The 72,089-nt window shown below is 42.1% G+C and overlaps 1 long non-coding RNA gene across 1 annotated transcript; it reads right to left on the bottom strand.

Moving 5' to 3' along the window:
• Window positions 1–27,532: 27,532 nt before the first annotated feature.
• LOC120406491 lies at window positions 27,533–63,797 on the bottom strand. Its single transcript, XR_005599316.1, has 4 exons — window positions 63,737–63,797; window positions 46,576–46,708; window positions 44,704–44,790; window positions 27,533–28,726 (listed from the first exon to the last, which is right to left on the bottom strand). It is a non-coding gene; the product is annotated as an uncharacterized LOC120406491 (long non-coding RNA).
• Window positions 63,798–72,089: the final 8,292 nt, after the last annotated feature.

Genomic DNA, 72,089 nt, shown 5'->3' with positions numbered 1-72,089 from the left:
CTTGGCACCAATACCTTGGACTCCCTGCCACCCCAGACTTATCTCACAGATTCACTTGGCCCCCATACTCCTATTTAAGCCCTGCTTCTCTCACTAACCCCTACACAGCCCTCTGCCTCCCATTCCATATCCCTCTTCACTCCATATGCCTCTGCTGCCCCAACATGCCTCATCAGCTGCCCAGGACTATGCGCTGAGCAGAGCTGGTACATCAGGGTGGCAGGTTGCCAGCACTAGAGAACAGAAATAGCTAATGAAACTGGACAGTGTCTTGTCATTGTGGAGATCAATTAGGTTATTGTTAATCAGAAGAATAAACTTTTCATGTTGAAGGTTAATTTTTTTGAAAAAGACCAGTGTCTGAGCTCTCATAGGGAGTGTGCACATGTGTGAACTTTGCAGTTTGTAGGGACTATAGTTCATGAACGAGAAGAATTTTACAAAACGATAATCAGAGGAACTTTCCAAAGGGCTTTCTTAGAAATATGCTTCCCCCTTGATCCCAAAAATATTGCTGAAAACCCAGTTGTCCCCAGAAGAGTTGATTAAATTATGCTTGGAATCTAAATTCAGAAGGATTTTAATCCTGCTTTCAGTAAAGGTCTCAGAGCAACCTTAACTATATAGCCTCTTGTGATATCTCTAAAGATAGCAGCCTTATCAACAAAGTATTGGCATGAAGCTGAGCAAAACATCAGCCACACTTCTAATATGTTGATTTCCCTCCCCTCCTCTTTTTTTTTTTTTTTTATGATAGGAAAAATTGATTGGAAATTCTGACATTTTGGCCTGTCTAGTGCTAAACCTGAAAATGCCATACAAGCCAAAGGAAAATACACTAAAGCAGTAATATTTTACCTTAAATACATTCAAATACTATAAACTTATTTGTTGACAACAACCAAGAATTAGAGCTATAACCTGAAGCTGAATAATTTCTCTTGTCTAGTCAGAATAATAGAGGAAATATTTTCACTACTGAGTTCTGAATAAGATTATCAGATTGTCTGCTTGTATCAAGATTATCTGAAGATTTAAAGAAACCCATATGTGATGGTGCAGGACTCACCCCTGTGGCGCCTCCTGCTGGTCGTTCTTAAGGAATTAGAATTTCCAGCCTCTGGAGTGCTCTCTGCAGGCCGGTGTCCCGCTGCCGCTGGCCTCTGTGTCCCTCCCAGGACCCGGTGCCCCTTGTCTTTGGGGTGCTTTCCCCAGCAATACCCCCTCAGTCTCAGAGTCTCCCCACCTAGGGGAACCCCCAACCCTCTATCCCCACCTTGCCTCAGTCGTGGGCTACTGCCAGTCACCATCTAGCCTCCACTCACTGGGGCAGACTGCAGTGTAAAAGCCACTCATCATAGGCAAGGGGGGTTTGGACCTGCTGCCTCTGCCTACCCATGGACAGCCTCCTGCAACCCCAGTACCTAACTGGCCTTCCACTAGGCTGCAGCCTCAGGGGTTTCCAGGCTGGAGCTCCCCAGCTCCCTTGGCCTTCTCCCAGCCCTGCTCCACTCCAGGTACCTTCTCTCAGCTCCCTGCAGCCAGGTCCCTCCCTCTCAAAGCTAGAGAGAGTCTCTCAGCCTTCTGGCCCTCAACCCTCTTATAGGGCCAGCTGTGGCCTGATTAGGGCCTGGCCCCAGCTGTGGCTGCTTCCCCCAATCAGCCTAGCTTTTCCTTCCCTGCCACAGCCCTCTCCTCAGGCTGTTTTAAGCCTCTTAAGGCAGGAGCGGGTGACCACCCCGCTACACCATAGTATAGGGGTATACCAATATTAACACCCTATTAGTATAACTATATCCACATATCAGAGGGGTAGCCGTGTTAGTCTGGATCTGTAAAAGCAGCAAAGAATCCTGTGGCACCTTATAGACTAACAGACGTTTTGGAGCATGAGCTTTTGTGGGTGAATACCCACTTCGTCGGATGTCTTCACCCACGAAAGCTCATGCTCCAAAACGTCTGTTAGTCTATAAGGTGCCACAGGATTCTTTGCTGCTTTTATATATCCACATAGGAGGTTACACCAATTTAACTATTTTTTTCTATTGATTTAGTTAAATTTATGCAAAAACAGAGTATTGACACGCACTTACTGCAGGAGAACGAAGTCAACTCTGTCAGAATTTGAACCAGTAGTTCTCCGGCTCTGCTAAGCTATTGAATGAACTCCTCTGGCTATTTGAAGAATCTCACAAGACTGTTTTGTAGTTTTCTTTTTCTCTTTTAACTAACACTATATGTAGTGGTTGGTGTATGCCAGCCAATGCATCATTTAGATGAAGAGAAATCTCAAAGATAAAAAATCACTGTCATGATGAATGGGTATCTAATTTTGGTACTTTATCTCAGTATAACAGTTTAATGTAAAACTGCTACAACTTTTTTCTCTTGGTGAAGATAACGCTGACTGGAAGAAAAGAAGTTTATTTTATTTTTTAATTGTGATATCAGTATTTAGGCATAATTGAGAAAACATTTTAATAGGTTCAATGTACTGTATTTCTGTGAAAGTTAGAACACTGAGTCACAAGCATCTTAAAGACTTCTTATAGAATTTCTTTTAGAAAACTACTGTAAATATTACCTGCTTGAGATGTTTAAATTTATAATAGCAAGAAAATTGGCGCCTTTTATATTTGGCTGTGATATAATAGATTTTCAAGCAAACTACTGTATCTTTTGTAAAATATTGGTATTTGGGCCAATATCCACAAAATGACTTAGGCATCTCTTTTACACACCTAAGTCCCACTTTACACACCTAGATCCAAAATGTAGGCACTACTGAGATCCCCCAAACCCTTGCTAAATTGCTGCTTAATCCTGGAGGCATTGAAAATCCCTTGGCACCTACATTTCCACCAGTAAAATGACCTAGGTATCTAAGTTTCTGCCTCTGGGCATGCACACTGCTGCCTCAGTTCTGATGGCCAGTGCTTATCTCCCACCTAAGCCCCAGGGAGATCCCCAAACCAGGTGAAGCTAGATATTGGCCTGCCTCTCTCACCCGCAGGACCAAATCTGGTAGGTACGCTCAGAGCACACCTATCTTCATACAGAATGGCTTAGGAGAAGCAGGCTGAGGACTCCCTTCTAACTGTTAGCCAAGTTGTTAGGGTACTCGCTAGGCCAGTGGTTTTCAAACTTTTTTCCTGGCGTCCCAGTTGAAAAAAAATTGTTGATGTCCACAACCCAGTGGAGCTGGGGACGAGGGGTTTGGGGTGTGGGACAGTCTCAGGGCTGGGGCAGAGGGCTGGGGTGCAGGGCTGAGGGCTGGGGGCAGGAATGAGGGGTTCAAGGTGTGGGAGGGGGCTTTGGGCTGGGGAATGGGGTTGGAATGCAGGAGGGGTCAGAGCTCTGGGCTGGGGGTGCAGGCACTGGGGTGGGACCAGAGATGAGGGCTTTGGGGTGCAGGAGGTGGCTCCAGGTTTGGGGGTGGCTCAGGGCTGGGGCAGGGGATTGGGGTATGAGGGCTCTGGGATGGGGATGGGGATGAGGGGTTTGGAGTGCAGGAGGGGGCTCAGGGCTGGGGCAAGGGATTGGGATGCAGGGTTACCTTGGGTGGCTCCCAGACAGCGGCACAGCAGGGGTGCTAAGGCAGGTTTCCTGCCATCCTGGCACCATGGACCACCCTGCGCCCTGGAAGTGGCCAGCAGCAGGTCCGGCTCAATGCAGCTCTCACCCGCAGGTACCGCCCCCCCAGCTTGATTGGCTGGTTCATGGCCAATGGGAGTGCATAGCTGGTGCTCAGGGTGGGGGCAGCATGCAGAGCCCCATGGCCCTCCCGCCTAGAAGCTGGACCTGCTGCTGGCCGCTTCCAGGGCACAGCGCAGTGTCAAAACAGGAAGGGACTAGCCTGCCTTAGCCGGGCAGCACCACTGACAGGACTTTTAATGGCCCGGTCGGCAGTGCTGACCAGAACTGCCATGACCCAGTGCCTTCCATTCCATGACCCAGTACTGGGTCATGACCTGCAGTTTGAAAACCACTGCCCTAAGGTGTAGGAGACCCAGAGTCTGCTGAATGTGGAGAAAGAATTTGAATATGTATCTCCCACAGCTCTCAGGTGAGTGCCCTAACCACTGGATGGCAGTTATTTTGAATAGCCCAATGCATAGTTAATTATTCATACACAGCTTGAACAGGAGAGATTGAGAAAGATCCACATCAGACTATCCCATAGTCCAGTCATTAAGGCACCCATCTCAGAGATGGGAAAGCCAAGTTCAAATCCCTTTTCATAAGGCAGAAGGGGGAATATAACCAAGGTCTGCCACATTCTGAGTGAGTGCTCTACCACTGGGCTAAAGGTTACAAAGACAACTGCCTTTTCCCTGACCTCTCTGTGTGGAATTAAATGTTTGTGCAAGAAAGGGCATAGGCGCCTGACTCTAAGAGAGAGAATATGCTGCTGTGGATCCCAAGTTGAGATAGGTGCCTAATTTCCTGAAAGGAGAGGGGCTTAGGACATACCCTTCTCCTCAGCACTGGCTATTTTAGCTGACTTCCTCCCCACAAAGTGTGTTAGCTTTTGTAGAGCCCATGCTTAGGCACCTATCTTTCCTCATGCATTGTATGGAGAACCCAGGCACCTAGTTCAGGGTTTGTGGATTCCACTAGGTGGCTAGGCACCTAAAAGTTTGATTCTGCAATGTTCATCATTGCAACACCATGGATTTGGACTTTGGTATAGAAGTCGTGCTTTTAACTTCATACTACTAAAGGGCTTTTTAGTTTCATAATGACTGGAGACACTTGTTTGCAGCAACACCTTTTAAGAGCAACCACTGCTTACAAGCAACATTTCCCTGGGAATACTTTCCCTACTGTGAATAGCCAACACTCCCCATAACAGCAACAGCTGTTTGAGAGCAACATAGCAAAAGAACACAGATATGTTGCTACTAGTGAGCATCTATTGTATATGAATTCTTCTTGCATGAACTGGCATATAATTGGGTAAAAATAATGAACCCAAACAGAAATATTGATCAGGACCCATTTACACAGCTATTTGCTTTATTTTGTATTATACTGGCATTATATCTATAGCATCAACTTATTCCTCTTACAACCATTTTTCAGCAAACCATTTAGATCAATGGGAGATCTGTGAAAAGACTGATGGTAAAATCTGGCCCATAAATGAATTTCCTAATGTGATTAGTCTTTATGATCTAGTATAAGAAAGACAGACATTTACATTAGTAAAATTGAACAGAAATAGAAAAACAAAATGATTTTCTATAGATTTCCTATTGGAAACCTGGACCTTCCCCTCCCCCCCAGAGAACTTTACCATTTCAAATTTGACATTTTGGATTCAAAAGATTACTTTAAGATTAAATGTCCCTTTTTAAAAAAACTCTGAAAGAAAAGGTCTTGACCAAAAAATGGCTTTCTAACACCACTGCTAGTCATCCACAAAATACTGCCCTGATTTAAATACTTAACTGAAGTGTAATTACATGTGTAGTGAATTCCTAACCCTTTTGCCTCCTGTTAATGATACATAGATTCCAAGGCCAGAAGAGACAGTATGATCATCTAGTCTGACCTCCTGTACAACATAGCCCAGAGAACTTCCCCAAAATAATTCCTAGAGCAGAGATTTTAGAAAAACATCACATCTTGATTGAAACATTGCCAGTGATGGAGAATCCACTACTACCTTTGATAAATGGTTCCAATGGCTAATTACCCTCACTGTTAACAATATATGCTTTATTTCCAGTCTGAATTTGTCAATATGATGCCAGCCTTTTGTGCCCATTCAGCATATTTTCACACAACCAGGTATCACCAAGACAGAATTTTAAAGAATGATGCCAAATATGGAAAATGTACATCACTCACAGTATTTCATTTAGGCCTTTGTAATATCATCATCCCTCAGACTCACCAGCTAGATGCCCTGGTGCCTCACGTCCTTCATGGGGGTGCACTCTCTTCTTCCTGGCTCCTTGTCCCCCTGGATAGCTGCTACTATTCCTGCTGTCTCCAGGAAATGTTCCTGAGCTGCTACACGCAGATATCAGACAGTCCTCTACTGCTGCAGAAACATTTCTTTGGACCTCTTTCTCCAGAACATCCCTCTCCAGTTCCTACCCTTCTGACTGCTGCTGCCCTCCCACTGAGGGGTGAAAGGACTCCAGCTATGCCCTCAGCTTCTGCTATAGCTGCTGTCACAAGGCTCCCTCTGTGAGTGGCACCTGCTAGCAAAGTGCAATGAAGCAGCTAGCCAGTCCTGAGGCTCTTATACCCAGTCTCATGTGGCTGCAGTTTTGAATTTTCTTGCCACTATCTCTGGCCATTGGAGTTGATAGGAGAAAATTGGGGCCCGGTAAGATGGGAGGGGTACTGGCCTGGCTTATAGGCATGTGCCTGCTATTTCAGACCCCTGAACACAACATTTGTGCCTTCCACTATGCATGGAATACCTTTCCTGAATGTATCCATAAAGTTACTTCTGCTTCTTTAAATTCCTCCTCAGGACCCATTTAGATGAATTAAGTGCAAGCAAATAGGTTAGACCGGATCTTTTTCCCCTAAGTCCATGCACTGAGAGGCCCTACACATGCCAATCCTTCAGCTTGTACATGGAAGGGTGGATCAACTGCCTCCATAGCACAGTTTCCCAGCTCAGACACCGTGGAACACTCTGTGAAATCCAGGGTCATTGCTGCAGCAGTGGTCAGAGACTGGCAGGCCAGGAAAAGGAGTAGGCAGAGTAAGGGACCCTCCACAACCTGTATTGCTTTTTCCATGTACTGCCTCTGAAGTGTTGGATGCCACAGCAATGGCCAGAGAGGCTCCCTAAGTATCAAGCAGGTTTGGGGACTGGGCGCTGCACCTCTATCCATAGGTGGGACAAATCTAGCTCTCTCTCCCCTCCTCTCCATTTGGGACAATGGCTTCTTCAAAGTCTTGCAAAGAACAGGCATAGAGTGGCTGAGATACATGGATGAAAGGATACATAGGAATTCAAATTTGGCTCAATTCCCAATATAATGATTTTGGTAGTTACAACATAGAGACCCCTTGGCAAAGGATCCCTTGTTCTTTTCAAACAGCTCTTACCTCAGACCTGACAAACTCATTACACCAAATGCACATCTTATAGGATATTTATTCATAAAGAGTAGCATGTAATGTATCTAAGAAAGCTCATAACTTGTCAACATGTATAATCATTGAGATATGTATGTATGGGTAATACTTAGGGAATAGTGTATTTATATTGAAAGTATGCTTTACGACTTGGAGTAGAAATCAGTCACCAGGGGATAATTTGTCTCAGCGATGGCCCATTCAGGCAAGGGGGAATTGTCATGCCAACCTGCTTTGCCAGTGATGCAATGGAAGTCTCATCATAACTCTTAATATTGTGCAAGGCTAAAAAATGGTAAACCATCAGAAGCAGCTGCAAACAATCTAAGCCACTTAAAAGTAAAAAAAGGAACTTAGCAACAGGGCACGATATGCCCTGCCTGAGAACAGAAACAAAAGACTGTTTTCAGTATATCACAGAGGAGGGAGAAGCACACTGTATCCATTCACTGCGGAAAATCCCTGTGCAGTGGGAATACCTGGATCTTGGTTTTTGAGAAACCAGCCAGCTCTCTGACAGACTGAACTTGGGGAGGAGGGGAATCTACTTCATTAGATAGAAAAGTCAATTATTGATAAGTGTAGACAGAGGTTCATGTTTTATGATTTTGTTGTTACAACCATTAGTTTCCACCACTCTCTCTTGTTTCTAGTTAAATCCTTATTCTTTCTTAAATAAGCCAACTTCTGTTTCATCATAACTGCTCACAAGTGCTGTATGGGTAACAGGAGCAGTGGTTTAAGGTAAAACTGGTAAACGGGGCTACACTGCACCTCTGGGTGCAGAGGATATGGAATTTCTGGGAGTAGCCAGTGTCAGGGTGGATATCAAGGGGAACACTTCAAAGAGATTCATGGATGGGGGGTGCACCTATTGTTAACCTGCAAGGCAAAGTTAGGGCTGGAATAGCTCAGAGGAGAGTGCTTGAGTAGCTAAATGGCTGGTGGTTTTAGGCAGTTGATACCCAGCTACCACTGGAAAGACTCCTCACTGGAGGTAGGGGGTAAGAAGGTGACACGAAGTCCGGGATACCCTGAGAACCATTACAGTAGTTTTAGAAGACTCCATAGTGCACATTTGTTCAAATCAGAAAACCTGTACGAGAGGGAGTGTCTGCTCCAGGAACAGCAGGGTTGAACCGATAGGGTTTTTTCTTACAGGTCTAGTATCGGGTCTATTTGCCTGAATTTACCCAGCACTCTACATATATTTCTTTTACTAGCACTACAGTTCTCCGAGTTTATTCTACTGAATAGAGAAGAATTTCCATCATTATAAACTAATTAGCTATTGTGAACCTCCTCAGTATTTGACTTTGATATTCATATGTATAACTCTCACAACTACAGGTTTTAAATTGTACTCTGGCATTATACAAAAGTTGCCTAGAAATTTTAATGTCAAACAAAGTTTTTCACTATTAAAATAATACATACTTGCATCTGAGGGAAGTTAATTTTCCTCTGCCGCACATTAGTGCTGATGAATGTGAAGGAAGAGAAAGTGGTAAAAATCATTTTGTTTAGACAGGCAATCTCATGAATTCTACTAGCAGTCAATGAATGGGAAAACAGGAAACAAAGGCAAAGCTGTGAGGAGAAAGCCAAAAGAATCATAGCAAGGTAAGGAACTTTATATTACCAAGGAAAAGGCTATTTTTACCCTAAAGAAGTTAGTGGCTGATTTTGAAAATCAAAATATAATAGGCTGAACCTCTGTATAAATCAACAGGAGGTACAAACTGCGATCTGGGTCTGTGCATTGTACAAAGAAAGGGAGAGATTAAGTAAGTGGTTTAAAAAGGTACTATCTACATTAAGGCCTACATAAGCCGCTACAGAATGAAAGAATCTGCTTCAGTTTAATCATGAGGGACTTCAGTGCTCAATGAAAAAAAGTTCAGACCACTCTGGAGTAAGACTGAGCTGGATAAAAAGAAGACAATGTGATAACATTTGCCAATCATAGAAACATAAAGGTTCTGAATAACTGATGTAAGGAGGAAAATGAGAAATGGAACATTGAGACACCTGAATGGTAAAATGAAGAATATGTCTTGAGATGAAGAAGTGATTCTGTACCACAGCAGAAAATATTAATGTAACTAAACTGAATGAACTGAATTGTATAGGCAATGGCTCATGTTTTCAGACTCTGATTTTGTATTTCACTCTGAATTGGCCAGTTACTGAGGTTAATGTCAGGAATTTCTCCTCCAAACCCTGAAAGAAAACAAGATAGAGATTCTGTCAATGGGTGACTGCCCTTTAAGGGGAGATGAGGCCAGCCCCACCTGCGCCATAAGAAATAGCTGTTTTTCAGCCTAAAGGAGTCAAAGAAGGTCAGGTGGCAGCTTAATGAACACTTGGCTTCATAAAAGGACTGAGAGTACTCAGGCAGGTAGAATACTCCAGGGGGGCTATCTTGGAGGCACAAGGCAGCACAGTGCGAGGAAGGGTGGAGCAGGGCTCGCCTTGGCTTGGCTCAGCACTGGAGCAGGGAAGAACCCAAGGAACAGAGCCCAGAAAGGGGCTGAGAACAGTGCTCCAAGGAACCAGCCTCTGTGCCAAGTGTTCTACAATTTCTAAACATTTTTGGAATTGAACTGAAAATTCTTTGGGAATTTTCGGTGTCCTGGCTGAATATAAAAAAAATAAAAAATAAAAAAAAATCAATTTTTCACCCAGCTCTACTTCCAGATTTCCCCCCTTTCCTTTTGCCACATATAGAAACCTTGAATTTGTCTTAACATATTTTTCCATTCTTCTTGATTATGTTGCTTCTTTTGCCTTTGTTCTGTTCTATTGTAGTCTTCTTGAATTAACCTTAGTGATCTATTTTCTTTTCATAAGCACCATGATTTTCCTTAGATATCATCAGAGCACAGTCCTATTTTCCATTTCAGTTTTATGAATGGTTTATCTGTCAGTTGAACTCAGTGTAACTTATTGTTCATTTTCCCTTTCAAATTTATTAATTATATATCTGCCTGCTGAACTCATTAACTTACTTTGTAGTATTTCCTATTTCACGTCAGTATTATCTCACATAATTTACTAGCAAGTTTCCTGCTTCATGAAGAGATTCTTCTACATTTTGATTTTGCTCACCTATATGACTGTCCCATTCTTTTTCAACATTATATCACTAGTTCTAATTTCAAATTAAAATAGCCTTTTCCTGATATTTCTACTTTTACTTGTGCCACCGTAACTTCAGTGTGATGAGTAAATGATATTGGGCAAGAAACAAATATGTAAAATATGATAGAAAACTCTAAGGATGATGATTACAATGGGTATAACACTAAAATAGGTGCCTGTAAATCAACAATAATGAAGTTGATAAGGAAAATGTCCATAAAAAATGGCATTGCAATTGAAATGGCATGAAGGACAAAGGTAACCCAGTATCCAGTAAAAGAATTCACAGCAGTCATGTAAAGAATTCAAGAGAGCTCCAAGTACATTATATTTTGGTAAAATAGAACAGAGGAATGAAAGATTTTGTTTAGTCCTTTCATGTTCTTATTTACAGCCTGGAGAGATACTACACTATACATTCAGTTCACAGCAATACTGAAGCCTAACCTATGAAAGGAATAAGCAGACTTTATATAAAGAATTTTCTTCACTAGACTGCCTTCTTGTGATCAAACAACAACTAACAAAAAAAATCAATATAATTTTCCATCAACATACAGAAAAAAAGAAAACGCCATTTCAACTAATTATGTGAGATTACATATCTGGAGCTCCACCCCCTGAGATCTGGTGAAAAATGTATTCTGCCCAAGAATCATTTTGCCAAGCAGTAATCTGCCAAGCAGAAATAGATATCATAAAGTCTTCAAAACCAGCTGTAACAGAAGTGAACGTCCTCTTTGCAAAATCTTTTATAAATGTATCTAAGAAGCGTCAGCAGGCTATTAGTAAGAAATTATATGGCATAACTGAACTAAGAGTGCCAATGGACTCTGTTATTGTGGTTTCTTAGCTATGTTAAAAGATATGAACATGTAATATAGAAGTTGGGCAATACTCATGTACTGATGGCAAAATGAATTGATCAAATTTACTATCTGTTATACTGGGATTTCAGAGTAATTCATCAACATTAAGTAAACCATGCAACAACCCTCTGGATTAAGTATTATTATTCTCTTTTATAAAGGGAGTCAGAGAAGTGAAATGATTTGCCCAAAATCAAATAGTAATTGGTGGCAGAATTGTACCAGAACCCCTAGGTGTTTGTCTGACCCTTCAGACTTCATTTCTTGCTATTCACCCTATGAATATTGGATGGAGTATAAGATTCCAGTAAATTACAAGTGATTATGGGTAATAAAAATATAGCAAAATGCAAGAAACGTACATGTGAAATACAGAGTGATCAAAATATTTATGAGAATGCAGGCAAACCTTTAGATTTAATTTGGTGTAACAGTGACAAAATTAGCTTGAGTAAAGCAAAATGTTATAAGCATAATTATGAGGAAGTTAGTAATATATTTACTTTATATTTGCAAAAAATTAGTTGTAACATCAAGACATGCACATATTGAAGCTAAGTAACTGCACAATATTGTTGTAACCCTTAGGCTGCCTTCGCCCTTTTCAATCCTCCACTGTTTGTTGCTCTGATTCATTGAGCCATGCCCTGAACTGCAGTCTGGCCCAACTGCACAGCTGTAGACAGGGCCGGCTCCAGACCCCAGCGCGCCAAGCACACGATTGGGGCGGCATTTTGCTGGCAGGGCGGCAGGCGGCTCTGGCGGACCTTCTCAGTCATGCCAGCGGATGCTCCACCGGAGCCGCGGGACCAGCGGAACCTCCGCAGGCACGTCTGCAAGAGGTCCCCCGGAGCCACGGGACCGGCGACCGCCAGAGCGCCCCCCGCGGCACGCCGCCCTGCTTGGGGCAGCGGGATTCCTAGAGCCGCCCCTGGCTGTAGTGGAGCACAGAGGCTGCAAAGGAGTTGCCTCTTCCAACCTGGGTATTTCCCTGGCATGAGTGAGTTTCCAGCTGGTGTAAAGCTTGTGCCACCTCCTCCTGCAGGTCTCAGCATAGGAAGCATGCCGAGGGCACAGAGGTGACGCGGTTAGAAGGCATTATGCTTCAGCAATCCCTTGCTGGCAGACAGCCCCTTGGAGACCATTCCATTTGATTTACTTTAGAACAACCAAGGGCCAGATTGTTAAAGGTATTTAGGCACCTAAGGTGCAGATAGTCGTGCCTAGTACAGTTTTAAAAAGCACCTTGACTCCTAACTCCTATTGACATCAATGGAAGTTAGGCTCCGAGGCACTTTGAAATTTTCATCGGCAACTATCTGCACCTTTAGGCACCTACATTCCTACGTTCCTTTAAAAATCTGGTCCCAAATGACTGTTCTAAAGTGTTTTGGGGCCCAGGCTGGTATCTGCTAGTACAGCCAAAAATCTGGCTGTCTATTCAGCCATGTCTAAAAGTAGATTGATCTTTGGAGTAAGAACTGTATTTGTTCTGTGACGTATGTAACACAATTTAGTTTCTATATACTAATTAAACAAAATGATAATATAGCCATCTAGCTACATAGCTCAGCAATGAATACAGTTAGTGAACAGAACTCTGAAACCAATAATCAGGCTTTGTAAATTATGTATATATGTTGCATTTAAGAAACTTTTGTATTGTTTCAAAATAGGCAAAAACATCCTCATAGAAGTTTAAAATATCATCTAGAAACTGGGGTTGAAAAGAAGAGGATTTGAGATGCCTCTAATCTTTATATGTGATATATGTATCTTATCTAATCTACAAGTCTTGAGAGGAGAGAATGGATGAAAGCCAAGAACTATAATGAAGAAAACTGAGGTAACTCACAAAACATAAGAAAATCATCCTCATAGATTATTCACCATACCTTAATAATTGAGCAAATTAAACAGAAACCAGATGGAATAAATCAAGACAAAATACATGTACTGTACATCAATAGCTTATTGAGGGAGAAAAAAAATAATTTTTTAGATAAGAATGTGTCTGTAGAAATATGTCACAAAGCTAAAAGCCAAGCGAAATTCACTGTTGATCAAATTTGTTGTGCCTGTTTACATCAGCAGTAAATGTGGCTATTGGTCTTTTCCCTCAAAATAGAGCCGAAGTATTAAAAAGAAAGAAAGAAACAAAGAAAGAAAGAAAGAAAGAAAGAAAGAAAACCCCACAGGACTATGGAAATAACCAATACAGAAACTTGGTACAGAAGATGAAATAGTGAATATAACTTCATGTTCACCCTTGTGGCAAGCACAAATCTTAAATGGTAAATGCAGTTATATTTATCCAGAGGGGGAAAAAAATCAGCTGGTCAAGAATATAGTCTCAAAATGGATATTAAAGAATGCAAGAGTCAAAGTAGAAAACACACCTTATATGCAGAGATAGGCATAGCTTTTATTAAACTCACTTCCTTATGGATACTGAGGGGAATATTTTCAAAAGTCATTACTTAAATTTAGGAACCTAAATCCTCTCCTAAATAACCACCTGATTTTCAGGAAGATTTTTCCAGTGGGTGCTCTAGTTGCTCAGCACCTTTGAAAAAATCAGGCCAGTTGTTTAGCTGTGTATAACATTAGGCAGCCAGGCTTGAAAATGTTAGCCTAATAATTTCGGACATGCAGCTAGCTATAGACAGACACATGATCAGATCTGATTTACATCACTTAAATCTGCCCAATAAGTTTATAATCTGCATTTTAAAGCAATAAACACTGATTAAGAAGGTTGTTTATGGAGTCACAATTGGTTTTGCTTCAGTTTATTGTGCTGACTCATATTCCTAACGTGCCCACTGAATGCTAGATTGATAAGGTACAGTGAAGTAATAAACCTCTCATGCCTCTGGCTTTCCTAGGAAAATGTATTAAGGTGCTTGAAACTTAAGTTTAGGGATATTACTCAACAATAAGACTGAAATACTATTTTTGAGTTCTATTGCATTTGATATAATTTCAGAAAGACTAACAGCAAGAAAAGTAGTATCGCAAGACTAAGTACTCTTGACAGCAACAAAAAACATCAATACAAAGAGATGTTTTCCCTATACGGTGTATGTACCAATAAACTGCTATTCAAACAATGACAGGTTCAGCAAAATAAAAGTGTCATGTACGAACTTCATACAACCCACACAATGCTTTGGCATATTCACAGACTACATTAAAAGTTGACATTAAATCATCTCAGTACTCTGAGAGGACTACTATTAACAAATATGCAAGACATGAAAATCACACTAAGAGTAAATAGGGAGGGTTCAGTTCCTGTAATGAACAAAAGTAGAAGGGAACGCAGTAAAACAAATTAGTTCCTGGCCTGGCGGCTCACAGCTAAAAGAAATGTAACTGTGTAGGAGTCCGTTTTTTTTTTTAATTAGCACCTGACAAGCACACTGATTAAAGTGATACAATAAGACCAGTATGGTAATGAAGTAATGAAATAGATATAATCTTTCATATATGAATATGAAGGATTGAACAAGAAGCTGGAGAGGGTTTGAAAGAAAAGGAATTTTTGCAAATGTATAATAACTTTAAAGTTTTAAACTGATCAGAATTCAGCATGGGCATCCCAACGAGCTACCCATTTGAGGCTACAATACAAGTGATTGATTGTATAGCCGTATAACAATAAAACAATAGTTACTACTAGCTGACATACACATACCATTTCTCAGAAATAGGCACCCATGCTTTGCCTACAATATACTGGCTATACTTTAACTTTAAAGTCCGCCCTAAATCAACAGTGGTGTGTAGCTTCATTGCCCCAGAGGGAGGTCAAAAAAATGAATTGTGAGTCAGTCACAATTCCTTGCCCTGATCCCCTCTAGCTCTGGAGGGGAATAAACTACTTCATCCTTTGTCATGGAGCAATTTACTCCCTCAGTGTGCCCTGCCAGTTACTCTGGCCAGCTATTGGAGAACATACAGTTAGAGAACCTTCCATTCTCTGGCTCCTTCTGCTCCCTTCTTCTCCATTTGTTCACAGCCGGAGAATCAGGGGAGTAGCTTGGACTATCAGCTATGCTAGAATCACAGCCTGTGCTTGGCCAAGCGGTGGGATAAGTAGGGCCTTAGTCCCTGGGTGACTAGAGCTCTGACAATCGAGTCCTCTGTGAATGCAGGCAAAAAAAGACAATGGCATGTACAAAATATGCAGATGTTTACACACTTATGCAGCTGTGTCTGCAAAACTCATATTTTTGCATATTGTTACATGTTTCTGTGAAACTACAATCATAGAAATGTAGGACTGGAAGGGACCGCTATAGGTCATCTAGTCCAGTCCCCTGCAGTGGCGAAGCCAGGTTTTAGCAGCAGGGGACGCGAACACATAAAAAAAGGCGCCGAAGTGGTGCCGAAGTGCCGCCGAAGACCTGGAGCGCTGCTGAGTGAGTAAAAATTAAAAAGGCACCACTTTTTTGCTCAGTGGGAGTGGCCGCTCCCCCTGTTCCCTCTCCCCCCCTGCCCTGCAACTGCGCTACTGGTCCCCTGCAGTGAGGAAGGAATAAGTGTTATCTAGACCATCCCTCACAGGAGTTTGTCTAACCTACTCTTAAAAACCTCCAGTGATGGAGATTCCACAGCCTCCCTAGATAATTTGTTCCAGTGCTTAATTACCCTGACAATTAGGAAGTTTTTCCTAATATCTAACTTAAATCTCCCTTGCTGCAATTTAAGCCCCTTACTTTTTGTCCTGTCCTCAGTGGTTAAGGAGAAAAAAAAAAGTATCACCCTCCTCTTTATAACTACCTTTTATGCACTTGAAGAATGTTATAATGTCCCCCCCTTAGTCTTCCCTTCTCCAGATTAAAACAAATCCAGGGTTGTTGTTTTTTTTTAAATCCTTTCCTTGTAGGTCATATTTTCTAGACCAGTGATTCCCAAATTTATTCCGCCGCTTGTGCAGGGAAAGCCCCTGGTGGGCCGGGCTGGTTTGTTTACCTGCCACATCCGCATGTTCAGCCGATCACGGTTCCCAGTGCCCACGGTTTGCTGCTCTAGTTCATTGTGGGCTGCGGGAAATGGCGCAGGCCGAGCCACCGCTTCCAGCAGCTCCCATTGGCCCGGAGCAGCAAACCATGGCCAGTGGGAACCGCAATTGGCCGGACCTGTGGACGCAGCAGGTACAGAAACCAGCCCGGCCCGCCAGGGGCTTTCCCTGCACAAGCGGAGGAACAAATTTGGGAACCACTGGTCTAGACCTTTAATCATTTTTGTTGCTCTCCTCTGGATTTTCTCCAATTCGTCTATCTTTCCCCAACTGTGGTGCCCAGAACTGAACACAGTACTCCAGCTGAGGCTTAATCAGTGCTGAGTAGAGTGGAAGAATAACTTCTTGTGTCTTGCTTACAACATTTCTGCTAATATGTCCCAGAATGATGTTCACTTGTTTTCCAACAGTATTACACTGTTGACTCTTATTTAGTTTATGATCTACTATAAGCCCCAGATCCTTTTCTGAAGAACTCCTTCCTAAAAGTCATTTCCCATTTTGTATTTGTGCAATTGATTATTCCTTCCTAAATATAATACTTTGCCTTTGTCCTTACTAAATTTAATCCTATTTATTTCAGACCATTTCTCCAATTTGTCAAGATCATTTTGAATTCTAATCCTATCCTCCGAAACTCTTTATAACCTCTCCCAGCTTGGTATCATCTGCAAACTTTCTAAGTGTACTCTATGTGCCATTAGCTAAATAATTGATGCAGATATTGAAAAAAGCCAAACCCAGAGCAGATCCCTACAGGATCCCTACTCAATATGCCCTTCCAGTTTGACTGTGACCCATTGATAACTATCCTATGAGTACATTTTTCCAACCAGTTGTCTATCCATCTAGTAGGTTCATCTAGGCTGTATTTCCAAAGTTTGTTTATGAGAAGGTCCTATGAGACAGTATCAAAAGTCTTACTAAAGTTGAGATATACCACATCTACTGCTTCCCTTTCTCCACAAGGCTTGTATAAAGCTTATACAGGAAGACCAAATGGAGGGGTCTCCCATGGGCTTAAATATACTTTCTTTTTGTGGGTGGAGACCCCCTCCCCTCTCCTATGCAAAGTCCAGCTCCAAGATGGAGTTTTGGAGTCACCTGAGCAAGCCACATGTCCATGCATGACCGAGTTCCTTACCAGCCAAGCCACATTCCTGGGAAAGCCCAGATGTGGATTGGTGTCTCCAAGTTCATTGTTGGCTTAAGTGTTTCCAGACTGGGCACTTACTGAGAATAGTCTTTTCTCAGGAAGCTGACCAACTGCTTCACTACAACCTACTTAGACTCAAACAAGTATGCAGCCAATATTCATAACTTCGAATACAAAAATGATACATGCATACAAATAGGATGAATAGATTCAAGAGATCATAACCTTTACAGAGATTATGTTACATGGCATATGTAGTATATAACACATTAGTTATGTTTATATATATATATAAACATAACTAATGTGTTTTATACTACATATCTCACATATACTACATATCTAATATATATATATATATATATGAAAAACATGGATTCTATGAACGAAACAAGGACACTAAAGATCACACAGGACTGGAAAAGGGCAAATATATATATATATATATATATTTGCCCTTTTCCAGTCCTGTGTGATCTTTCCTGTCCTTGTTTCGTACATAGAATCCATGTTTTTCATTTGGGGAAATATTGTCTATTAAGTGTGCATGGGGAAGGTATCTAGTGATTCCAAAAATTCAGGGTTGTGCTTCATGCTGGTAGTGTTTGTTAGTTTTAAAAGGGACCCCTACCTCTTTGGACCCTGCCTTTGTTGCTGCTGACATCACCTGGCAGAAGGAGTACATGAACACAGAATACTACATGAGCTACAGTAACTGTGAGATATGTTGTACCCTAAGAGAACACAGACATAAAAGGCCACATTTCAAGTTTGCATGAACAGTTGTGTGTGAGACTAAGGGTATGTCTACACTACAAGACTATTTCGAATCAACTTAATTCGAATTTGTGGAATCGACCTTATGAAGTCGAAGTTGTGTATCCACACTAAATACACTAGTTCGACTGTGTGAGTCCACAGTAACGGGGCCAGCGTCGACTTTGGAAGCGGTGCACTGTGGGAAGCTATCCCTCAGTTCCCGCACTCCCCGCTGCCCATTGGAATTCTGGGATTTCCCCCCAATGCATGCTGGAGGGGGGGAAATGTGTCGAGGGTGGTTTTGGGTAACTGTCATCATTGAACCGTCAATCACGCCCTCCCTCCCTGAAAGCGCACGCGGGCAATCTGTTCGTGCACTTTTCTGCTCAGTGACAGCGCAGGCGCCACAGCACTTTGAGCACGGATCCCGCTGCAGTTATGGCCGTTGTCAACTCCTCGCACCTTATCGTCCACCTCTTCCACAGTCAGCTGCTGAGAAATAGGGCTACTTTTCAATGGTGTTGCGAGCACTGGTGGACCATGGGGGACGTTTTACCATCAACGTCGGGTGGCCAGGCAAAGTTCATGACGTGCGTGTTTTCAGGAACTCTGGTCTGTTTAGATGCCTGCAGGAAGGTAGTTTCTTCCCGGACCACAAAATAAGTCTTGGGGATGTGCAGATGCCTATAGTGATCATCGGGGACCCAGCCTACCCGCTAATGCCCTGGCTCGTGAAGCTCTGTGCAGGCGCCTTGCACAGCGACAAGGAACTCTTCAGTACCAGCGAGCAGTGAGCAGCGTGACCTGTGACTGTTCAGTTTCTTTACAGAGAAGCTGAACCTGCCCCTGTTTTTTACCAAGTTACTGTTGACTAGCATCTGCAGTTACATTCCCCGCTTCCCCAACTTCCAACACACGTTTAAAAATAAAATACATGTTCCACTGTAACTTTACAAAGGTTTCTTTATTGATGACGTTGCGTTACAGGGTTGAAACTGGGACACGGACTGTGCTGGGTAGGGTGTGCAGTGATGTAAAGACCGCCTGTAAACTCGAGGAATGACAGGCTCCTGCTCCCAGAGCGGTCTGCAGTGCCGGACTGGATGTTTCAACGGAGCCTGCCATCCCTCCTTTTTGGGACTCTGTGTGCGGGGGCTATGTGGCCTTTTGGCGGGGGAGGACGGATACAGATTCCTCTGCTGCGTGGCTCTGTGGTCCAGGACAGGGACCGTTGCATGAGATCTGTAACCCCCCTCCCCCGCTACAAAGTCACTTACCCCCGCACCCACACAGAACTTGCAAACCACCTCCCATACCGACCAGGGTGCCTACTGACTGCAGTGTGTGTGTGACCTGCAGCTGATCCTGCCCCCATGTCTGTACCCTGGTAAAGGTGATTGTCCTGTCCAATTACCAACCCCCTTCCCCCCCTTCAAACACAGTCTCCTCTAAAAGGACATGACAGAAACAGTAATTAACAGAAAAGTATTTTTTATTATCAACTAGACAGTTAGGGGATGAAACTGGGATGGGGGCTTGGGTGAGGCGGGAAGGAAAGGACTTCTCAAAATTTAGGGTATGAGAGCTTTTGGGTACTTGAGCACTCTGCTGGGGTGCAGTGACAGTTTTCACGGCCTTTGGCGCCCCTCCTTCTGGTTATTTTGGGTGAGGGGGGTATGGGACTTTGTGGCGGGGGAGGGTGGTTGCAGATACACTGCAGGGGGGCTCTGTCCTCCTGCCTGCGGTCCTTCAGAACATGCACAAGGCGCCGGAGCATGTCCGTTTGCTCCCTCATTAGTCAAAGCAGCGTTTGAGTCGCCTGCTTGTCTTCCTCACGCCACCTCTCCTCCCGTTCGCTGTGTGAGCGCTGGTACAGAGAGAGGGTCTCTGTACCACTGGCTCTGCTGGTCCGCCTCGTCTCGGGAGCACCCCATAAGTTCAGCGAACATCTCGTCTCGTGTCTTTTTCTTTCGCCGCCTAATCTTTGCCAGCCTCTGTGAGGGGGATGCTGTGGCAGGTCTGGAGACAGTCGAAACTGTGTGATGGGAAAAAGGGAGTGAATTCCTTGCAAAGATACATTTTTGCGAACAATGAACACAGTCTAGTCTGTCTCTGTGAATTCTGGGTTGAGATCCCAGTGCCTGATGGGGCAAAAACCATTTACGCGGGTGGTTCTGGGTAAATGTCGTCAGTCATCCCTTCCTCCGGGAAAGCTACAGCAGACAATCATTTCAAGCCCGTTTTCCCTGGATTGCCCTGGCAGACGCCACAGCGTGGAAACCATGGAGCCTGTTTTGCCTTTTGTGCCTGTCACCGTATGTGTACTAGATGCTGCTGACAGAGGCGGTCCAGCAGCGCTACACAGCAGCATGCTTTTGCTTTTGCATGGCAGCAGAGATGGTTACCAGCCATACTGTACCATCTACCATACCATAAATTGGTAATAAGATGGTCATGGTTACCAGTCCTTTTGCACTGCACCATTTGCTGCTGTCATAAGTGCCCCTGGCTGCTCTTAGCCAGGGCACAAAAGCCAAAATTGGGAATGACTCCCTGAGTCAATCCCTCCTTTTTGGTATCTAAAAATAGAATCAGTCCTGCCTAGAATATGGGCAAGTGTACTAGAGAACCACTGTATCAGAGAACCAGAGAGCACAGCTGCTCTGTGTCAGATCCTGCATAGATTATGAGCTGTATGCTATTCACAGGGGGTGCTCCTGCAACAACCCCACCTGTTCATTCCAGTCTTCCCCCAGCCTTCCTGTGGCATTGTCCCCCCACTTCTGTGATGAAGTAATAAAGAATGCAGGAATAAGACACAGTGACTTGTTAGTGAGAAATGAGTGGAAGGCAGCCTCCAGTTGCTATGATAGTCCAGATAGGACATTAAGGAGTGTGGAGGAGAGGAGCCCAGCATCCTGCTGCTAGTCCAGGGGCAATTGAATCTTTTCTTTACACATGAAGGGTGGGGGCTGATGAAGCTCAGCCCCCTGTTGCTATGATGAAGACGGTTATCAACCATACTGCACCATCTACCATGAAAAATTAGGTGCACCTGACATTGGGGGACCTGACAGATGCTAGTCGGCATGGTTACCAGTCCTTTTGCACTGCACCATGTGCCAAAAAGCTCATGATGATGAGGACGGATACCAGTCATATTGCACCATCAGCCACCCATAGCGGGGGAGGTGGGAGCAAGGATGTTGGTGTTGAGTGCTGCAGCATCGCATCTATCTGCAGCATTCAGTAAAGATACGGTGACATGTAAAAGAGTCAACAGAGGATTGTTTTCCCTTTCACTTCTGGGGGGGGGGGTGCGTAAATTGCCGAGCTATGCCCTGACCCACCGCGGACACTGTGTTTGACCCTAGAAGCATTTGGAGCTCAGCCAAGAATGCAAATGCTTTTCGGAGACAGCAGGATGCTTGCGTCCTCAGTCCCCCCTCCCTCCATGAGCGTCCATTTGATTCTTTGGCCTTCCATTACGCTTGTCACACAGCAGCGTGCTGAGTCTCTGCTATGCCGTCTGTCCGGAGATTTTTTAAAAATACTTTGGACCAGGTGTAACATTACAGTAATTCCCCTAATTAGATGCAGGAGTCGCCGAGCGAGATCACCCTGAGGACGGTCACTGAAGGAGATAGAGAGCGCATGCTGCGTGAAAGCCAGCACAAACCAGGGCCCTATGCAGCCGTGCTCGGGGAGGCAATGCTCCCTGAGTACCTCATGAAAGCCTCGCGCAGAAAAGTGTGCTACCACAGAGCCCCCAATAAGGCAGCTCTCCCCAGGAACCTCCTGCGGAGGCTTTTCGATTACCTCCAGGAGAGCTTCGTGGAGATCTCCCAGGAGGATTCCTGTTCTATCCCCATATATAGAGAGACCTCCTTTTCACATACTTCAGATTCCTGTTATATTAAGAATAAAAGTTTACATGGTTAAAGCACTTACCAACTGCTCCTTCCCCTGATTCAGGATCCGGGTTAATGGCTGGGGAGGGTTGGTAGGGGATCTCTGTGACGGTGATGAAGAGATCCTGGCTGTCGGGGAAACCAGCGTTGTAAGCGCTGTCGCCTGCCTCGTCCTCCACAAACCCTTCCTCATCTTCCCCGTCCGCGAACATCGCCGAGGAACTGGCTGTCGACACTGTCCCATCGTCAGAGTCCATGGTCACTGGTGGGGCAGTGGTGGCAGGCTCCGTAGCGTCCGTTTGCCGCTTTGATTTTTTGGTAGCCTTGTCTGGGGTCCTTGATTTTTACGCGGCGCTGCGTTGCATCCCAGCTGTATCCTCTATCTCTCATGGCTTTGGAGACCTTCTCGTAGGTCTTTGTATTCCGTTTTTTGGAGCGCAGCTCAGCTGAACTCCTCGCCCCACACACCGATCAGATCCAAGAGTTCCCGGTCAGTCTATGCTGGGTCCCTCTTTCTATTCAGAGATTACATGAACTCCTCTGCTGGAGAGCTCTGCATTGCTGCCGGTGCTGCTGAGCTCGCCCCGATGTCCAACCACGAAATGAGATTCTAACTGTCCAGACAGGAAAAGGAATTCAAATTTTCCCGGGACTTTTCCTGTGTGGCTGGTCAGAGCATCCAAGCTCGGACTGCTGTCCAGAGCGTCAACAGAGTGGTGCAGTGTGGGATAGCTCCCGGAGCTACTAAGTTCGATTTGCATCCTCACCTAGCCTAATTCGACATAGCCATGTCGAATTTAGCGCTACTCCCCTCGTCGGGGTGGAGTACCGAATTCGAACTAAAGAGCCCTCTAGGTCGAATTAAATGGCTTCCTGGTGTGGACGGGTGCGCGGTTAATTCGAATTAACGCTGCTAAATTTGAATTAAAGTCCTAGTGTAGACCAGGCCTAAGACAGACAGACATTTGGGGTCACATTCAGCTACATGCATATTGTTTCACTGATTTCAATAAGGTCATAGAGTTGTAAGTAAGGAAATCACTTGACCTGTACTGATCCCTGTTCTAGAGCAGCTATGCTCAATGCATGTTTAAATTACAGTCAGATATTTCTGATCCACTCAGCTGAGTCATTGTACCCAAGTGTGTAATGCTGAAGACAGTTTATTCACTGTCTTTCATGAAAGAACTGAGAGGACTCTGTCATAGAAACCACAAGGGTGACATTTCTTATTCAGATTCCTGAATGATCAAAGGCCATGTAGGTCTTTTATCTTGCAAACTAAGTAACAATGCTTGTGCTGATCAGTGTTACCTCACAAAATCGGCTTAAATCCTGCTCTGGATTAAACAACTATGGAACTGATTGTGAACAGCTTCAGGAAAGAGTGGTTAGACATGGACAGAAAACATCTTTTACTTTTTACTACATATTTTTTTTTGCTACTTCTGAATTCCATAGTGTGACCTTAACTACAGTCCTTTTTTACGTTCACGTTAAGAGGCAGTGAGTTACATACTCCACCATCATGCGTTTGTATTTGGTATAGACTTTGGACTCAAAGCTAAAGACTACAGCAATTATACATAAAGGCTTCTAGTGGCTCCTCATTTGATTCAACTTTCTATTTCAAAGATCACAGTAATTTAGTCAAATAAAAGCGACTAAAAAAACCAACCCACCACCAAACAAAACCAAACCTTGAGGCTAGCTAAAGAGAACACTTAATTCAAAAATCAAGACGACAAATAAGTTAAACTTGTCAGTATTTAAGGGGTGAAGTGCTTTACAATATCTCCAGAGTGAATTACTACACAAATTCAAAATCTGTTAAATTTAGGACAACAAACACAACTGGTTGAAGGCAAAGTGACAGTGTAAACAAGGCTCTCTCAAAGTTAATTGGGAATGCAAAGACAAACACTGACCAAGTGCATAGATTCGCTTTTCACCCTAGATACTCAGCTTGCTGTTCCATTGTTCTTTCAGTGTATGAACAACAGAATGCCTGGATGTTACTGATGACATTTATCAATAATCTGCAAGATCGAATGGCAGAAACATATTTAAACAGAATGAAATTTCTTCCTGCAATCTACAGTATCACATAGGTTGTGGCTTATTTACACACTTTGAAAGGGGAAATCTTGCAAGTTCCATTAAGTGCACAGTGTGACTGTTTTGTAGTTTTATGTAATGCAATCAAAGTAGTATGAACCTTGATATGCCAAAGATATTTGTAAGATGACATTCTGGCTCCCCTGAAGTCAGTGGTGTTTTAATAACTTTTTTGGGGGAATGCTGAAAGCTATTGAACAAAACTGTAAGCCCTGTATATGATGGAAACCCACTTCAAGCCAGCGGTGCTACTGTACCCCAAGCACACCTTGCCTGAAGTTAACAGCAAAACTCACATGTACTTTAATAGGGCCCAGATTTCACTCCATGTTTCTAAGGACAATTCGGTACCATTTCGATGCATGTGTTTCTATAATTCAAAGTTTTATTAGAGGGGCAAATTCTGCTTTGGATGCACAGACATGGCTCCCATTAAGTACATTATAGATCCCAAGACTAAAATTGATTCAAATTGTTTAAATTTTGTAATGTAAGCAATGTCTTCAGAATAGAGATATTATACTTTCAGCAAACAGGGGCTGTTACAGCTGTGTGACAAACCCTGCTTCTATTTATGAAATAGCCATTGCAAAATCCACAGAATGCCATAAACAGTTTCAAGATGTAATATTTGCCAGTTTCAAGATGTAAAAAAAAATGCTGCTTAAGCTAAGTTTCATATGTACTATTCATTCAGAAAATGATTTCAAGAGGGAGTGGGTTAGTAGTCAAGGAACACATAACAGAATGTAACAACAGGAGTCTAATTGCCAACGGAGTAAGAGGAAGTTGACCCACAGCCTGTGTTTGCCTCACAGCATCAATAATAATTCCAGAATTCCTGAGCAATTTGTTGCCTGCCTTCCTGAAGCAGAGCTAAGAGCCCAGAATGCTTTGATGTTATCAGTTGCCATCAAAGAAGCAAGCAATCAAAAGTTTTCTGAGGTGTATTAAGATTGTTAAAGACAAGCAGGGAAAATAAACAGGATCACCCTTAAGGATAAGTGATCCAGAACTTAATAGAAAACTGTTCATAGGTTTTTGATGCATTCTGTTAATTTAATAAAGAATTATATTAATATTCTAGAATGCAATGTAATGAATTTCTTTGTTAAAAAAACTAAAATTTGAATTATTGAATTTGAAATTTCAAAATTTGAAGACAGACAAAATTAAGCTTTTTGATTAATCTTAAAATTTTGGGATTTTAAAAAGGAAAACAATTCTATAAAGTGTTAAAAACAGAGAACACTTTCCTAATCAGCACTAATATAAAAAGAGATCATTTTGTATTAAAGTCTACAGTCTCTCAGAGCAATTTCTAAAGAAACCTATTACATTTCTATTGCAGTGTATTTGTTTGATCGCCACTAAATTTTGCAGGAATTTTTCCTAAGGGCACTAGCTTTTGAGAACCGGAATAAGATGATCCAGACTCAAATGGAACTGGGGTTGGGAGGCTGTTCTGTTTGGCTTGATGAGTGATCCAATATCAGAATATGATGGTAAGGTCTTGTCCTATAAATTCACTAATACACTTATAAAAATAATGCTGAAAATAACGGCCCGTAGAACAGGAGGGAAAGTTGATTGTTCACACTATGGTATTGCATTATTTCCCACAAGCCTATGTTAGTAGAAGTTAAATAAATTCTTGAAGTGGGATTTGAACTTTGACAAGGAATCAATTGTTGAACTCCAGAGTTTTATACAAGAAAATGATCTTCAAGCACTTTGACTAGAATCAGCTTCACACAAGTTTTTCTATCCTGTCCTGCAATATTAAACCACAAGCTAAGTTGTTTAGATGACCTTGGTTACCATACAGCTGTGCAGATCTGTCACTAGGAGCAAAAAATTATTACCTGTGGGGACCACAGTAATTACTTAGGTTAGACACTCAGTTCACTATGGTGATTGGGTAGTGTAACTTCTCAATTTGCCAGATAGAGACAGCTCTAACTGAAGTGTGTGAATGCTAGAATGATGAAGTGATCTTATTGTATGAGAGACATTCCAAGCAAAGTGGCCATAATGGTTGTGAACGGACCTGCCGTTACTGCAAAAATAAAATAAAATAATAATCTAATAGACACTTGAATTTGTAAACAATTTAATCGGGGCCCTACTTTTGCCTCTTTTGGGTTCACTTCTTGTGAACATTTGAGAAAGCAAATTTCACTGCCACCATTCTTTGTGGAAAGTGAACAGGAAATTTAAGAATAGTAGCAGCTACTTAGAACTAAGCTTCTGAAGAATGGTACCTGTTACAAAATATTCAGCCTCGTTCTTGTCTCACTCACACCATTTTACACCATATTAATTCAATTGATTTCAGTCAAGTTTCTTCTGTTCTACATCTAATGTACTTAAGATAAGAAGGGGGCCTTTTACAAGTTATTTATTTAATAAGTACAAAAAGGCAATGCCGTGCCAAATGCTTGCACACTGCTCATGTTTAAAATTCATTTGTTGTTCAACTAAAGCTGGTCAGATAAATCTTTTCCTTTATCTAAATCATGATTTAGTTGACTGCTACGTGCCAGATGCTTGTCTGAACCATCGCTGAGTTATATATACCATCAAAAACAGATTTTATAATGGAAACTTCAGCTCATCCTTAAATCTGGCAGTACTACTGATCTTGACCATAATTAAGGTTATGTCATTATTTATTTTACAGTCTCCTAATGCCCTCTGTCTGTAGTTATCAAATTGAGATTACCAACCCAATTGGTTATGGTCCAAAAGGTATGTTGGCTGTTCATTCACTGTCCACATAATAACCTGAATATAGCTGGCTAGATGTGAGCCAGCATAAGGTTGCCAGGTGTCTGGTATTTCAAACAGAACACCTGGTGGGAAAGGGACCCTGGCAGCTCCGGTCAGCACTGCTGATCGGGCCATTAAAAATCCAGTTGGAGGCGCAGCAGGGCTGGCAAGCTCCCTGCCCGGTTCCAATCGGCTCCTGGATGTGTGGCTCCTAGATGGAGGGGCAGCCAGCAGGGCTCTGCGTGCTGCCCCGCCTGCGTGCTGCCCCGCCTGCAGGCTCCCATTGGCTGGGAATCGTGGCCAATGGGAGCTGCGGCGGTATTGTAGGCAGGGGCGGTGCGCAGAACCAGAGGAACATGTTGCTGCTTCCCAAAAGCCACCTGAGGTCAGCACCACCCAGAGCCCACATCCCAAACCCCCTCTTCCATCCCAATCTCCTTGACCCCAGCTTGGAGCCCCTCCTGCACCCAAAACCCCTCATCCCCAACCCCACCCCAGATCCTAAACCCCCGGCCAGAGCCCTCCCCCCTGCACCCCAACCCCCTACCCCAGCCTGGAGCCTCCTCCCACACTCCAAACCCCTTGGCCCCAGCCTGAAGCCCCTCCTACAACCCAAACCCCTCATCCCCGGACCCGCCCCAGAGCCCACACCCTAACTCCATGCCCCAGCCCAGTGAAAAAATGAGCGAGTGAGTGATGGAGAGAGGAGTGGTGGAGTTAGCGGGGGACAGGGCCTTGGGGAAGGAGCAGGGTAGGGGACAGGGCAAGGGTGTTTGGTTTTCTGCAATCAGAATGTTGGCAATACCACTGCCTCCGCAATAGAAGTAAATGAACACAATACTGGAGAAGAGAAACAGTTTGTAGAGCTTCAAGTGAAGGTAGATACAGCTAACTTCGATCAGCTTGTATAATACAGTCAATGGAGCTTTGCCAATACATGCCAGCTGAGGATCAAGCCCAGAAAGTCTGGGAACAGCGTGTGTGTGTAAGCCATTGTCCTGTAGCAGGTGGCATAGGGTGGGAAATGCCATTATCCTGGGAGAGCAGTGAATGCAACTTTCTCTGTATTTTAAAATATTTTTCAGATGATGGCTTGGCAGCTTCTAGCAGAGCGAACAGCTTGGAACAGGAAACCCTTCTTTGTGCAACTGTGATTGATTGATTCAGTCCAGTGAGACAATCATAGGCACAAAAGCAATTTTGAATTTCATGCCAACACTATAGACAGTTTGTATCAAAAAGAGAACTGCAACCAGTGCCATAGTATTGTCAACCTGCTGGTTTCTGCAAAGATTTTTCTCTACCAGACTGGCTTTCTGACAGCCGGACTTTTTCTTCCCAGTACTTGTTTCCCTGGCTGCATCTGATTGTTTTTCTGTTTCTGGGAGTTCTTGTGGTTGGAGTTATTTCCTCCCATTGTTCACATTTTTTCTTGCAGGTTTTTTTTTCCGGTTTCAAGATTTTAGGTAAATTATAAAGGGCTTCAAAGACATAGCATCAAACTTTCAAGGCCTTCAGATTGTTGAAAATATGCCTGGGAGCCTTTTCACGTGCAAACGAGGTAGTTAGATATGCAGCCACACACAATGGGACTTTGCATAAAGAAATGCATGTTTTGTATGGTCACACTTCAGACAAAGTCCAACAGTTTGGTCCATGAAGGCTCAATTCTACCTTTGGATACATGTATGGAGCTTCTGTTGAAGTCAATGGATCACATATACTCTCATCTTAAGATAGAAATTTAACCTACATTTGGTACTTGCTGATATGAAGAATAGTATAGCCTTATGTTCAATCAATGTGAATAGCAAAAAATGGTTCCAAATTGTATTATTCCAGTGGTAAATTTCAATATCTGTGCAAAGAGATAAGAAGAGCTCCCTTAAAATATTGAAGGTTAGCAAATATGCCCTAGAGTCATTGGACCACATCCTAAACTAATGTAAATTGTTGTAGCTCCATTGACCCCACTGGAGCTATGCCAGTTTACATCAGCTGAAGATCTGGCCCTAGTGGTTAAATTTGAACACATCTATTTTACTAAGCTACTGGTATAACATTTAGTATAGAAACACTGAGTGAAATACTGGCCCCCTTGACATCAGTGTGTGTATCCAGTATTTCAACCATTGTATCATGAAATCTAAATTAAATATGAATGTTAATTCTCAATAAAAGAACTTAGTTCTCCATAGGTGTGGAGTTTAATTTCCCCACAGAGCTTTTAGTGGATTTTAGCTACCTTATTTTTTTTAGCATAGTCATTTCTCCCTGCGTATGCTTTACTGCTAATGGCATTTACAAACTAGAATCTGTTGACGAAGTGGCTTTCAAAAAATCATATATTTCTAAAAACAACCTATGTGAATATCACTTATTTAAATGTTGTGTGGGTCTGTTATCTTCACCAAGAGTTGAAAAGAAAACCTCTTTCTAATCTTTGAGAAAAAAATTTCAGATGAAAAAAATTGCACAGGTATCCTAATTTAGAGCCAGAATCTGATACCCCTGCCGTAATAAACTGTACCTTGTCCCATTGAAGCTTTGTGGTGTAAGTTGCTACCCACAGTGAACTTATAATTAGATTGTCGGCTCTTTGGGCCTGGACCATCTTTTTTCAGTGTTTGTGCAGCACCTTACTCAGTGGGCTACATGACCGGGGATCTTAGGTGCTACAATAATACAAACAATAACATGATCCTGGCCCATTCTAAGGTGTACCCTAAGCAATGTTTGGTTTTTAATTATTTTAAAGCATGTTATGGCATACTTGAGGAATGTAACACTTTATTTTTCAAGTGATCCCTTGCTTTTTTTAATGGAATGACACACCTAAGGACATACAATGCTTATACACCTCTACCCCGATAAAACACAACCCGATATAACACGAATTCGGATATAACGCGGTAAAGCAGTGCTCGGGGTGGGGCGGAGCTGCGCGCTTCGGCAGATCAAAGCAAGTTCAATATAACGCAGTTTCACCTATAACATGGTAAGATTTTTTGGCTCCCAAGGACAGCGTTATATCAGGGTAGAGGTGTATTATCTCCCCACAACAAGATGACTTGCAAGTTGCAGAATGTTTGAAAAGATAAATGAGTGGGTACAGATAGGTAATAATGCCCTTTAAAGAGATCTCTGAGGGAACCAGGGAATGTAAGTCCTGGTGTTGCACCTTGGAAGGAATGATCCGTCCAGACCAGATAAGAGTGAGTGACACTGTACAGAAAGCTATACATGGCCAGCTCTTGAAAAAAAATGATAGAAGCAGCTATGTGGAATTGGTAGAGAGCTATAAATTGTAATGGCTATAAAAGCAGTCAGTATTCCATATAGTGCAGTACAGCATGCTAATGTTACAGTACACAGGGCATTGGAATCAGGGGGTCAGATTCTGATTTTCAAATGGGGTAAATCCAAAGAAACAACACTGATGTCAGAAGGTTGCATAGGATATCATTCAAAACAGATTTTAATCCCTGGACTGTAATTTAGCTTTAGATATAAATTGTCCAGCACTTCAACAAGCTATCAAACCCTCACCATCTACAATTATGCTGCAAAGAAAGCTGCTCAAAAAATAATCTCATGTAGAATTATTTTTGCTGACAAGATTTTGCCATTTTCCTGCTTGGCCACACAGACACGAGACGAAAAAATGGTTTGATATCTGTGGTATACCATGTACTGTGCATTGCTACTCATGTGTGTTGGGTGGCAAGTTAAACATCTTTCAGAGCTAATGCCATATTTCCTATCACAAGGAGAGTATGAGACAAGAAAAAGAGCAATATTTTCCTGAAAAAGAAAAAAAAACAGGTGAGCATACTCCTAATTTTACCTCAGTTGTCCTGTGACAATGGTAAGGAATGTCACAAACTCTTTCTTCTAGCACAGAAGAACTACTGAACCTTTATTAGAATAAGCAAAACAGTACTACTTCTAAAACTTTTCTGACTCTCTTCTTCACAGGTCTAGAATGTTCCTCAGCCTTATAGCTGTTCAGTAGATTTTCAACAAAACATTTTTCCCCGTTGAAAAAATGACAATTCATTGAAACAGAAACTATTCATGCCACAGGTTCAGTTGTGACGAATCTCCTCACTCAAAATGTTTTAAAAGATTTGAAATTCTCAAAATATTTTGTTTTGAAGTTTTCTAAACGAAAAATTCCAGTTTTCCAATTCAAAACTACTTCTTCCTTCAAACTTTAAGCTAATTATACTAAAGGTTTTGGGGGGGGTTGTTATTTTTTTTAAAAAGGTCAAAATGATTGAAATAAAATGTTTCAACTCACCCAAACTGAAAAAAATTGTTTGTTTACATATTTGTGATTTTTACTTTGTCCTGTGATGGGATATATAGGCCTTACAGTGGCTGGGAAGGGGTTAATGCCAGACTGTGGGATCAATCAGTCCTGCCCTGTTGTACCTGTGAGTGGTGACACACATGGAGCAAGTTAAAAGAAAAGCCCAATTCAGTAGTGTCTGCTTGGGATAAGGTGTGGACCTCTCATGCTAGCCCCTTGAAGGAAGTCGGGGCTGGGGCTAAGGCCTACCTTCTGCCTGTGTGCAAGAAGCTGGGCTGGGGCAGTGGAAACCTAGAGTCTGCTAGATGCCAGAGCCCCCTGGGGCAAGTAGGTCTGGCATGCAACCTTTACATTTGCTTTGTTTCCCATAACAAATCTATTTTCCTTTATGGGACCTAAGGGGGAATGAGCCTGAGAAGGGGCTGTGTGTAGGGTGACCAGATGTCCCGATTTTATAGGGACAGTCTCGATATTTGGGGCTTTTTCTTATAGAGGCTCCTATTACCCCCCACCTCCTGTCCCGATTTTTCACACTTGCTATCTGGTCACCCTAGCTGTGTGAGAGGCCCAGAGACAGGCCAAGCATGGAAGTAACCCAGGAAGGAAGCAGCAGTTCTGAACCAGACCTTAGCTGCTAATTACTACTAGATCACTGGGCTAGAATCCAGAGTAGAGAGTGAACTTGGGGTCCTACCAAAGATGGCAACACAACCACCCCTGGAGAAAAAGGATGGAAAGGGGGAATGAACTCTTGAAAATATTTTGACAGTAAAAGTGTCCTGCCCAGCTCTACTCAGCCCCTCTTATCTGGCATCTTGCTATGAATTTAAATAAATAGTATGTGCTTTTGTAGACCCTAGATCTATTTACAGTGAAAACCTGAGATTGATTTCTGCTTATGAAAGCCATCTTTGAACCCATGCACCCACAGGGGGAAAAAATGTGAAGGTGCATGCATCCATACTTGCACATGTAAGTTAGGTAATTGCAAAGGCAATTAGGTTCTTGCATTCTCCAATATATTTGTTTGTCATTGCCCCCACAACCACAAGATTACCTGCACTTTATGAAACTATGCTCCTTAAGTCCTGCATTTTCTCAAACACAAATGGGAAGTTCCTTGATGTTGGACCAGGCATGTTGTTGGACCAGATTTAGGAAAGATATGGGGAAAAGTGAATGCAACAAGTTTCAAGATAAAGTATTTTCTCTTTTATTCTTTTCCAAACAGCGGTAAAGTACTTAGAGCAGTGAATTCAGCTGAAGTGAATATAACTAGCTGTGAATAAACCATTTGCCATCACTGACATGTTAGTTAAATAATGAAGCCCTTTTCCTGCAGGGTACAACGGAATAGGACAAACTAAAGAGAATTCAGTCATCTCATCTGTGTGACCAGAGATTGTAAACCATGATCTGTCACCAGTGGAAAAATGAAGAGAAGATCTTCAGGGATGCTCCAGAAGTCATCTAATTGCCCAAGTTATGAGCCTCCCACCACGAAATGCCCCCCCAAAGAGAGACTATGTATTATGGAAATTCTGAAAGCTGAGCTGTTCAGTTTTAACTACTGAATGACATGTTCTGAATTCAGCTTAAATATTTATCCTAAATCACTCCAGGCCATTAAGTCTGTAGTTTGAAAAATACTACTGTATATGATTATACAGAGATGTAGATGTGCACATGCCACAGCAGGCCTTGTAAAAAAACATCTGCCTTGTGAACAGCTACCTGCTAATTAGCTATTGTTTAAAATTATTCAAATAAAAGCTCTACTTAAAAATAGAGATGGATAAATTACTCATTCTGAATAATCTGAAGAATGTAGAATGTAGCTGTTTTCTGTCAGTGAATCATTTGTGAACTCATCCCAATTTCAAGATAAAATATTCATAGTATTCACCAAATAGTCAAAATGAACAGCTTTCAGGATAGTGGCTGCTCTATAACAGATCATATCAACATGAATAGCTAAGCAATTATATGAATCATATGATATTGTTTCTGCTCCCTGATTAAAACATTTCAGTCAGTTAAGGTGTGATTCCACTCCAAAAAGTGATTCTGTAAAATTGTCATTATGAGGTTTTATGTTCATTGTTCCTGGATAATTTTCCAATCTATTGTGCTTTATTTGCAAGTATAAAAATGGGAGGTATTTCTCATTGCCAGCACTCACTCTAGAATAAAAAAAAAATCCCAAGATTAATTATTTTCTATTCATTTATCAGAAATGAGAATTCTGAAGTCCAAAATATGCTTTCAGTCAAAGCCGGGCAACCCACAGTCTATCTCAAGAGAATCAGATATACTAATGCTTTTCAATTGTGACTGACATCAAAAGACATAACAGTCATACAAAATAATCACAAAGCCTGATGGGAGATGAGTCCTCCCCTAAAATTAAATTTATTCTTTTTTATCACAACAGAAGTCCTCATGAACTGAACAGAAATGGCATCTCCATTGATTCAAATGGAGTTAAAAGCCTTTGAATTAGATGATTTAAAAAAAAAGTGCATGTTAGCTACCTACAAAACCATAGTGTGAGATGTGAAAATATAAAATTTCAGTTTATAAACTACAATCCAGCCTAGTTTCCCCTCAGAATCTCTCCCCCCAACCCCCCCACACACACTTCTGGATAGAAAAAGAACAAAACACACATTAATCCAATACAATCTGGTTTACTCTCCTCACAATGAGTGCACATATATTAGCTGCTTGTGGGCCAAGAACCTGTGTTGCCAAGTTTCAGCTCAGAGCATGCACTTTTAAAAGTTACTGTAGATTCCCTGAAGACAGAGGTTGTAATAAGGAAAGGCTCACTGGATCTTGACAAACTTTGCTATTTTCTCCATCTAATTTTATCTTAACTGTTGCTAAGGTTTCACTTCAAATAGGCACATTTAATGACTCTGGGGGAAGAGATTCTGATTTCATTTATACTGGTGTCAATCCACAGTAACTCCATGGAAATCAGTGGTAGTACTCTGGGTTGAGAATGGTATCACTGAGTTTAGAATCTGATTATCCAAATGAGTAAATTAACCAACCAAGTAAAGCCACTAATTGCTAGTGAGCACTTCAACGAATTATCAGAACGTTTTAGGTGGGATTCTGCATTGTCCTGTACCTTGTCTAATGATCAATACTAACTCAAAGTGAGCAGGGGCGGCTCTAGACATTTCGCCGCCCCAAGCATGGCGGCATGCCACAGGGGGCACTCTGCCGGTTGCTGGTGGACCTCCACCGAAGCCGCGGGACCAGTGGACTCTCCGCAGGCATGCCTGCGGGAGGTCCGCCGGAGCCGTGGGACCAGCAGACCCTCCGCAGGCAAGCCGCCGAAGGCAGCCTGCCTGCCGCACTCCCAGCAACTGGCAGAGAGCCCCCCGCGGCATGCCGCCCCAAGCACATGCTTGGCATGCTGGGGCCTGGAGCCGCCCCTGAAAGTGAGTATAAAACATTAGCATTTTAACGTCGTAGCATTTTACACTGGTATGAGTCCCAAATTCAGCAAAACACTAAAATTCATGCTCAAGTCCCTCTGACTTCAGTGGGCCTTAAGCACAAGCTTAAGCACTTCACTGGATAGAGAGATGGGGACACTCCCATGTTTAAAACAAAAATGAATCAAATCACTTAAAAATATGCAGCAGGCCTAAGAGGGAGATTTTTAGAGGCACCTAACTCTCAGTGAATTTCAGTGGGTGAAGAGCAACAGAAGGCTTGTCTGCAAACAAACTTGCACCAGTTTAACTAAATTGACTTGTTTAAAACCAGTTCAAATCCCATAGAGACACTCTGATATCAGTTTAAAACTGGTTATTTTGGTTTAGTTTGGCCCTATAAATTCAAATAATACAGCTATCAGTTAATTTGAGTGATCACACATACAATTGTACCAATTTAATTACATGAGTTTACAAATCATACATCAGTTTAAAAATCACATCTTAAACTGGTGTAATTTTGCATGTAGACCCAGGCTATATCCTCAGGCCTTTGTTTGCACTGTACTTCAAATTATGTATGAAAATGAACGTTCACTGTGCCAAAAGTGTGAACTCACTTATAGGTTACATAGCATGAAGGATTAGATTGGTAACTAAGTCACCCTTCCTTTCTCACTTCTCCATCTTTCAAGCTAATTCTACCATCTGTAATAGCGTACAAATATGCACAATAAGCCACCCAAACCCCATCTGTTTCTAACAGGGAAAACCACTGGTTAAATAATGGATAAAGTACTGCCCATGAAGTTGAAAAAAAAAAAATCTTCCCCCCCAACACTTTCTGAAGTATCAGAACGCTCAACATGTAATGCAGTTCATCTTCACTGATTTGTTGAGGTTTTTTTGTTTGTTTTTATTTATTTATTCACACATAGGGTAGTTTCTACCATGGGGTATCTAAGAATTTCTGACTTCTTCATTAAGTCTCTGGACTGTAGAAAGAAAAAGTGATCTTTGAGTATGTCAGGGATGGGGGTGGTGGGGAGGGAACAGCCACTAGAGAAAGTAATTAATAATGCAAGCAATATTGTGCTATAGAAAGTGTTCCAGAATTATTCCCTTTTAGACAAAATTAATGACTAATTTAAGCATATTCAGTCTAACAATTAATCAGTAGGAGCTCAGTGAAAGACTGTCAAAGAGTGGTGGAGGTGAAGTGCTCCAGGGATTTCCCACACGCTGAATTTCTGCAGAGTGGTTAGGCAGAACAAATTGCCAGCCTCCAACTTGCAAATCAGGGGTTTCTAGCATTTTGAATTTTTTTTTAAATAGTAAAAGTACAGGGCATTAAATAATATAGTTGGTTCATAGCTGCTAGAAAGATATAGCATATAAACCTAAATCACAGGAACATAATCACATGTTAAGACTATTTTAACATAGCTACAGTGTTACTCTCATATAGCTGACTTACATGAGGTGCTACTTTTTCAGGATGCTAGTTATTTACACATGCAAAATGTATGGGATAATAGACAGACTAGGGTACGGAAGCTCACCACACCAGTGATCCAGTGATCTGTGCTAATGTTCAGAAGCCACAAAACTGGTCAAAATGAGGGTAAAGAAGTTATGAACCTGGCAGTAATACATCATCCCAATTTACTCTTGTACTTTTTTTTTAATATTTGGTCTGATCACATGACCTTTGGAGTCAATGGCAAGACTCCTGTTGACTTTAATGGGTTATGTAAGCTGGTAAGCATCTCTTCATGGCCTGATGAAGTGTGAAAATGGTCAGGGTAACAAAATACTATTCTATTGTTCTGTGCTTGTGTGGGCTTCAACTGCATCTTTGTGGTCTGTGTCTTTTAATCTCATTAAGGGCTACGTTGCAGAGTTAAGTTGACCTAACTAACCTTGTGTCAGCCTAATTGTGCATGTGTCCATGTTCAAATGTCTCCCATTGATGAAAACACCCTTTTACAGCAATGCATCTTCCCCTAATGGCATTGAGCCATGCATTGCAGTGCAAGTCCTGCAGCATCTGTCTCACACTGCCCAACAGTGACTGCTCCGGTTACAGTTGTGAACTCCCCTGTTCAAGCCACACAACTCTTTAAAACCCTCAGGTATTTTAAAAATACCTATTCCTGATTGCCTTCCTTGGTGAACACACTTAACAGCTCTCCATTGTTGTGGGCACCTGCCCAACTGACCATGCTGGCTAGACATGCTGTTTCCCAAAGTAAACAGTCTTATTGGATCTGCTGCGCTTTCTGGAAGAAGAGACTGCAAGCACAGCTACAAAGCAGTCATAGATATGTGGCCATCTACAAACAGATTTCATGGGGAATGCAGGCAAAGGGGTATGATGGGGGGTCAGTAGCAGCAGCACCATGTGAAAGTGAAGGAACTGTGTCAGGCAAACACCAGGGAGGCTGAGTCAATCTGGTGCCAAGTCACAGACCTACTGCTTTTACAGTGGGCTACAGGCCATACTTAGAGTACATAGGTACGATTTTCCTCAAAAGCCAACGTTCCCTCTCTGACAAGTATTCACCCTATCCTGGGCTGCTGTCTCCCAGTGTAACACCATCACCCAGTAACACCATCACCCAGTAATCCTAGACACCCCACTTTTCCCCCCCTAGGATTCAGAATTTCAGCTTTAGTGTAATTAACATAGCATCATTGAAATCAAGGGAGCTACAGTAACTTACACCAGCTGAGAATCTGACCTAGATATCTTTTATTGGAAAGGGGTGGATCCAGAAGTGTAGGTTTTGGTCCTCTCTAATCCTTCATTTCTTCCTTGTGTTCTCAGATCATAAGCTGTTCAGGGCAGGAACTGTCTTTGATGAGTGGCCAGCATCTAAATATTGAGAGTACTATTATAATACAAATAATTGTATTAGTAATAGATGAATATTATCTCGTGGCCTATAGGACTAACCTGCTTGCTTGTGTGTGTGTGTGTGTGTGTGTGTGTGTGTGTGTGTATAGATATCTTTTCTTATAGTTTAAGTATTTGGTTTATTAAAATAGGTTTATAAATGTATATTAAAAATAAGTTTGGCTGTAATGTGAGACCTACAGGATATGGCCTCTTTAGTAAGCTAAATCAAAGTTAGCATATCTATATTAAGACCTTTTACTCAGAAAACAAAGTTGACCTTTATCTTGTTTATCCTATACCCAAATAGATAAAGTACCTATGCCTATGTTTATGACCTTTTATTTAGACCAATAGACAATGGACAATGGAGAATGGCATGGGGGGGTTTCAATGTTGTACCCACAAAGTTAACAATTACACCACAAGAGACTGATGTGCGTACATAACTGTCATCAATACACACATACATACTAGCCTATGGGGTAAGTGTATCCTAACACTTCTGTGGGTGAGGAATGAAATTTGGACATAAGAGGAAGGATTTCCGGAATTTGCGCTATAAAAGAGGTGACCCAACTCGATAAAGTACTCCGTTCTCACTTTACTCCATCTCCATTCTCACTTACTTCCTCCAGTCTATCTATCTACGATGACTGCTACGATTAGTAGGCTGTACTTGTTCTTAAACTTTAAGTTTCAAGGGAACTAGGCTAAGCTTGGTTTCCCTACGTTTTTATTCTTTGTTTATTAGATTTTGATTTAAGTTTAAGTTAGTCAAGTAAACCCTAAGTTCGCTTTAATAGCTCTTAGCATTAGATTTTTCTAAGTACTGCATCCCTCACTTAAGAATTGAGAAACCTGAACTGCAAAGCTGGTCTTGTGTCTCTTACCACAAGGTTATTAAGGAAGAATGTGAGTATATTAAACAAAGCTTTGTTGCACATAATAATATATTATCATATGTATCTTTTGAATAGCAGTAATGCAATTGTAACTTTGTAACTCTGGGTATTTTACCATTTACTTACTATTATTGATTTTAATAAAAAGTCTTTATGATGATATCTGTCTCAGTGTGAGCTTCCTGTCATATCCCCGAGGGTTCTTTGTAAGTTCTGTGGAGCCTGTTTTGATACAAGAACTTTTATCTTCTGATCAAACAGATTGGTGAGCCTAAGACCCAGACAGTTTTAAATGTAATTACATATAAATTCCCTTTATTAATGCTATGCTTATTGTACAAGTAAAGTTAATAATACTAAGCACTTGTCCTCTGAAGATCTCAAAGTGCTTTAAAAAGGGGAGAAGATTATTTTTTTCCATTTCACAGGTGAGGAAATAGAAGCACACAACATTTGAGTGACCTGCCCAAAGTCATGTAATAAGTCTGTAGCACAGTCGAGACTAGAATCCTTGTCGTCAGTGCTGGACATTCAGTTTACCCACTGGACCACTCCGTCCCCCAGTGTATTGCTCTAGTTTTAGGGGGCTTTAAAAAAATCTGAACCCTCCTCCCCTCCCCAGAACCTTAAAGCTTGGGTTGAGTTTTGGGGAAACTTTAAGGTCAGTATTTGGCTAACCTGATCAAGTTACTTGACCCTTTCTTAGTATTCACCAAACAGCTTAATCCACAGCAGCTCAGATTGTAGTGCTCAGCCTCATTTTATGAAAATACACCATAGATTCTCTTTCCCTTTTGTAACTATTTACTTGAGACTGTGTTGAAAGGGATGACTTTAATCTTAAATTAACCTCCTTTTATAGCTATGCAGAGACGTTTATGGGAATATAGCCCTGGAAAGCAAACAGCAGATGTTGCTTCACAAAATCAGTTTGCATAAATATCACATTTTCACCCCACAGTCAATAAATGCAGTTCCTTACAGCAACATTATACATAAAAATGATAGAACCCATCAAGATTCTGCCAAGATGAGTGTTTCACATAATAAATATCTGAATAGAAGCTGTCACAGATTAGATTTAAGTCTCATGAGATTGCAACATCACCACACAAGATTTATGGTACATTGGTGAAGCTAAAGGACTTAACATCTGAGTAAGTATTTTCTCCCCCAACTAAGGCACATTTTTTGAAGATTGCTCAGTAGCCAGTATGCTTATATAGACTTTTTTCCTTAGTCAGTGCAAACAACAAAACAACCATTTTTTAAGTGTCATGTGGATTCAAGGGAACCATACTTACAACTGTATTGCAACATCCTACAATCCTTTATTAGGATCACCAGTGCTGATTATCCAACAGGCTACTTGAGCCAAAGACAAGGAGCCCTGAAGCTAGACCAGAACAGCAGCTAGTACAGAAGAAATACTACAATACAAAACTGACATCTAACTCTGTAATGTAAACTAAGAAGAAAATACCATCTGCAACAAGATGTCATAACCTCCTCTGAGTTTTGGTTCCACTGGATGAACAGGACACATCTAAATAAAATCAAAAGGACAATAGCTCTCAGGCACCCATAATACTATCGACAGTGACTGTGCGCTGACAGAATTAACACACCACTGACAACACACAACATCAAGTGCAACAAAGAGGCTCCAGTTGACGAATCCACCTCAACAGCCAAAAAGACCACTGCATAAGCAACTCTTTTGAGAATAAAAATTGTGACAAAAAGCAACTGAGGTTCAGAGATGGCAGCTTTTGACAAATGTCTAATATACAGTCCTCCCTATTAGATATATATGCAATTATATTTATGAATTCAGTGCATTCGCTTGTGGTTATTTTTGGGTGGTATTTTATTTGTAGTTCATTTCAAAGTGTGACAGGAGTATTACCCTTTGGATATTACTCTTTCAGGATGTGTCAAAGGCCACAAGATAAAGATCCACATCTAACCAGCTCTTCTGTAAGCCTTTTTTTTTTTTTTTTTAATAAAAAGGTAAATCTCCAAATGCAGTGTCAGAATTTCAGGAACTTTTGATCTCAAATTTATTTAGCCATAAAGACATTCTGGTGAGAGGAAATATTACTGTCAACCCTAACTTATTTATTTGGATAATTTAGAGCCCAGCCCTGGGAGGTGAATGGAAACCAAACTAAGGAGCAAGAGGTTCCACCCATCACCTTCTTGTAGGGAACCCCTCTTCTCTCCTCCCCCTACACAAATCTGACATTACGTCGGTTTCTAGGCATGGAACAGACAGCAGAGAAGCAGATCACATCATGAAGTGAGTGAGAAACAATGATGGAGATGGTAGGGTAGACCTTAAGACTCGGCATACTGGGTCAGACCAATGGTCCATCTAGCCCAGTATCTTGTCTTGGACAATGGCCTGTACCAGAGCTTCAGGGGGAGTGTATAGAACAGGGCAGTTGCAGTGATCCACCCCTATTTCCCCTCCTGGCAGACAGAGGTTTAGGGTCACTCCAGGTGCAGGGCTGTATCCCTGGACATCTTGGCTAATAACTAATATCCCCCATGAATTTATCTACTTTGAGGGAGCACAGAGGCAGAGCTGGGAATGCTATAAAGGTACAATCCAGCTGCTACTGATTTCAAGGTGAGCTGGGCTGAAACCTAAACTAGGTATGAGTCTCTCATCCCACTGAGGGAGTGGTTGTGATGTTAAGTAGAGGGAGGGGCAGCTTCTGAGGAAGCAGAAGGAAAGAGCAGTAGCTGGGATGGAAGTATTTGATTGAGGAGGCTTGAGGATACAAAAGAGGAGTTTACATGCCCTCAGTGTTCTAACATTCAAAATAATTTTTCAAACCAGCATTGATTGTGTTTGTTTAGTATTAAGACTAACAATCAAAACAAACTGCCTATTGTCTGTTGTGTTTACTGGCTATTGTATGTTTTAAGAGGCTCAGTCAGTTAAGCGGTTCTATTTCTATAGATAAAAAATAATAAAGAGACAGCAGGTGCTATTAATGTAATAAAGTGGAGTGTTCAGACTTCAGATGTCTGATCTATGAATGCCACAGGCAAAAGCAACTGTTGGCACTGAGTAAAACATTTCTTGTATGTCACTCGATATAACTTGTTTAAAGAATAACTGTTGTGTCTATTTTTGTCACATTTAAATGCCAGATTGGGACTGTCAAATGTGACTGAATTTGTCAATGAGGCAGAAGGCTATAGAGGGAATTAGAAGGCTGCGAAATACATGATTTGGGAAGTTAATTATAAATAATACAATCGGTATATGCAAATATCAGATGTGTTTGTTAAATTAAATAACTGAAGATTTAAAAAGTTTATACTGGTGTCTTCAACATGTCATTCCACCAGACTGTTCCTTGGGAATATGCTTATTAAGTTAAATCATTAAATGAATGCTGTGATACACATTAGTCATTCTGTGCATTTAGAATCGGAAAATGTTTTGTCGCTATTCTAATCTGGGACTGATCTAATTGTAAAAGGTTATCTCTGAAAGAAAAAAGACATTAGCTAAAAAAGTATTGCTTCTTGCATATTGAAGGTCATTTTGTAGATTGCATACAATACATAATAGGTAGCCAATTTTTATTAATACAAAAATCAAATTAGAAGGTTCTCTCTCTCATTGGACTAAGGAACTGCAGAATGGTCACAATTTGTTCCACACCCAGAAAGCAAAAAATGCTGAGTAATTTTTACTTATCAGCATGAATTAATATGAACTATTCTGCAGTCCGTAAATATAGAAATAATACTGATCTAGACATACCCTTAGACACAGTCATATTAGCATTGCTTCATTTTCTTCTAGCTTAATCCACAGGGGATTTTATTGTCCCAGAAACATAAAATGAGATACCAAATTTTTTGTATGTTTTTGCATAAAAAATACCCCTTTTTCCCTGTTAGAATTATTAGTTGCCTCTCTTGATGGAAGGGATGGACATATGCCACCGACTATGTACCACACACAGCTTCTAATGATATGCTCCACCAGTGATAAAGAAAGCCCTCACGTAGCTCTGCAAGCTCCCCAGTCACACTTCTCTAGGGCAGCTGATCACCTCTGAGACATATTAGACGTCAACCACAGGCAGGAGAGACTTATTTATGACTTCATACGTATTTCACAGCGTGAGTCCAAACCTCCCTGCAACCTTAACTTCCAGCAACATATTCTGATTGCCTGTAACTGACACTTTATAATGTGTTGCTCTTTAAGGATCTTTCATACAGTTAATGCACCTGCTTCGCTATTTTAATTCCTTGGACTCCTGGGTTCACTCATACACAGACTTGTAGATTACTTTAGCCAAGACACTTCCTGGATAGTACTTTCTTAGTTTTGACAATAAGCCTAGATAACTCTGCATTATCTTGAGTACAGCTACGTTCTTGTACTTTATTGCCACTTCACTTAACCTTAAAACGAGACACTGAAGAGGAAGAGAGAACACATTTCAGTGAATGCTAAATTCCTTAGTGCCACGCAATGTACACCTAAGCTCCCACCCACCAAAAAAAAACCCACAACAACCCAACAACAACAACAGAAAACACTTATCTTATGCTGGTTATGGCAGTACCTAAGCTATTTTTCTTTTTCTTCCTGAAGGTGACTTTCTTACATTTGAGAAAAATCTCTTCAGCTGTCTTTGAGTTGAGTGACAGACAAAAATACATTGTTCCTATGTCAAAAATAATCTGACTTGCTTTTACTATATCCCATATGATTGTGTGTTTGAATTTAGAAGTTTCAAAAACTCATCGCATAAGGAATCCTCAGTGTGAAGCATAAACTTTACTAAAATCCATATAAATATGGATATTAGTAATGTACCCAGTGAGAGAAATATCACTTCTGGGCATTTCCTTTGTTGAACAGAACTAGGAGACTGAAAAGGAGCCCTGATTCTGATCATTACTTATCCCTGTTTTACACAGGTGTAATTACTGTGGTGTCAATGAAAATAGCCCCAATACAAACCAGCGTAAGTAAAATCCAGATCAGGCTTGTGGTCTGTAAAACAAACAAAGGGCAGTCAGATTGTCAACTGTCAGGTTGACTGACCTTGTGAGAGGAGGGAGCATTTATAGCATGTCAGTGAACCATATACAGACTAAAACATGACATTTTGTCCTAGTTGCAGACACTTCTTACCACAGTGGAACACCAATAGCATGAACACCAGAGAAATAGTGTTCAATGTCTATGAATGACTCACTTACAGATTTGTGAATGAATAAAATGAATACTATTTAGTACTGATTTGCAGTTTCTGCTGTACACAAATGGTCTCTAAAGTGGTGGCGGGAGACAAACTTGTTTTGGTTTGGTTTTATTTTGTCCTACTTCAAGCTGTTCATATCACTAAAGAACGCTAACTGATTTGAACAACAATGGCGCCAATAATTAAATGGGTCTCCTGGAATATAAAGGGCTTTTATTAACTCTATTTTATATATATATATATATATATATATATATATATATATATATATATATATATATATATATATATATATATATATATATTCTTGATGCTTAAAAACAGAGAATGTTGACAATGACATGCTCCAGGAGACACATTTGACAGAGCTTGAAGCTTGTGAACCGTATAGTGATTGGCTAGACCTCTCAGTTTATAATTGCTTTAATCCAAAAAAGCAAGAGGCATTGCTATACTAATACATAATAAGTCAAGTATTAATATTTTGACCACAAGATCTGACTGAGGGAATATTTACTGACTTCAAAGCTGAAATTGGCATTTCTGTAATCATCTTTCGAATCTGTACATGACAAACCAGGAAGATCCCAATTTTTCATACATTTTTGATTATAGGTGGTTACTTTAACAAAAGTCTAGACCCAGTCCTTGATACACAGCAACACTGATACTTGTCAGGCACTTGTGAAGGAAAGTAAAACCTTGGATGCATATCTTTCTGCCACTGTGCAGAGAAACTCAGAACCCTCACCACACTAAGATATGAAATCAACAAACTTCTGTCCCAAAAGGTTGTTTGCTATATTCTGTCTGAAGTAAAACTGTTGATGAGAGAGCTGGCAAGCTGTTGGCCTATAGGGTTAAGGGAAGAGCTAGCAAATAAGATTATGTTATATTCTATTTATTGCTACTATTGAAAATAGCAACAATCAAGTATTAATAAACAATTTCATTGGTTTTATTCAAAACTATATTTTGCTGAAGAGGGAATCAGTAAAGATGCCCTAGGTACCTTTTTTAATGGATCATCCCTGCCACAACTCTGCCTCTCAGAAAGAAATTTTAGATGTCCTTCTAGAAATCACCAAACTGACTCAGCCTATAAAAGAAATTAAGGTCAGAAACTCCTGGCGTAAACAGGTTCCCAATTGAATTCTACAAAAACTTATCGGAAATTTTAACACCTAGATTACTGAATATGTTCAAGGAGGCCAAGACTGAGTAAACTCTCTGCTTACTTTAAAAGAAGCTGCAATTTCAGTTATTCCTCAACCTAGGAAAGACCTTGGACTAAGTAGTAATTACAGACCAATTTCTTTAATCAATTGTGATGTTAAGATTTTAGCTAAAGCTCTTGCTACGTGATTGGTCAAATTCCTCACATGTTACACACAAATCAGAGCATTGGTATACCCTGTCCCCCTTTCAGGAATTGTAGGATTAAATTATTATAGATTTGTTGGCTCTAGAGCTCCCACAATACCACCTGTGAGGGAAGCCTGGTCAAACTTGGATAGCAAGTTCTACTTCCATATAGAGGTGGTCCTGTGGAGCAATCCTCTCCTATCAGTGGCAAAACCTTGCTGTGGAGGGATTATGACTGTCACAACAATCAATGAAAATTTAAACCATTTGTAGATCTTCAGCAACAATTTGGCCTACCCTGGTCCAGAGCATGGAAATCTCTGCTATTCAAGCATTTATTTTCAAATGTCTTTGGACCAGATGCATCCAAAGTTTCAGACTTTGTTTTGGAGGAAACTTCTTGGATTTACACAGCCAGCGGTATCCATTTACCATTTTCTGACCAAGAAAAAGTCGGTTAAAAATTGATAATTTGATGGTTGCTTAGGAAAGATTGGATACACAACTCTTTCCAACTCAAGGGAACACAATTGGATCTAATGTTTAAAAAGCAATTATAGACTTGGGAATATGGTTTGTTCACCAAAAGGCACTTTCAAATATACTGGTCCCCATATAGGCTAATGGTAATTGGCCTCAAAATGCTGACCACTGTTTGAAATGTAACTCCCTTGGTGCTACACTAGCTCATATGTTTAGAGAGTGGCCCTATATCAAGAATTCATGCTACAAAGTGGGTCAAAGGACCAATTTGATATTGAATGATAAGTTGGAGCCCTCCCATTTTATTTTGTTCTTGGACATATTCCTGATACCTGGAGGTTGCCTGGTAAGAAGGTGGTGTGGTTCTAATGCACAGGTTTGGTTGCTAAAAAAGTAATCCTGCAAAAATGGGAAAAAAAGTCCATCCCCACCAAACATTGATGCCTGGCTCAGTGATGTGGCTGACCTCACAGCTGATAAATGACAGGCCTTCTGCACAAGGGCAATGCCCAAAAAATTCAAAGCAATATGGACTGCCTTTTTAGAGGTTTATGATTAATGGAGACCCTGAAGATAAACATGTCACTTGCCCTCCCTTTATCCTACCCCTCTTTACTTACTTGTGTACTATGACGAATCTAGTTTTGGTTGTATTTATTGTGTTTGAAAAAATATGTATAAATAAAAAAGAATGTTTATGAAGTAGGAAGAAGACAAAGGGAAAGTATGGTTTGTCACTTTAAAATATTGTCCCATATCTTTAAGTCAATATGCAAAAAGTCAATGATAAATTATGCAGGAGTTGCTGTTCAGGCATTCCTGCTGAGAAGGACCACAGCCAAACTGCATTAATCTCAGGGCAAGTTACAAGATACTCATTTATGCCTTCAGGACAAGCTCCCCTTGCCTTGCAAGAAGAATTTAGAAATATTCTTTTTTCCATTATCTTAGCATGAAAAGTGTCAATACCCTGAAGATAATTAAGCAAAAACACTAGAGTATGAGAGAGTCCAGCAATTCAGACCTCCTTTGTTACCTTATGCAGCAATGGTCATGGTTCTCAATTTACTCCTTCGGCATTCACTATTTGATTTCCCTCCAACGGATAACAGTTCCAATGTTTGCTATAGTCAGTGCCTTCTGAGCCGACATTTCTAGCTTACGCACACCTGGGTGGGAAAAAGGGGAGTCAACCGAGACAGGAAGGCTTTTATCCATATTGAAAACTATAAGGGGATGAAGTCTTATGTCTTAAAAAAAAGGGGGGGGTGAGGATGATCTGGTGGTTAAGGCACTGACTGGTACTCAAGAGATCTGGGTTCAGTTATTTAAGCTCTCCATGCCTCAGTTCATTGTCTGCAAAATTCTCCCACGTGATCTGTGTTTAGACTGTAAGCTCCTCAGGGCGAGTACTTCTATATAATGGCTCTTGATCTCAGTTGGAGCCTCTAAGAAAAACAGATACAAGACACTGCCTTTCTCTGTCCCTTTCTGTGCCTCAGCTCATCCCTGTACTCTGCTCTATGTCCCACACTCACCATGTGCCCCTTCTCCTGTCTCTTCAAGAAGGCCCTCTCTATTTCATGACTGAGAAGCACCTCCCATCGTCCCCAGTCTCCAAAGTCCAGCACATATCCCTTCCAGTCTCCTGCCTCCCCAACCTGCCCCTCATGCTTCTCCCATGACTTCTACTTGCCGCCCCTTCCGTCCCCCCAGCTCAGCAATGGAACTGCAGTGGCAAAGCCTGGAACAAACAGCAGATCAACTTATATTTATAAATGTTCTCTCATAATTTTAACTGTTCCCTACACATGTGAAATCAATCTTGCACACATGAGGCCCAGACCATAGCTACAGGAAAGTGAAAAAATGAGTGAAGAAAAAAAAAACTGAAAAAGCTAACCAAATTATTGCATCCTGCCATTGTAAGGCACATGAACCTCAAGGCATTTCTCTGAGATGGAAGTCAGGGTTTCCCCCAGCATAATCCCTTTTACCCCCTCAAAAAAATGGAAGGGGTAAAAAATGTAGGATCTACATTTTTCATAATTTGTAATTTTGCTGGGTAAGCAAGATGCTCAGTTACCCTGTTCATTCCCCCTGCCAAGAGCTGGGATGAGAAGAGCTATTTCTCACTGCCTCTTTTTTATATCCTGGCTGCATAAACCTTCCCTGCCTAGCTAAGCTATGAACTCAATTATACACTTCTTTAATATTATGTTTCTTTATCATCCCCCAGACATATACTCAAGAGCAGGAGCCCAGCACTGCTGCTATGGCTAATAGGTTGGGAGGAGTAGGTGGAGGCAAGATCACTGGCAGATGCTGCATCTTTCTCAGAGGAAGGAAGTGGAGAATGGGAGACATACAAAAATTATGGTGCATCATGGTAACTTTTAGTTCCATTTGAAAGTTAACTGAGATTACCAATGCATTTCACACAGATTACCAATAACCTTTGATTAGTACTGACCTGGGTCATATTCCAACAAGTGACACAGAAGTGAAAGGCTTATTATCCTATCAGCAGGGATGGCTTTAGGCCTATTCCACCAAATCCCCCGAATCTGGCCCCGCGCCTAAGAGGGCCCTGCGCCCAGTGAGAATCCCTTCCCTGGCTAGAGGCGCCTTTTTAATTTTTACTCACCCAGCGGCGCTCCGGGTCTTCGGCAGCACTTAGACGGTGGGTACTTCGCTCTCTCCGGGTCTTCGGTGGCAGGTCCTTCAGTGCTACCGAAGACCTGGAGTGAGTGAAGGACCCACCACTGAAGACTCAGAACAGCCCCACATTTTTTATTTTTTAGTCATCCCTGCCGGGGCCCCGTCGAAACTGTTTGAATTGGGCCCCACACTTCCTAAAGCCAGCCCTGTCTATCAGACTCCCTATCTGTCCATTCTTCCAATAGTAGAGTACATAAATTACTATGCAGTGATGTGTACCACACATTGTAGATTAGAATCTGGCTCATAATATTCCTTTAAACAACCCAATGCATATGACTGTTCTCCCCAAGTTGTGGAAACATGTAATAAATGATATTTATGAAGGCTAGATGGAGTTGGTAGCAGCTTGTACAATTAAATTCTCAATTGATAACCACCTCCATTAGAATATTTTAATTTCCGCTGTCATTGGTCTTGAATATTTATCTTATCTAGTAATTGTATTCATAATGGAAACCTTTGATGGGTTTTTTGTTATGCTGTTCGGAGTCACTGTATAATGCACACTATACCATATTAAATTTGTATGGAAAATAGGCCATGCTGGCTTAGGTCTAAAGCTAGATGTAAGAGTATAACTTAATTTTGCTGACATCTGAGAGAAAGCTAGTTTGTTTAAAAATAAACCCCTCAAATCTCAAGAAATTACACTTACAGTACTATCACTTCTACAGAAGCTATAAAACTAGTTTACTAGGAAACAGAACAGGCCATGTATTATATCTCCACTTTTTTGCTTATAATATTGCAGATATTAAGAATGTACTAAATATATTCACTGAAGTTAAAAAAAGTCAGGTAGTTAAAAAAGCTAGAAAGTTTTGACTCATCTAACCCACCATATCATACTTTATATACTCAAAACTGCTCTCACATTAAACATTCCAATCTTCAAAGAAAGAAAGAAGACTACAGTAGATAAGCACAGATTCCCAATTACAAGCTTATTCCAGTAAAAGATTTGCTGCAAGATAAAATTGAGGATGTACATATAGCAGGGCAAAGAAGCCCTTTTTTAATTACTATGGATGGTCAAAGCAATCACCACTATTTGCACTTCAAAAAGCCAGGCATTTTTTTGCAAAATTAGAAAGGCTTACAAACTGTGAATATGGTGATCATTTTAGGAAAACATATCAAAAAGACACACACCTCTACATTTAATGTAATTTTGTCTTGGTCTGTAATCTTTTATTTTGCTTCAATTCAAATTGCACTGAAGATTTATATTATTGACATGCTGGGCTTATTTTCTTAATAACGTGTTTTGAGTTCTCCTTTTTCCTTTTCTATTGACTTTCCAGGTTATTTCATCAATATGTTTATATTGGCATTCTCGCCTGTATTAGGAGCATGACTAAACAGCAAAAGAAAAAGACTCATTCTCTTGTCCTCTTTACATTCCCTACCTTATCTATTCTCTTGGCCAAGATGTAGAGTAAGAAGGGAACAACCAACCAACCAACAAACAAAAAACCCACACACTGAAGGGCAGGATCTGCGGGGGGTTCATACTCCCTACAGATCCTGGGCCTTTGCAAGCTGGAATTCTCCACACACGCTCCCGTACACCCTAGTATATCCTTTCACCTCAGCCATGGCAACACATCAGGGGAGCTGTTCGCTTCAGTCATGTTTGTATCCTTTGGTAGCCGTGAGCACCCACAGAAGAGAGAGAAGTGGGGGGAAGGCTAGCAAGGAGCAGGGATGATAGAGAAAGAGAGGCTGGATGCAAAAGACCTGTATGGGAGAAGGTCAGAGAAAACATCCAATTGGTAAACAGAAAATAAAGTCCAGAGTTGCAATTTAGGAAGTTACATGTGTTCAGGTTTCTGTGAAGGTGCCTCTTCGTCTAGTGCTCCTGCTGACTCCCAAGGCTTGCTTTGGCCCCAGTAGCGCCTGGTTTTTAATCTCCCCGAGCCCTACGCTGAGGAAGAGTCAGTGAGATTTACAATTTGTTCACATAAGCTGTTTGAGTAATTAAAAGTAGTGAATTCATTTGCAGAGATCAAAGGCTTTTCGCTAACAATTCATGAATAGAACAGAGCTAAATTCACAACATATATTATCTTCACTGAGTAATTCAATCAGCTCTACTGTTGAGTGACATGCATCAAGTTCTGGGTCATAACAAGATAAATGAGGTATGTCCTTTGTGATAGCTCAGCATTTAACACATCCATCTTATGTTTTTGGCTGCCATGGGAAGGAATGACAAGGTGTGTAAATCTGGATGTCACAGCAGAATGGGGTTAAATACTTCATGCCACTACACTTCTCCAAAGAGCTTGGAAGAAAATGCAAAGCAGCTGAATGTGAGAATGGCAGAGGCTATTGCCCTACTATCACACAACATGCATATTGCTAAAATGAACAAGGGCATCAGTTATAAAAACTGAACCTGCAGATTAACCTGAGTTAAGAGAAGGGAATAGACAACAACACTCTGATGAAGCTTGGAAAGCCAAATGGAGTTCACAAGAAATCACAAATATACGCCTTGTCAAAGACCCAATGCAGAAGATCTCTGGCTTTGGTCTCCCATGAATCTCATGAGCAACCCTAACCTGCATCCACACAAATCATGGCAGATGCGGATAAATGCTGCACAAATGGAAAATTACAGACTCTCCAGTGTACGACTGATCACCCAGAACAGACATAGAACATATAATGACAATGCCAGGTTCACAAATATGAAGGAGGTGTCTCAAAGATGCATTCTGCTACTCCCGACACAGGTATTTGGCTTAGCCATCTAAGTGTAAAATTATAGTTGTTGCTCTACAAAGTATAGGCAATAAAAACCTAAAAAGGCAGAATGGCTTTTATCACTGCAGAGGAAATCTAAAACAAGTATTAGCACAGTAGTGAGAATGCTTATTAATTATTGGGATAGTAATATGCGTCATACAAGCAGAGGCCAGAAATAAAAAGGAATAAATGGAAAATATTTCCCCTCATCTTTACAAAACAGGTAGTTGGTACCACTGGTGTCAATGTGTTGAGATTGTTGTGTGAAAAAAAATGTAACTTGCACAGTAGCCATTTATGCAGTTATTTCTTTAGTTACTCTGATATTAAGGGCTAAATTATCCCTCTCAAAGTGGTAGGGACTGGAATAACTAGTTGTAAGGGACAAGGCCTCTAGGAGTACCATAATTTTGAAGTGTGTTCTGTTCAAGTTGCAAGAGGACGGGGCCCCACCCTTCCTCACCCAGAGGTTCCATAGAGAATGCTAATGTAACTCACTGTTCTGTGAGCTGAACCTTCCCCTCTGTGCATTATGCAAGGGTTTTACAAGTCTGCTACAAGTGCTAATGAAGGGGTTTAGAGCCTCCAGTGCTCAGTGAGATCAATGAGTGTCATTCCATTAAGTTCAACCAGCACCGGATTGGACTTTTAGTTCACATCATAGAATCTTATGGTTTTGCTCTAGAGTCCCTTGCTTCAATCCATGGCAATGACCTATGTGATGTTTTACACTGGTAGTGCTGACATAAAAAGAAATAAATGATTAAATGTTGCTTAAACCAACATCACTATTTCATATGAAAGGCAGGGGGGTTCAGTAAAGAACAGTTGATGAGTGTCAATGCAACAACTGAATGTTTATTAACTTACTATTCTTTCAGTTAACAAAGTAGAACTAGTTTTTCATAAATGGAAGATGATTTTTAATGCATTTGCAAGCAATCTTTTTAGCTGTTAGTATAGTATACTGGGTGTCAGGACTCCAGGGTTTTACTCCTCACATTGCGGGTGTCCTTTTCTTCTGTTTCAACTTCACCCCATCCAAGCAGCACTTCTACCACTGGTAACACAGTGCCTTTTATCCAAGGATTTCAAAGTGCATCTCACAACATTCATGTCAGGTGACTAAATGTTGTCCCCAACTTACAATGGGGAAACTGAGTCACAATACGGGTGAGCGACTTGTCTAAGATTACACAGAGCCTCAATGGCAAGAGAGGGAATAGTACTCAGGAATCCTGATGTCCAAGCCCCTGCTCTAAGAACCAGAAAAATTCCAGCCCTATTTAAAGTAAATAAATTAAATATTTCCTAATGATCCCTGTGGTGTTTTAATAGTTATTAAAATAGCTGTAAAAACTTTAAGGCCCTATCTGTACCAGTTTCACAGAGCTAGGTCGGCCCTCATTAAAACTCTCATTACAACCCTGCGCTGGATACCTGGAGCTTGGGCTCATAGTGCAGAAATAAGAAAGGCATGGTGCACCAGGCCTATTTACCAACCCACAGCAGAATAAGTGGGCAGGTAGCAAGTGAAGTCTTAGATCTGCTCCTCAATGCAGAAACCAATATAGGGGGTACCACTACTGATGGTCTAAGCCCTCACCACCTGGATCAAGGAGGAAATTGTTTCAGAGGTACAATTATTTCCCTACTCCTTCTAGAGTAGGACAACCACACAATGCTTCATATACAGTATTTGTGTCAAAGCCATAATCTAGCCCTCAAATGTTCATTCCCTTCAGAATTTGAAGCCATTTCCTCATTTCTTCAGGGAGACAATTTTTTCTACAACATGGTATCTAGACTAGAACAAGGTGACAAAGTCTGCCATCAGGTAACTAGTTCACAAACCTAGAAGGACACAACACCTTCATAATCCCATAAAGTTATACAAATTTCATAATACTGTTGACACCCAACCAGTTTTCCAAACAAAGAGAAAGTTTGCAATTGGATAAGAGATTTTTCTGCTACCAGATTATTTGAAGGACACAGATACCATGCCTTCATTAATGTAATAGCAAAAACCCCACCCAAGGACATTGCTGAACCAGGTAGGAAGGCAAATGTTGTTCAATTCATTCAATGAAATAGCGACATCAATGTCACTTCAAATGTGTGGTGTTAGAAGTCAGGACTGTTTATCTTTACAATGTCATTGTTCTCACTTTTAAATTTAACTGAATTAGAGTCATATGCAGAAGTTACTATGGTGACACTAAATACAGAATCAAATAATCAGAGCAATTCACAGTTCTGGGAGAGGATTTACAAAGGAATAAATACTTCTTACAAAAAGACTGGAACACAGGGGTGGGGAAGGGAATGTGTACAAAAAGCCAAATTTCTAATATTTAGACTATCGATTAACCCTTTAACTCCATCCACCTGTATAATTTAAATTTCACATCATGACTTGCTGTTTGGACAAGTCAGCCTTCCCATCACATGTTGCACCCATCTCAAGGGCTTTCTTTGTCTGTCACTGTAGAATTCAAGTTCAACGCAAACTATGTCCATTCGAGATGTACCAGAGTCAACCAAGGAAAATCTCCTTCAGGTTTTAGAGGCTGAGATCCCATCTGCCTCTAGAGGCAGACTTATTTATAGCCCAAAGTTCTCTAAACTGACTAGCAATTTCAGGTGCTTCCATTTTTGAGTGCTCAACCTGAGACATTTGTGAGCTGGCCAGAGGCACCCAATTTTACTAGTTACTTTTAAAAGTCTTATATAATATGCCTGGACTATCCATAGGGAATAATACAATCAATATTTATGTTTTGGAATGTAAATACTCATATTTCAGCCATGTATTTTATGATGTCAGGTTCAAAAATCAAAGAAAATAAAACCTATTAATAACAAAAAATAATGGATTTTTAAGGCATAAAAACATGTGGGCAAAGCAAGTTATTTATATATGTGAAAACAAACCAGCACACTAGCCAAGATCTCATGACTAGTGAGACAGCTATAGGCTTCTCTCAAATAGCCTTCAAACACATGCACACTGTCAGATATACTTTTCAGAAGTCATTCCATTTTCATATGCAAGTAATTCAAACATTCCACTGCCTTTCCTTAAAGTTTCCAAAACTGGGGCTCAGATGTCTCAGGGAGCTGGCAATAGGATTTAGAACATTTTACCTCTCCATCAGCAATGGAAATCCAGCTCAAGGTGATAGCGAAAAGAAGGGGTTACCAGTTGCGGTTTTTTGTCACCAATGTTTGGCGGTCTACGTTGAGTTCCCAGTGGACAAGTGTGCATGGAATACAAACAATGGCAATAACTGGCATCTCTGTCAGCCATAAAGAGGACAAGGAGACTAGAGGTTGTCCCTTGATGTCAATCTGAGGCACAATGATGGAGCACTGTGGTGTTGGTGACACTGTTGCTGTAGTGTTCTGCAAATGAATAACTCTTATTCAATCTCCAGAGATATCACCTTTTCAAGAGGGCGACATTCATACCAATCATTTTAAAAACATTCTAAAAATTACTTCCACTGGCAAAAAAAAAGACTAAACTAGGGTGACCAGATGTCCCAAAACCCAATTTCATAGAGGCAGTCCCAATTTTTGGAGCTTTTTCCTGCATATGCACGTATTACCCTACATCCCCTGTCCTGATTTTTCACACTTGCTGTCTGGTCACCCTAGACTAAGCACAAGAATTTTCAGGCTAAAAAAAAAGACATTTGACAGAGGTCTAAGCAGAACAAAAACAGACTTTGTAATAGGCTGGATATTGCAACATTAGCTATAGAGCCAGAAAAATGGTCCCCTAACACAAGAGAGAGCAAGGGAAAAGATAAAAATAGAATAAACTTCCCTGCTTTCTAAATCTACAATCTCAGCAGAACATAGCTTCTGTAAAAGCTGTTTAAAGTCAGTCACAAGTCTAAGGCAAAACATTTACTTTAGATGGGTTAGTGAATATACCGCTATGTTTTTGTAACTACATTCAAAAGGACTCTTTTGCATTAAAATTTGCAACGCTGACTCAACAGCATTACTGTGATGAGACAAAGTGATGTGACAAAAGTGCAAATAAACTAGAATCAGCTTCCTGCAGTTATACATCAGAGTGCCACATGATGGGAAAGTCGAGTGGAGGTGATAAAGCCTAACACACACCAAATTGGGAAGATAGATGATGCCATAGTTGCCATTATGGAGGATAATGCTATGACAGGAACTGTTTGTGGGAGAACAGTGACAGAGGGAAATGGAATCACCAGAAACATATATAACTTCAAATTTCAATGTGGCTTAGTGTTGTGGCATGACATACTCTTTGAAATAAATGTTGTAAGCAAGAGACTCCAAGGCATTGACCTTGCTATATCTGGAGCAATGGAACAATTGGACAAAGCAAAGTCATACCTACAGTCTTACTGGTCAGATGAGGGATTTCAAAATGTTCTGAAGAGCGCGCAGAAGTTGGCAGAGGAACTTCACACTGAAGCTATTTTCCCATCCATTCAAGAGTCACCAAAGAAGATGACATTTTGATTATGAGGCACGGGATAATCCCATAAGAGACCCCAAACAACAATTCAAAGTTGAATTCTTTAACCAGGTGCTAGATTGTGCAATACAGTCAGTTGAAGAACATTTCATGCAGCTCCAGGAACACAGCAGTATATTTGGGATGTTGTATGATCGGGGCGGCTCCAGGCCCCAGCACGCCAAGCGCGTGCTTGGGGCGGCAAGCCGTGGGGGGCACTCTGCCGGCGCCGCGAGGACGGCAGGCAGGCTGCCTTTGGTGGCTTGTCCCGCGGCTTTGGAGGACCTCCCGCAGGCGTGCCATGGGACCAGCAGACCCTCTGCAGGCAAGCTGCCGAAGGCAACCTGCCTGCCATGCTTGGGGCGGCAAAATACCTAGAGCCGCCCCTGTGTATGATATTCCAAAACTCCTCACTCTACCTGAAGAAGACCTACACCGTCAATGCAGGGCACCTAGAGACAGTGTTGACCAGGGCTGGCTCCAGCATTTTTGCCACCCCACACGACAGGAAAAAAAAGCCACAATCAGCAGCAATTCGGCGGCAGCTCTACCACCGCTGCTTCATTCTTCAGCGGCAATTCAGCAGCACGTCCTTCCCTCTGAGAGGGAATGAGGGACCCACTGCCGAATTGCCACCGAAGAGCCGGACGTGCTGCCCCTCTCCGCTGGCCGCCCCAAGCACCTGCTTGCTGCACTGGTGCCTGGAGCCGGCCCTGGTGCTGACACATGATGACATGTGCGATACTGATGCAAGTAATTTAGGTGATGAACTGAAAGCCCTTTCAAGATACATTTCAGCAGGATCAACTCCAAAGGCTGTTCTGGAATATATGTGCACAAATAAGATGACCACCCTCTTTATAAATGCTTTTGTTTCTCTGCGCATACTTCTAACACTTCCTGTAAGAGTTGCCAGTGGAGAATGCAGCTTCTCCAAGCTGAAGTTAATAAAAAACACATCTACACTCCACAATGACACAGGAAAGGCTGGCCCAGACTGTGGACCTTCAGCAGGAAGCAGTTCAAATCTTTGCAACCAAGAAGGCACAGAAAGCACCACTTTGATTAATCAAACAGATAAAAATGCCAGTTTACACTATGCAGACAAGTAAAGTTACATTTGCTGTTCAGGCATTTGACAGTTAAGTGTTACTTAAAATTTTTGAACAAGGCATTTTAAGTCTAGTTCTCCTTTATTGGGGTAGGTAGCAGAGCAGTACCATGAGAGGAATAGAACAGGAAGAAGGCAGAATTGAGACCTTTCAAAGTTTTGGCCCAAGCAAGGGAGCATGGGGGAGTCATTTGAGCTCCCCGCCTCAGGTGCCAAAATGTTGTGGGCTGGCCCTGAGGAAGCAGCAGTACTGGCACACAAAAATTCCTGTGTGACTTAGTTCATGTTAATCTTTTTTCAGTTTTTTTTTATGTAGGCTTGTATCCACCATGTTTCCTTTTATATCTTAGATACAAAAGAAGACAAAACTTGAAAGTGAAATTTTGCCTGGTTTCAGGTAAAAGTGAACAAAAAAAGTACACAAAACCACCAAATTTTGCATAATTTTACCCAAAGTGATATAGCCATGCAGTTTTGCTCAGCCGCCAGTGAACCCAGACAGACTTATTGGATTATAACAACCATACATTCTACCAAGTTTTTCTGTGTTTGGATTTCTTTATGAACGTTTCATGCCATTTTGCAGAGCAAAGATAAAAATATGGAGCAAAGAATAGTGACAACTTTCTTGTCCAATGATATACTTTGTTTTGTGAACCCAGTGGGGTAAGCCAGTACAAGATCAACTTATACAATCTTTTCAGACTGGTAATAAAAACATTATTTACACATTTTCTGCAACTGTGGGTACTAACCCAATATATTTGTTCAGATTTTGGTACTACTAGTGTCCTACAACCCAAAATATTTATTTCAGAATGTCGCACCACACAACTTTATCTCCCCAAAATGTATGTTGAATAATGAACTGATTGGTCAAGAGGTCCTTAGGTGTTTAACACTCTCATAAGTCTGAATATCAAATAAAAAAGGTTTTCATAATAGGCCACATTGAAGAAATCATTGCTGTCTATAGATTTGGTTCTCCTATTAACTTTTAACCCTGGTAAACTCTGGTGAGGAGTAGAGGGGGGACAATTACTTGATTAATCTCCTGAGCTGTTAAAGAAGTTGTACTTTTTTTTTAATTAAATCAGAAGATGCTACACGATTAAGTTATTTACAGATTCATACTACATTGACTGACTGAATATATAATGCACAAAACGGAAGAGCTGTATGATTGCAAAGTCAAGCACTTGAAAGTTAGAAAATGCCAGTATTAAGATTGCCCGTGCAACATTATTTTGGCCCCTGTTTGCATATGCACTATGATTCACTCTAACTGCATAATCTCTTTTTTTTCTTCAGTTCACAAGCCCTCAACTCCAAATTTCAAGCCTAATGGATAAAGTTTGGCAAAGTTATAAACACTTGAAAACAGGGTCTCATTGGGCAACCTTAAGTATAGGTGGCACTACAGCTGAACACAATTTTTCAGAAGTGACTAGTAATTTTGGATGTCTAAATTTAGGTAACTTAAGGGAGCCTGATTTTCACAGAGTGCTGATCACCCATTCACTGAAACTGAGTCTATTAAAATGTGTAAAATTGAGCACACAAAAATTGAAAAAAAAAATTTTTAAATCATACAAATTGTGGCAAAGTTCCTCCTCTCCTCTAGTAGGTCCTGCGCTTATTGGTGGATTTCTTCCCCTTAGTGGTTTTCCCCTTGGATGAAACCCATAGTCTGGATCAACTACTCCTATGTCTGATTAGGAGTAGCGGGGCTGGGGGGGAACCCAGGCCCGCCCTCTACTCTGGGTTCCAGCCCAGGGCCCTGTGAATTGCAGCAGTCTCTATAGTGCTACGTGTAACCGCTGCTTGACCGCTACAGCTCCCTGGGCTACTTCCCCATAGCCTCCTTCAAACACCTTCTTTATCCTCACCACTGGATCCTCCTGGTGTCTGATGCTGCTTGATTGTATGGTGTTTTCCTCAATCCTCCAGTAGTACCCGCTCTCAGTTCTTAGTTCCTTGTGTCTCTTGCTCTCAGCTCCTCATGCGCGCTTCTTTCCTCTAGCTCCTCCTCCCTAGACTGGAGTGAGCTCCACCTTTTTATACCAGGTGCCTTGATTAGCCTGTCCTGATTGGCTGCAGGTGCTCCAATCAATGTAGCTCTCTCCGGGGCCTTCTAGAAAGTTCTTAATTGGCCCCAGGTGCCTTGATTAGACTGGAGCAACTGCCATTTTGGTTCCCATGGTACTAGGGATTTGTTTAGCCTGGAGCTAACATACCTGCTCCTCAGTACTTTCCTGTAGCCATCCGGCCTTGCTCCATCACATATCCACCCCCTCTGCTCAACACCATAGGGTTGGGCAACTTGGGACGCCAGGCAGTGTGCTCATGAAAGACCATCAGCGTTGCCATGGTGGCATCCGCCCTATGCGGAACTGGAATGGTTGGAGGGATAAGAACCACCTGGTGACCCTTGCATTCTTTTCCTTGTTTCTCTGCATCCACTGGAGGGGTGCGTGGTCCGTCACAAGAGTAAATCGCCGGCCCAAGAGGTAATAACACAACGTCTCCATGGCCCATTTGACAGCAAGGCATTCTCTCTCGACTACTGCACACTTCTGTTCTCGTGGGAGCAGCTTTCTGCTTAGGTAGAGAATCGGCTGTTCTTCATCTCCAATCATTTGGGACAGAACTGCCCCCAACCCCACCTCAGAGGCATCTGTCTGTAAAATAAATTCCTTGGTAAAGTCCGGGGCTATGAGAATGGGGTCATTACAGAGGGCGTTCCGAAGGTCTACAAACGCCCCTTCTGCAGCGTCGGTCCACTTCACCATGTCTGGACCTCGAGCCTTCACCAGATCCGTTAGAGGACTTGCCCTACTGGCGAAGTGGGGAATAAACCGTCGGTAGTAGCCTACCACGCCTAGGAATGCACGGACCTGCTTCTTTCGGGTCGGCCGGGGCCAGTTTTGAATCGCTTCTAGTTTATTAGTTTGGGGCTTCACTATACCTCTTCCTACAATATATCCCAGGTACCTAGCCTCTGCTAGTCCTATGGCACACTTAGCAGGATTAGTGGTGAGGCCAGCCCGCCTTAAGGTGTGTAGCACTGCCTCAACTTTCTCTAAGTGGGTTCCCCAGTCTGGCGTATGGATGATGACATCATCTAGGTATGCAGCTGCATAACTAGTATGGGGGTGCAGCAGCTTATCCATGAGGCGCTGGAATGTGGCTGGGGCCCCATGTAACCCAAAAGGGAGAACAGTGTACTGGAATAGCCCGTCTGGGGTGGAGAACGCTGTCTTTTCTTTAGCTTCTTTGGTCAGGGGAATCTGCCAATACCCTTTTGTCAGATCCAGTGTAGTCAAGAATCGGGCACTACCCAGTCGGTCAACCAGTTCGTCGATGCGTGGTATGGGGTATGCATCAAATTGGGATACTTCATTCAGTCGGCGAAAGTCATTACAGAATCTCATGGTACCATCAGGTTTGGGCACTAGAACAATTGGACTGCACCACTGACTGTAGGATTCTTCAATAACGCCTAATTCTAACATTTTCTTTACTTCGGCCTTCATTTCTTCTCTTTTGGCTGCTGGGATTCAGTAGGGTCTCAGTGTTATTTTGGCTCCAGGGATCATGCGGATATGGTGATAGGTCTCAGTCGTCCGCCCCGGTTTTGTAGAGAACACATCTTGATTGCGATTAATCATGTCGGCTGCCTCGATCTTTTGGATTGGCGTCAAGTCGGGTGATATCTTCACTTGCTCATGTAAGTTATCCTCCTGGGGAAGGGTCTCCTGGGTGACTAAGATTGATGTGGTAAATTTGCTCCGGTTTCCTGCGGCCTGGCTGCCGCACCTTATAGTTTACCTCTCCCACGGCTTCAATCACTTCATAGGGTCCCTGCCACTGGGCCAACAGCTTGCTTTCTGCTGTGGGCACCAGGACCATTACTCGATCCCCTGGTTGGAACCGTCGAAGCTTTGCTTGGTGGTTATAATGGGTCCGTTGGGTCTCCTGTGCTTTCTCCAAATGTTCTCGTACAATGGCTGTAACTCGGGCTATCCGATCCCTCATCTGTATTACATGCTCGACTATGTTCCTTCCGGGATTTGGCTCCTCTTCCCAGGCTTCTCTGGCTATATCCAATATGCCTCGGGGGTGGCGCCCATATAGTAGTTCGAATGGAGAGAAGCCTGTGGAGGCTTGTGGAACTTCCCGGATGGCGAACATGAGGTAAGGCAATAGGGTATCCCAGTCTTTCCCATCCCGGCTCACCACTTTCCGGATCATGGCCTTGAGGGTCCTATTGAACCTTTCCACAAGGCCGTCTGTTTGTGGGTGGTATACAGAGGTCCGTAGGGCTTGTACATGGAGCAATGAACAGAGATCTTTCATCAACTTAGACACGAAAGGTGTCCCTTGATCAGTCAGTATCTCCTTGGGTAGCCCAACCCGGGAAAAGATCTGTACTAGCTCCTTAGCTATTGTCTTGGAAGCTGTGTTGCGTAGGGGGACGGCTTCCGGGTATCGGGTAGCATAGTCTAGTACAACCAGCACATGTTGGTGGCCCCGAGCTGTCTTCTCTAGGGGCCCAATCAGATCCATGGCTATGCGTTCAAATGGTACCTCTATTATTGGAAGAGGTATCAAAGGGGCCCGTAAGTGTGGGTGAGGGCTATGTAGCTGACACTCTGGACAAGAGGTGCAGTATCGCCTGACATCTTCATGTACTCCTGGCCAGAAGAACCTCTGCAGGATCCTGGCCTGGGTTTTCTCTACCCCTAAGTGTCCTCCAAACAGGTGACTGTGGGCGAGGCTCAATATGGCTTTTTGATGTTTTCGTGGCACCAGAAGTTGATGTATCTCCTGCTCCTGCATTTGCACCACACGGTACAGGAGATCTTTCTTCACTATAAAGTAGGGTCCTGGACCTCGGACCTTCCCCTCCACTGCTATCCCATCTATCTCAGCCACCTCTTTCCTAATGTTATCATATCTGGGGTCCTCTGCCTGGTCCCGTCCGAATGTCTCTCTCCCAGGACTACCCTGCCTGAGCTCCCAGGGGCCGGCTTCTGCTTCTTCCAATGGCCTGTCGCCCTCATGGCTGGGGCCAGCCTCCGGCTCACCTTCCGTGTTGGTAGTTTCTCTGTTGGCTGCTCGTGCCCGTCTGCCTACTAGCGCAGTCTTCTGGCCCTGGGTCAGGATCTGGGTTCCCAAAGCCTTCGCGGCCTTCCTTTCTTTTTTTGTCTTCCGGGCCTTATGGGAGGCTGAGAATAGATACTGAGAAAACTCAGAAAACATGGGGGGTTGACATTCCCCCAATGATGAGTCGCTGTCAACAGGGTCTCCACTTCCCTGCAGCCTCTCAGGGGGAAGTAAATTATCAAACCCTGGATAGTCTCTCCCAATAGCTACAGGATATGGGAGTTTAGGTACAACGCCCACTGTCACCTCAATGGGGTTCCCCTGAACCTCTATCTCCACTGGGATGGTGGGGTATTGGCTCATGGCCCCATGCACACATGTCACTGCTACACGTTTGGCTTGCAGCAGCTGGCTACTTTTTACCAGCTTACCCGATATAAGTGTGATAGCACTTCCTGAGTCCACCAGTGCTGTAGTCTCTGTTCCATTTATCTTCACTGGCCTGATATAGTTATGTGGGGCTAACGCAACACCCGCAAGGTGGATAAGGGAGCATGGGACCTCCCAATCCCCCAAGTTGCATTGCATAGGCTCTTCGGTGCTGGGACACTGTGCTGCTATGTGTCCCCACTCCCCACATGCATAACATCTATAACTATTTCTAGTCAGTTTCCCATCCTGTGGGCTAGGGGGTTTAGTCCCAGGGTTCCCTCCACTCAGGCCAATCCCTTCCTTCTGGAGTCTCTGTTGGTTTTCAGCCCCCCCCTTCCTCCACCTAGGACTCCCCAGGGGTTTGGCTGTCTCTCCTTCCAGGGTTGGGGTTGGGTGTTTGCTACGGAAGGGGCTTTCCTTGTGTAGTTGGGTCAATTCCCTGGCTGTCATGCGTCTTTCTACCAGCGTGATCATCTCATCATAGGTGCACGGATCGTTCTGGCCTACCCATTTGCGGAGACCTGGTGGCAGTGCCCTCGTGTACCGGTTGATGACCAGAACCTCTAGTATCTCTTCCGGACTCCGGGATTCTGTTTGCAACCACTTTCGTGCGAGATGGACGAGGTCATATAATTGGGATCGTGGGGTTTTGTCTTCCCGGTACCTCCACTCATGATACCGCTGGGCCCGTACTGCGGATGTTACCCCAGATCTGGCCAAGATCTCTGCCTTCAGCTGGGAGTAGTCTGCTGCAGCTTCTTCAGGCAGATCATGGTAGGCCTTCTGGGCCTCCCCACACAGGAATGGGGCAAGGATGCTAGACCACTGATCTCGAGGCCAGGCCTCCCGTAGGGCTGTCCTCTCAAAGGCCAGAAGGTATGCCTCTACATCATCTTCCCTTGTCATTTTCTGCAGCCAATGGTTAGCCCGTATGAGCCGTGTCCCATCATGCCCACGGTTCAGCTCTGTAAGGGTCTTTACCTGGCTTACCAGTTCTTGCAACATAGCTCGGTCTTGAACAGCTTGGTCCATCAACAGGCGATTAGTTTCTTGCTGCAGCCGCACTGCTTCTTGCTGGGCAGCTGCCTGGACACGGGTAGCCTCCTGCTGGGCCGCCATGGCTTGTATCAGTGCCTGTACTACATCATTCATTGTGGTAACAAATTGTAAATCCCCTTCCCTTTTTTTGTGTGTGTGTTTTTAAATCACCCTTCTTCTTCCGCCGCGCTGTGCACACCAAAGATCCCACCCCTGACACCAGTTGTGGCAAAGTTCCTCCTCTCCTCTAGTAGGTCCTGCGCTTATTGGTGGATTTCTTCCTCTTAGTGGTTTTCCCCTTGGATGAAACCCATAGTCTGGATCAACTACTCCTATGTCTGATTAGGAGTAGCGGGGCTGGGGGGGAACCCAGGCCCGCCCTCTACTCCAGGTTCCAGCCCAGAGCCCTGTGAATTGCAGCAGTCTCTATAGTGCTACGTGTAACCGCTGCTTGACCGCTACAGCTCCCTGGGCTACTTCCCCATAGCCTCCTTCAAACACCTTCTTTATCCTCACCACCGGATCCTCCTGGTGTCTGATGCTGCTTGATTGTATGGTGTTTTCCTCAATCCTCCAGTAGTACCCCCTCTCAGTTCTTAGTTCCTTGTGTCTCTTGCTCCCAGCTCCTCATGCGCACTTCTTTCCTCTGGCTCCTCCTCCCTAGACTGGGGTAAGCTCCCCCTTTTTATACCAGGTGCCTTGATTAGCCTGTCCTGATTGGCTGCAGGTGCTCCAATCAATGTAGCTCTCTCCGGTGCCTTCTAGAAAGTTCTTAATTGGCCCCAGGTGCCTTGATTAGCCTGGAGCAACTGCCATTTTGGTTCCCATGGTACTAGGGATTTGTTTAGCCTGGAGCTAACATACCTGCTCCTCAGTACTTTCCTGTAGCCATCTGGCCTTGCTCCATCACTATATATATATATATATATATATATATATATACATACACACACACAGAGAGAGAGAGAGAGAGAGAGAGCAAGAAATAAGGTCAGGATTAAAAAAAAAAGACCATTAAAGTTTTCAGGAAATGGTGCCTTGGTACACTTCAGAATAAAGCTGCTCTTTTGACCAGCATCTTGTTATTTTCTAGCTAACTAAAGTTTTTTTTAAAGTTCCTAATTTATTAAATTGTAGAGTTCTTGAGCCATAGGAATAGATTTTTCCCCCCTCTTCTTCTCCTCAAACACTGACCTCATACATTACTTTAAAGTTACTGTTAAATACATCTCTCCTGCAGTCTGTAGCAGCAGGGCACCTTCACATGTTAGAATTTAATGAGGCTCAGGCACAAGGCACGAGTCCCAGAAGAAAAGTATTACCTGATCTGCTTCATTTATTTTAACCAATAACCATACCATTACCTACAGCTTCTGTTTTTAATTAGTAATATCTAATGATTAACACTGGCCAATTTGCATCCAATTATGTACCCTGAAAAATTAGAAGTGGATGAAAAGGCTGAATGTAATTAATCACTCTGCAATGTGTACTTGCTTACATATCAAGGATGAACATGCTGTACCTTCCAAATAAGATTTCAAGAAAAACATTCACTGCCTTATAATGGAAGAAAAGCATTATGTTGCCCTAGTCACTAGGAAATCTGGATATATTTAGTGAACTGTAAGATTACTGAATAAATCTATGTACATTCTTACCTTTGAGTTACTAAGACATATGATTATATTCATCTGAATTCTCATGTGTGATCTGAAAAATTACCAAGAAAAAGCAAGAGGGACTGTAATATTACAGAGCCTTAAATACTAGTCTATATGCACACCATGTCCATAGTAACTAGTCTATATGCAGGAATCAGATGCTGGGACTCTTTTTAAACACACCCATACACACCCATGACTTGGACATTTGGCGATTCCCCATGCCCCCATGGAGGTGAGGGGAGTGGATATAAACAGAGATGCTTATTTCGCAAATACTTCAAGTTAAATCTTGGGTTTCCTGGGAGGCTGACAGAGACAACAGGAGTTCAGAAATATCACTACAGTAACATGATTTAGGGTGGGTTGATAGGGTTGGTGTAATTTATCCACTTAATTAAATTTTATTTTATTAATTTATTTTAATTAATTAGTAATATTAATAATAAATATTGGATATTAATTAGTATGGGTTTGGCTTGCCAATATATTTGATCAGAAGATAAAGTTCGTCCTGAATCAGGCTTCACAGAGTTTATAAAAGCAACTTCGGGGTATATGACAGGAGCTTACACTGAGACAGATATAGTCATAAAGACCTTTTATTAAAATCAATGAAACAAAAGCAAATGTTAAAACAGTTCAAATTACAAAGTTACAAATATCACAGTTCTTTAAGATATAGATTTATGATTTATGCAAAATTGAATACTCACTCTGGTGCAGCAGCGTACCTTGGGCGGTTTCTGACAGAGGAAGTTATTTCAAGATGGTTTGCGTTCTGATTTTTAACTCTATATATACTAAATGCTAAACTAAAATGAAATATGAGGGAGATTAAATCCCTTTTTACTTACTGTTTTGAAAAGAAATAATACTACAGCCTATTAATAGTTAATAGCCATCGTAGATGGGTAGCATCGATACGTAGATGAGGGTGGAGGCGACGAAGAGTAGACAGGAGCAGATAGATGAGTGTATCGCCTCTCTGATGGTGAGCTGTCTCACCTTTTTATAGAGCATTGGTTGGAAATCCTTCCTCCTATGCCCAAATTTCATCTTTCCCCCACGGAAATGTTAGAGTACACCTGCCTCATAGGTTAACATTTATGTGCGTATGAATGACAGGTATGTACGCATTTGTGGTGTACCTGTTAGATTAGTGGGCAAAAATCTCCTTTTTCCACCCTTTACTGTTATTGGTTTAGTTAAAGGTCTCCAGACATCTGCGTAGGTATTTTGTCTTATTATCACTTTTCTGAGTAAGGGTCCCAAAATGTGCTGAAGTTGCCTTAGCATGACACAGGATGTTTGACCGGTAGGTTTCTTGCATTACAGCTACTGCATTATAAATCTATAAGCCTATTACATCAAATACTTAAATTTATCAAAAAGGCACTTTATACAGACCAACAGATTAATCCTCAGGGCTACAGACCAAATCAGGAACTCTTGGTGAGAGCTTTAATTCCTCTGGGGTGATGAGGTTTCTTTGTCCCTCGATGCATTACACAAATTTTAGAAGCAATTTAACAGTGGTTTCTCTGGTTTTACAAAGGTTGGGTCCAGTATAAATAAAATATAATATAATAATAAAATAAATAAATAAATAGCAACTGCCAGAGGTTTAACTGGGAGGGGTGGCAGAAAGGAAATGGACTGGTAATTTTCCAAGATCCACCCACAAACTAAGCTACATCCCTGTATATTACAAAATGAGACCCCACTTGCAGACAATTGTTCAGATGTTCAAAATATCACCAGTAGAGCTGCTAGACAAATTTGGATAAGTGAAAAACATGCAGGTTTTGATCAGAATGAATTGTTCATGAAATTTTCATTTTGCTCTAAATTTTTGGTATGACCCGCCCCCCAAGACACACACGTCTTCTCACATTTTACTTTTTTCCTCCTTTTTCCACTGGAAAGAAAAAGGTTACAAGAATGAATGTACTTTATCCCTCCCTTAAATTTTATATTAGTACATCACACACTTCAGAGCTTCTGTAGGCCAGGCTCATTTCACATACCGTGCATTGTTCCATTCCACCCCACAAGCTGTGTGTGCCATTCTCTCATCCTCCTCTATTTCAGTGACTTCCTTCAACTCTCCCCAACTGCTTCAGGCCAGGGCTGTGTACACACTACCCCCCGCTATTACCAGCGCTGTATTTCTCTCTCTCTCTCCCTCCTCCCCCACATGTTCCCATGAGCTCTGTATGACCACCCATTTCCCCTTCCACATACAGGACCACTCATTCTCCCACCAAATGCCAGGGGGGTCTGTGTGCCTCATCACTCCACCACCACCATTCTTATTCCTTTGTCTGGGACATAAGTCATTCAGTGTATCAACATTTTAAACTTTACTAGGACAATAGGCAGAGCTAAAATGGGGGGGGGGGGGTTAATGGCTGCCATCAACTGATTCTTTGAACCACAAGAAAACAGAAGTGCCATCAAGTTGAGTGTAGAACCTCGCTAGACTAAGCCAAAAGAAAAGGAAAAAAGAGGGGGGGAGTTCCCCCACACACACCTCCAAAAACACATCTATCATTTTTCTACCAGCTCTAAAGATTATGCATGCTCTCCTGATCTCCTCAGGCATAGGGAGCCTTCATTTACCCTCTTGCTGCAGCTACTTAAATCACAGCAGGATGAGGAGGAACACAACCTCTGTGGAGCTATCACTCCTCACTCACCTGTTGCACAGATGTGGGATACAATAGGGGCAGACAAGTATAGTCTTAGCTACTGAGTTGGGGAGGTGGAGCTAACATTTATTGTTCTGTGCCTTGGAGAGGGGAAGAACATACCCTATGCTAGATACTAAGGAAGAATATTGCTCCCTTGGTGCAAGAGGGAGCCCTGACTCCAGCCACCTGTGACACCCATCCCAAATGGTTTCTTTTCACCAGAAATCTGAACAGGATAAGGCATTGGAAAAGCTAGTACTAAAACATGACTGAGAAATGCCTTGGAGTTGGGCATAAGATCAAAGCCTAGACAAGTGAACTGGTTCAATTAAAACAGACACAAATTATAACAGACACAAAGTGTAACTCATTTCAGGTCCAAATAGCCTGTGAAGAGCCCAAATGAGGTACAAATAAGTTCTGTTAAATGTTTGTCAGCAGAATTCAACACTGGTTTATCATTCATGTTTTATGTCTTTAAAAAAACATCAGGCATTGGCCATTTCAGAGTCACACTATCAGGTCTGATGGACTATTGATCTGTTTGACTATGGCAATTTCCGTTTTACTTATTCCATTTCTCATGCCGACTCCTTAAAGAGGAGGTGAGTCTGTGACATTGACCCACAATAAAGAAAAAACTGCTATAGACAAATGTTTCAGCCTCATGCATTTTTCTTCAGTTTTCTCATGATGGATTTAATGACAATACACTTGAGCCAACCAGCCAGCCAAATAAAGGGTAGCTAAAGTTCTCTGCCACAGCTTTTGAAGGATGTCCAGCTTTGGGCAGGTCAATGCAGAAAGTCATTTAATTTTCCTAGTCACTCATGTTTATTATTTTAACAAATTAGTCCAGCAAAAATTTTTTACAGGTTCTGACAGAATTAGAACAAAGTGATAAATATTGTATTAATAAAGTTTAAAGGTTGCAAGCAAAATATCATGGGGGAGCGGGGAACCACCACCATCAAGAGTAAAAAAAAAAGGCATTACTTTAAATATTGCCTGAATAATCTCTTTTTACATAAAAACTTTATATCATCTTAATCACGAAGTCATAGAATCAGATTGTCAAGAGGAAAAATATCAAGACTTGCCAGAAATCTCTCCTCCCTTGGTATAATTATAGAGATGCCAACAGCACAAATGCCTATTGGTCCAGTACTTCTGTTCTAGTTAATGGCAAAACTGCCATTAGACTTCAGTGGGAACAAGATCAAACTCTATAGGAGTTTATCCTTGATTCCCCTCCCCCTGCTTTTCTTGAGTTGTAGTTGATAATTTCCCTTTGTTTCTATAGTAACATGGACGCACATGCCCCAGTTTAACCCTGACTTGTAATTAATGGGGATGCAGTGGTTGTAAGTAAGGGCAGAAATTGGTTCAAAAAATTGTAAGGTATTCACCATGTGAGTCAATAATTACCACAACTACTGCACCGTGCTTTTTGAGGAACCACCGTTGCCTCATCCACTCACATTGCTTTATGGCAAATCTACTTTCCCATTCCTGGCCTCTTCCGCATCACCTCCTAAGTGTAGCACTATCAACAACTTCATTTGTAGAGCTTATATCTTTCTTTCCAAACCTTCCTTACTCTACACTGTGTCACTAGTGATAACACCACTAATCTCTCTGTAACTCAAGGAACTAATCTGGGTGTTGTCTTTCACCATTTCCCCCTCTCTTTTCCCCACACATCCAGGCCATTGCCAAATCTTCCTTGGTAACTAAAACTCAGTCACATCTTAACAACTGCAAACTCCTCCACAGCCCTACTACAGTCCATAATAAATGTGGTTTCTAAAATCCTCTTCCTTGTTCATTGTTCTCAATATGTTACCCCTTTTGAGTCCATCCTTTCCTCACTTTTTTCCCCAATGCACCAAGCTCAAACATCTGTCTCCACCTTCAAGGTCCTTCTTAACTCCACATATCCCTACTGTGACCTCCTATTGCATTACCCACAGCTCCACTAAATTTTATGGCAGCCTCAGTTTGTCCACTTTTCCCATTTCCCTTCTTGTGCTTTCATCTATGCTATCCTCTTCCCAAATTACCCTTTCATCCTTCCAGTCCCTCCTCAATCTCCCTCCTATCATTGTGCCTACAAGAAGTTATTCAACTAACAACAACATGGTAGGGAACATCTAATACTTATTTTTGACTAAAAGTTGTATCCTTTTCTCATATCTATTGCATCTCATCTTGCATGGTAAATTCTTCAGGGCAGGGATTACATTCTCCTATATTCAGTCTCCCTTTTCAGTCACACTCATTTTCATTGTGTTCCCTCCACATGCTGCATTTGTATACTCCACTGTTTATTTAGATAAGCTCTTCAGACAGGCATATTACCTTCTGTAATGGGGTTTATAGACTCCACACTAAATCAGTACTAGACTAAGTATGGGGGGAGGGATAGCTCAGTGGTTTGAGCATTGGCCTACTAAACCCAGGGTTATGAGCTCAATCTTTGAGGGGGCCACTTAGGGATCTGGGGCAAAAATCAGTACTTGGTCCTGCTAGCAAAGGCAGGGGGCTGGACTAACAACATTTCAAGATCCCTTCCAGTTCTAGGAGATAGGTATATCTCCTATTATTATATATTTTTTTATTTTAGGTTGGATATTAGGAAAATCTTTTTCACTCAGAGAGTGGTGAAGCACTGGAATGGCTTACCTAGGGAGGTGGTGGACTCTCCTTCCTTAGAGGTTTTTAAGGTCAGGCTTGACAAAGCCCTGGCTGGGATGATTTAGTTGGGAATTGGTCCTGCTTTGAGCAGGGGGTTGGACTAGATGACCTCCTGAGGTCCCTTCCAACCCTGATATTCTATGATTCTAAGTAGGCCCTTCCCCTCAGTAGTTGTAGGGCATGCTCCAGGTAGAGGGGTAGTTTAAAATGGCACTGGTAGGCCAGGGGGAAAGAGCTACAGGTTGCATCAGGAAGTGAAGCTATTCCAGAAGGACTATTCTAGATCTTCTTCCTCCACCCCCACCCCAGCACATTTAGGAGTCTGAAACTCACAACAGACTGCAAAGAATGGGACATTACCCCACTGGCAGATAAGTGGATACACCTAAATCTTTGATCACACTCCCCACGGAGGAACCAGAGCCAAGTAGGAAGCAACCCAGCAAGAGTTGACTTGGCATAGACCAATGAATGGTCTGGCCACTGTAATTGCCCTTGAGGTCCCTGGGTAGGGATCCACAGGAGTACATGGCCTTGGCCCCCCATACCTTCTTCTCTGAACCTCTGCTGGGATAGAACCCTAAGGGGAGTGGAAGGGGACACTCAAGAGGAATTTACCCAGCCCACTCTAGAACAAACAGCCAATAAAGCATGGTGGAGCCACTCTGACCATTAGGCAAGCTGGCTATCAGAGTGAACTGAACACCATCCTACACATCCTTGAAGCATCTAAGATTATTGGAGCTATAAAAATACTAGCTAACCTTTGAAAATGTTGCATAAAAATGTCTGGGAGATATTGGTTTCCTGTATCCCCAGTGGCCTTTTTGCTGATAAATAAAAATATACATGAAAACATCTTACAGATGTGTGCACTCTGGATTGCTCCTTATGTGAATGGCAGACCAGAAATTTGAATATTGAAGCCATGTACAATCCCTATGAGACAGAGGGTTCTCAGGGCACCCAGGACTGAGAGTCATCTTGTTACCCCCTGCATCCACTCAGAGGGTGTCTTTCTTGTGGTAGCTGTATGTCAGCTGCCTAACACCCCCAGCCTTTCAGCCACTCAAGCACTCTCCTCTGGGCTATGATAGTGCTTCCTTTGCTTTGCAGGTTAACAATAGATGTACCCTAATCCCTCTGAATCATTCCCTTCTGATATAAAGCCCCTGCCACTGGCCACTTACAGAATTCCCAGATCCTCCTCACTCAAAATTGCAGAGTGCCCCAATTTGCTAGTTTTACCTTAGATCAGCACACCTGTAAGCCACACAGCACTTGAGCAATCGTAAAACAGAAGCAGGTTTATTTGATAATGTTTTATCCATCTAAGGATGCTTGTGAAGCCAAGTATCCATGAAGTAGTCGGTGCTGCATTAGTTTATGCTAGAGAAACCTATTTTACTGGGCTTCCACACTAAATTTACCAATATGAACAGCAAAGCCATGGCATGATATGCTCATCCAGTGGAGTGAGAGTCTTGCTAGTAAGGGACCCTATACACCTTCAGTTTCAGTTTGTAAAGATGGTTTGAATGATGTTGACCAGCCAGATATAGGCACTCATTAAATGTTCATGGTACCTAGGAGCCCAGGCAGTAGCCCTTGTGCTAGGTGCTGTACAACAGAATATAAAGAAACTCTGCACCAACAAGCTTACAAGCTGCATATAAAACATGAGAGAACAGATACAGATAGGGGAATAGAAGGGAAAAATGAGAATAATGCTCAGTAGAATATGCAGTGGGCTCAGCACCCCAGCCATTGTCAAGTTTTCTTTAGGCTTCATGGCAAAGAAGATTTTTAAGC

This window comes from Mauremys reevesii, linkage group 5 (genome assembly GCF_016161935.1).
Source record: "Mauremys reevesii isolate NIE-2019 linkage group 5, ASM1616193v1, whole genome shotgun sequence".
Taxonomy (NCBI): Eukaryota; Metazoa; Chordata; order Testudines; family Geoemydidae; genus Mauremys; species Mauremys reevesii.
Note: the sequence above shows the minus strand (reverse complement) of the source record. Positions and strands in the feature narration are given on the sequence as shown.